The sequence below is a fragment of the Dioscorea cayenensis genome, chromosome 15 (assembly GCF_009730915.1).
Source record: "Dioscorea cayenensis subsp. rotundata cultivar TDr96_F1 chromosome 15, TDr96_F1_v2_PseudoChromosome.rev07_lg8_w22 25.fasta, whole genome shotgun sequence".
NCBI lineage: Eukaryota > Viridiplantae > Streptophyta > Magnoliopsida > Dioscoreales > Dioscoreaceae > Dioscorea > Dioscorea cayenensis.
In genome coordinates this window covers 4,597,628-4,669,396 of record NC_052485.1, presented here as the reverse complement: position 1 = coordinate 4,669,396, position 71,769 = coordinate 4,597,628, and the positions used below count along the sequence as shown (strand labels likewise).

At 35.9% G+C, this 71,769-nt stretch overlaps 7 protein-coding genes across 8 annotated transcripts; 3 read left to right on the top strand and 4 right to left on the bottom strand.

Annotated features, from left to right (window-relative positions):
* The first annotated feature begins 13,192 nt into the window (after positions 1-13,192).
* Positions 13,193-17,080, top strand: LOC120276824 (putative deoxyribonuclease TATDN1). The gene is made up of 12 exons (XM_039283540.1): positions 13,193-13,269; positions 13,365-13,385; positions 13,466-13,566; positions 13,656-13,713; positions 13,786-13,829; positions 13,899-13,979; positions 14,706-14,776; positions 15,110-15,220; positions 15,476-15,558; positions 15,878-16,094; positions 16,304-16,387; positions 16,816-17,080. Exons 1-12 carry the CDS (start codon positions 13,245-13,247, stop codon positions 16,883-16,885), a joined length of 966 nt encoding a protein of 321 aa, XP_039139474.1. The 5' UTR covers positions 13,193-13,244; the 3' UTR covers positions 16,886-17,080.
* A 137-nt stretch (positions 17,081-17,217) lies between these two features.
* On the bottom strand, positions 17,218-19,236 carry LOC120276825 (33 kDa ribonucleoprotein, chloroplastic). The gene is made up of 3 exons (XM_039283542.1): positions 18,680-19,236; positions 17,509-17,817; positions 17,218-17,419 (listed from the first exon to the last, which is right to left on the bottom strand). Exons 1-3 carry the CDS (start codon positions 19,151-19,153, stop codon positions 17,303-17,305), a joined length of 900 nt encoding a protein of 299 aa, XP_039139476.1. The 5' UTR covers positions 19,154-19,236; the 3' UTR covers positions 17,218-17,302.
* A 983-nt stretch (positions 19,237-20,219) lies between these two features.
* Positions 20,220-24,710, top strand: LOC120276823 (uncharacterized protein At4g19900). 2 transcript variants are annotated; one of them, XM_039283538.1, is made up of 5 exons: positions 20,220-21,395; positions 22,031-22,180; positions 22,964-23,101; positions 23,745-23,939; positions 24,324-24,710. In XM_039283538.1, the coding sequence occupies exons 1-5, from the start codon at positions 20,305-20,307 to the stop codon at positions 24,508-24,510; spliced, it is 1,761 nt and encodes a 586-aa protein (XP_039139472.1). In that variant the 5' UTR covers positions 20,220-20,304; the 3' UTR covers positions 24,511-24,710. The 2 variants fall into 2 exon arrangements, with proteins under 2 accessions (XP_039139472.1, XP_039139473.1); XM_039283539.1 differs by lacking the exon at positions 24,324-24,710 and adding an exon at positions 23,476-23,570 and having other exon boundaries at positions 23,745-23,860.
* Positions 24,602-25,241, bottom strand: LOC120276826. The gene has a single exon (XM_039283543.1). It carries the CDS (start codon positions 25,033-25,035, stop codon positions 24,724-24,726), a length of 312 nt encoding a protein of 103 aa, XP_039139477.1. The 5' UTR covers positions 25,036-25,241; the 3' UTR covers positions 24,602-24,723.
* A 13,677-nt stretch (positions 25,242-38,918) lies between these two features.
* Positions 38,919-39,233, bottom strand: LOC120277603 (uncharacterized mitochondrial protein AtMg00820-like). Its single transcript, XM_039284463.1, has one exon. It carries the CDS (start codon positions 39,231-39,233, stop codon positions 38,919-38,921), a length of 315 nt encoding a protein of 104 aa, XP_039140397.1.
* A 20,578-nt stretch (positions 39,234-59,811) lies between these two features.
* LOC120277913 (cytochrome c6, chloroplastic) lies at positions 59,812-62,274 on the bottom strand. Its single transcript, XM_039284779.1, has 6 exons — positions 62,009-62,274; positions 61,804-61,924; positions 60,474-60,571; positions 60,288-60,319; positions 60,163-60,226; positions 59,812-60,056 (listed from the first exon to the last, which is right to left on the bottom strand). Exons 1-6 carry the CDS (start codon positions 62,078-62,080, stop codon positions 59,916-59,918), a joined length of 528 nt encoding a protein of 175 aa, XP_039140713.1. The 5' UTR covers positions 62,081-62,274; the 3' UTR covers positions 59,812-59,915.
* A 2,941-nt stretch (positions 62,275-65,215) lies between these two features.
* On the top strand, positions 65,216-67,166 carry LOC120278055 (scarecrow-like protein 23). Its single transcript, XM_039284953.1, has one exon. The coding sequence runs from the start codon at positions 65,453-65,455 to the stop codon at positions 66,812-66,814; it is 1,362 nt and encodes a 453-aa protein (XP_039140887.1). The 5' UTR covers positions 65,216-65,452; the 3' UTR covers positions 66,815-67,166.
* Positions 67,167-71,769: the final 4,603 nt, after the last annotated feature.

The window sequence follows — 71,769 nt, the reverse complement described above, 5'->3', positions numbered from 1 at the left end:
TGCCTCCCCTCTCACAAATGAGACAAAGTGATTTCTTTTCAAAGTTATAATTTAGTCAATTCGATTAATTCGATTATAAATTTTATTCAATTTAATATAATCAAATATAATTTTTTTTATCTAAATACAATAATAATTATACCGACAAGTTTGACTTTGATGAATTTGTATCCATATGAAACTCTAGATACATTTAATGAAAAAATAGTGTATATTTTACTTTTCATAAGGATTACATAAGATTTGTAAATATAAATTTATAAATAAAAATATAATAAATAAAATAACATTTTTCTGTAATTAAACAAAGTGGAATCGCTAAAAACCCTTTTTAAAGCTTTTAGAAATCGCTAAAAAACACCCTCTAGTTTTTAGAATCCCCAAAAACCCCTCCTTTAAAGCTTCATGTTTTTTTCAAACCCCCAAACCCCTAGAATCTGGATGCGAACGGAGCTGAGTTTCAAATTTTTTGGACGTAAAACGCCTCAGATGGGGAGTCGTGCGTCGCAGCCCATCTCGGCGATTTCGAGAGGAGTGTGGGGTTTTCCGTAGGGTAACCCCGAGAGACGAATTTATCGGAGCCGCTTAATCGCTTTTTTTCTCAACTCACGCCTTCGCCTTTTCCATCTCCGTCGCCTCCAGTCGTTCTCTACCTGCCAAGCCTCAGAATTGCGCATTTCATCGCCTTTTCCCTTTCCACCCGAGATCTCGAAGGAGAAGTCCCCGCAAGCAACTAGTCTGGCATTTCATCAGCTTGTAAATCTAAGGTATCGAGTATGGTTTTTACGTTAACTGCTCACTATAAAGAAAGATTTTTTTCTGCTTTTGCTTTTGCGCTCCCTGCTTTTGTCGAAGATATCAAGTCTCGCAGGGGATTTCTACCGGGTTTTGTTAGTCTCACAGGAGATTTCTGCTAGGGTTTTTGTTTTTGTTTTTGCATTTTCAGATGTATACACTCATCGAAATAGCTTTTTTCGATCGTTATGATTTCAGTGTAATATTTATAACGTACATTTCCGCTTCGCTTCGATCATGGTCGCAGCTTTTTACAAACGAGGTCGACGCTTAAGAAACGAGATGTTACGCTTAACATTTGTTGTCTCGCTTAAGTATTCTCGCCTCGCTTAACAAAATGGGTCTCGCTTAACATTTTATATCTCTGCTTAATAACCGAGAGTTTACCGCTTAAAACCTTATATTTAACGCTTAAACTTTTTGTCAATCACCGCAGTTTCAGTGGATTACGGCGGTCAACCCTAGTTAACGGGCGCTGCTATTCGACACCGGCCATGGAGACCTTTAGTCGAATTGAAAGTTACCACGACCCCTCGACTAATCGGGAGATTATTCAAGGACACCGCTTGCGCTGCTCATCGAAACTGGAAGCCATATACCAAGAGAGGGCCCTTCTCGATTCTTTTCGCAGCAGTACGTACGGTCGCACCAATAAATTCAGGATCGGGAAAGCCCTCACCGAGTTTCGCACCTCAAGACGTGGCCCTCGTTTCGTCTCATAGGGCTACTGGGCGACGCAGCTGGTCTTTCGTAAGAAGAAAAACCAGTCGCCGTCAAGGCCTGAGATCTCATCAAAGACCCACGAGACACAGAGACTCCATCAAGAGCACTCAGCGCAACTTGTTCGACGTAGGGAGAAGAAGATAATTTTGTCAAACTCCCGATGCGACTCTCACGGGACGATCCCTCTTCCCAAATACATCACGCCTTGCTCCGAACTCGATCGCTGATTACGCCGACGATCTACCGTACCCACGGGGCGATACGCACGGGCGCAGCGACGCATAGCGGCTTTGCATGGAGGATATTCCACAAGCTGCCGCCCGAGCGCAAGATAGACGCACGGAAGAAGCACTCAACACTGTGGTACATTAAGGGTCGCTTCTACGCGCTTAACGCCCTGGTTTTTACGAAATCGACCGGAACGGGAAGAAAGTCCGCTTTTCAAGAAGATCCCAAGGACGCTGCTACATGCGAAAGTACTTTACCTGAAGCAAGCTGACTGTGAGAAACGAGCTTGTCATCGCCGATGGAAAAGAGGTAATAAATCACGGACAATGTCTAACATAAGTCTTTAATGTTTAAACATTTTATTTAGCGCTTTAACTTTAGTATTTACCGCTTAACTATTATTCATAACCGCTTAAATATTTTGTTCTCCGCTTAATTATATTCTATAACGCTAAATATATAGTTTTTTTATAGTTTAAAACGAACGATCTCAGAAATGTTCGTTTACATGTTAGTTTCGAAATGTTCCCGAACGTCAAGAAGAAATATTTGTCAGCGCCAACCGACCTGACTGGATGCCATCGCTCCCGAACCACTAGCTCAAGGCGTGACGAGAGGAGCCTCTATCGCGCGCTACTGGACGCCTGCTCTCCTACTTCCACCCCCACCACGCCAGCACGCATTCCTCGACGCCGAGAAGCCCTCCCCTACCCCTGCAGATCGCAACAACCCTCCTACCACGACAACGATAGCCCCCTCGACCACGGCAGCTCTCCGATCGCAGGGTAATTTCACCGTGACATCGGGCTAAGATGTCACCGCAACTCTTACGCAGTACGCCAGATATTGACGACCGAAGTTTCTGCTTGCCGCCGTGCGAGGCGCCGGAAGGACGTTTCACAACCGACCGCGCCATCCCTCGAAAGAACTCAAGCACCCGGACGTAACGAGGCGCTGAATTTCGACGACGACGACATCATCGGAAGGTCATTCCAAGGCGGCCACATTCAAGAGACTTGCGAAAAAGAGGAGAATAATATCGCCTCGTCTCCACCGCCGACCGACGATGAACAATAGCAACACCATCGGCTACCGACGTCAGTATCGAGTCTGTCCGCTGACGATACGGCTACGACGCTGAGGACATCGAGATGATGCGGGTTGCTGGCACGGCTGAGAAGGTCGCCGACTTCTTCTCGATGAAATCGCCGACCCGCTGGAACCGGCCGCCGAGATCATGCGATCAAAGATGGACACAATCCCTCAAGGTCAAGAACAAGTTAAGGGCGCTGGTCTCCCAACGATGTCGTTGCTACGGCCACTGGCTGAGAAGATCGTCGAATCCGCTGCCGCGGGTCGCGGCCGACAAGATCGCAGCCCAAGCAGTGACACAATCCCACCACAACAAGAACCATGTAAGGAAGTGTCATGGTCGATGTCGCCGCCGCTGCCCTCAAGATCGGGCGCTGACACAATCCCACAACAAGAACAACAATGTAAGGACGTGTCTCAGCTGATGCTCGCCGCCATCGCCCCCGCATCGAGCGAAGATGTCGATGAAGACCCCGACCGAGCAACGAGAGATCGATCAAGGCCAATCAAAAATCGACCGACATTTTCTGGAAAAGCTTTTTATTCAAGAAGAAGAAATGGGTCGGCTCGAGTCGTTTTAACAAATACGAAAGCAGGAGTTGATGAGGATCTTCCTCAACCGCCTCATGGATCGTAAGTGTAACGCTTTTTATGATATTGTTTAAAGAGTTTCTTTATAGTGTTTAACTATTACCTAATAGTGTTTAATACCATTATGTTATCATTTAAGTTTTCGCTTTACCGCTTAATTATATATAATATCATGTAACAATTGATAATATCATTTAAATATTTACAATACGGTCTTCTAATATCTCATATCGCTTAATCCTCAAAGACCGCTCGCTGGAAGAACGACGTCCCAAGACCACACGCCGACAAAGTTATACACGCCGCTGAGGGGAAGGAGACGGTCACCGATGATGTGATGGACGCTCAGATGCATAATACAAAAAGTCGCCGAGCAAAGAGCCATATCCTCTACAAGAAGCGCGCCCCATCATCGACTCGCCATACTGCTTACGCCAAAGCGTGACGACGCACTACGATACAATCATGGCTATGATCGGGGATGCTGCACAGAACCCCGCATGAAGTTCAAATTGTCATCCTCCCGATAATCATGAATGGCCACTTCCACGTCGCCGTCCCCGACAATGATAAACAAGAATACAGTGATTATTCTTCATGTCCGGGTACGATAAGGACGCTATGGACATGGTAAGTTCTTTAATTACGTCCGATTAATATCTGCTTGGTATTTAAATCGGTATTCTAATCTCGACTTGCATATCTCGACAATGGAATCTATTCGACCTTTCGGGTCGATCATGGAGTTAGGCGAGTCGGCGACTGCAAGCAGTACCCGCCGCAGACGACTACGTAAAACCCCACGCCTAAAAACAAGGAAGCGCCGATCGCGCCTGCCTCACGCCACGCGTTTATCGAGCACCATCGTGGGCGAGAAGTTACGGCCACCGCAGCATGACGCTCCTTACCCTCGGGATTACGAGATGCTACCCGTGATACTTAAGGAGGGAGGGCACATGGCCTCACGATAAAGTGGGGTCGTCACAAGCTGGGTTAAATTTGCTTTTTGAATAACATGTCTCAGATATCCGATCACAATTTTGTTTTCAAACGTAAATCTGACAAATTCAATTCATTGTTTTCGTGTTCAAGAACATGACTTGTATATCTTAATGTAAATTTTGTTTGTTTTGAATCAGTAAAGCGGGTTAAATTCCATCTCGGTTTTATTTCATTGTTTAATTTACGCTGAGATTGTGTACATTTCACTTTTCATTGTTTAAATATAGTATATATCGCTTAAACATCGCTTTTAAATATTTCAAATTACGCGTACTCCGCTTAAAAATAACACTTTCTCCTGCTTAAATGAAATGCACTTATTGTTTAACTAAATATGGAAAGTCGCCCATCAATACACAATTCAATTCATTGTTTTTTTGTTTTCAAGAACACGACTTGTATATCTCAATGTAAATTTTGTTTGTTTTCAATCGTAAGGCAGTGTTAAATTTCATTCGGGCTCATTTCATTGTTTAATTTACGCTAGAAGTTGTGTACATTTCCGCTTTCATTGTTTAAATATACCATATATCGCTTTAAAACATCGCTGAAATATTTCAAATTACAGACAGTATCCGCTTAAAATAACAATGTCTCCGCTAAATACATTCAATTCGCTATAAATACACAATGTTTCCGCCATCGCTTGGCTTTATTAACAATGCCTAGTCGGCGACGCTTCATCAGCAAGATCGCCGATCGCGACCGGATCCTCGCGCAGTGCCGCAATGTAACTCATGGACATCAAACGCCACGACTCGATCCTCTTTTTCGCCCTAGGCCGCCCAGCCGCCTTCTAGTCACAAAGCGGTCGCAAACGAAGCTCACGATTTCCGCCCTCAAGGCCCCGCCATCGCTCGGGTATGGGGAATATAGCTCATTTGTACGCCACTTTTAGTAATTGTCGACGCTGAAGTACCCGCTCATAAATCGACGTACGCTAGTGTCCCTGCTCGCATTAGTCAGCCGCAAGCATGTTTCGCAAGGGATACCATAAACTTGCCACCTTCGATACGAACAAGTTCTCGATGGCGAGATCCACGGAGTCGCCGTGATCGTCGATCACTTCGAACGATCATCGACACAACGACTCAACACGAAGATTTCTACCGCCCTCAACAATGATCTCTAACTTCGAATGTATGTCCGGGCATAAGTAGGTCTCCCATTTCGTCGCTGCTTCACGCCTACATAACACGCGATCAACTCGAACCTCGCAAATAAGGTTAAACAAAGACAAATGATGGTTAAATAATTCGACAACATGTTTAAACATTATCAGTAATTAAATAAACGAAATGATTAATATTTAAAGTCGAAAAGTGTAATTAAACAAAGATCGAGAATGTTTAAAGGGTAATACTAAATGTTAAGTGTAAATCAACATTCGCAGACCTTACGGAGTCGACCATTTTCGCCACCTCAGAAACGACGAGCTTCCTCGATCCAAGCATCGAACGATCCCGCCGACGCTCGAATACATCTCACCCCAACGATCACCTCCGAACGATAATTCGACCAACGTGCCATATCCGATTTATTAATCAACCAGACGATGAGCTTCGGTGATACGGCCTCGCAGCTCATTCACTCAGATCATCGAAATCTTTTAGCCGTGGACGCCCACGCAACGCGGAAGCATATAGATCAAAGACTCCTCCCTCAACGCCTTCCCAAGTCCGACATCGCTTTCATAAAATCGGGCCTCCAAATGTCGAAGACAAGACGCATGTGGCGAAGAAGGGAAGACTCTCGCAATCATGCGCCACAAGGCCCTCGACTCGTCCGACACGAAGGTAATTATCTCATGATAATCTCCACCCTCGTGATAAGGCATCGCCCAACTTAGATACGAACCAAGTCCAATCGCATCGGGTCTCGCTGTCGACTATACCAAGGCGACGTGGAAAAACCATTGTTACTATCTTTCCCCGGCACCCAAAGAGTGCACCCTCGATATTTTTCCAAGGAGGCTGGGTACCATCGAGAAACAGATAGCCGCCCCGCAAGCCCTCTCAATCCCACAATACACGCTACCGAAAGAAAAAGAATGCACGCTTAAAACGATCACCGCCTCTCTCCACGATCGCAACGCCGCCGGATTTGTCTCACCCACCTTATCCACATACCAAAGCAAACAAATATACTCGGAGATGTCACCGCCGCCGAGGACCACCCGGCATGCTCTTTTTCCCAACCAAGCTCGCCAGTATGGTATGTGGACACCATGTTCCCGCAACATGTCCTTCTCGAATGTCGACGGCCTCAGACAAGGGATTCGGCCCTCGAGCTTCGAATCACTCGGCGCTAACCCATTTTTTTCGACGCTCTGACGCTGACGCCAACCTACGCCACCACCGCAAGTGTGCGACGGGTCGATTGTCTTGATTCCGAAAGTATTTTTGTTATACTCTTTTGACGATGAATGCGCCTAACGACAACCATCTGCAGCAAGCATTCCACACCACACCCGATGTTTTTTTCGCTCTTTACGAATTTCGAAGTCAAAAATTCCTTTTGATCGCATGATTTCAAGTACATCCCTCGAAATGTTCGACACCGCCAAAACGCCGATCAATATCCAACGACAACACTTCGTAACGATCCGACGAGGAAGGAAGACATCCCACACCGCCGTGGTCACCATGGGACGAATCGGGAGCACTCGCAGAATCAATTCCCTCGCCAACACTTCACCAAAATGAAAAAGATCAATATGTTAAGCTGAGAATATAATGTTTAAGCTGATAACGACAATAGTTAAACGTTAAATTAAATACTTAAACAATTAACTAATAACGTAAAGGACTAGTACAATATGTTAACCAAATGATTTTGACTATATTTAAACAATAAATCGACCCCTGCATAACCCGAAATAATTAAAAGAAAAGGGAACTTACAACGAGTAAACCTCGCTTTCATTAGGATCTCAGAACGGCACATTTTCCGCTCCCTCGACGACAAGATCAACTACAAAGACATTCAAGACGGAGCTGACGCGACACATCCGACTGGAAGTCAACATCGCTTTTCTATCGGGCAAACCGCTTTTATATCCATCCGTGTGACTGAACTTAACCCCCGACAAGAGAAACTTCGAGACCCCATCGCCACATATCTCACCTAACACCAATTCCCAAGAAGTCTCGAGCTGCGAACATTAGCACTCTTCCCTCCCCGTCAATCTAGCAATACCACAAAAAAACTCTCCATAATATATCTACGAAAACCAAATCGGACAAAACCAAATGAAACGAAGAACAAAAACGAAGACGATGTAAGAAGAAGTAGAAGATGTAAAGAACAAACAAAGCAATGAATCGCAAACAAAAAAAGCGCACAGCTAGTATGATAGAGGTTAGATTAGACGTGATGTGATCGACGGTATTTTTTTTCCCTCCATCCCAAGGGCAAAAAAAGGGAAATATATGTCATCGTCGCGAGGAAGACATGTTGTCATCGCTCGAATGAAAGTTCTCAACTCAACATGAGTCTCTCGTAAACGCTAAGCTTTTTTTATGTTTAAACAGTATACATATAGTGTTTAAAAATAACTGTTAACCTGCTTAACTAAAGTCTATATCATGTAAATAATATGTTATCGTTTAAATCGAACGCTTAATCGACATCGCTGCTGCTAGATGGGTACCTCCCCGGGTCACCGCTTAAAACATATTTACGTATTTTCTTAAACACCGCTGTCATTGTTTAAAGAGTAACTTGAGTATTGTTTAACTTTTTCTATTGCTTTACAACGACGCTTTTTTTGTTTCCCACATTGTTTTTACTAGGTCTCTGCTTAAATTTCGTAAGTTCACAACAAATACGATTGCTTTCGCTTTTATTTATAAAAAGATTTACAACATTTACAACATTTACAAAGATTTACAACATTTACAACATTTACAACGTCCGCTCTGATCTGACACTCACGACTCGACCGTGATAACGAAAACAAGTGTCTCAGACATTCGAACGCTCACAAATGGCCAGATAACAAGCGCATCAACTCGAACCTCGCAAAACGCATAACATTAAAAAAAGGTTAAACAACACACATTCACGAAAAACGACTATTAATCAACGTGTCATGGTAGGACTTAAACGACGTATCCCGATAGTTAAACACGTAACGTAATAGCCAGACATCGACGCCATTTTCTTAAACGCTAATGTAAAAGTCTCAGTGGTAAATGTCAACCCTCGCTTTTAAAGGATGTTTTCACGATCTCCTCCTCTAGAGAATCCTCCGCAATCACGCAATACGTGAAAAACTTTCTTTTCATACCCAAGTCGAAATGCTTTCTTAATCGCTTTCCCGCTATCCATCACCGGAGAATCCTCCGTGATTCGTGCACTATGAGAGGATTTCGGCTCAGGTGAAAAAGATAGTTTAACTAGTTCGATGATCACGGCTAATCGATTCTCAAGATAAGGAAGAAGGCTCACGAAACATCCTTTTCGAGATAGAGCTGGTCAGTCCATGGGAAGAGGAGGAAGAGGAGGAGGAGGAGGAGGAGGATCGATGAGGACGATCGAGGAGTGGTCGTCCACGGGGAGTGGTTCTTCCCGGTTATTTATGGTGTGAAGTCCACAAGCAGTCGACTCTTCAGATCCGAGAAAAAGTTAAACGACAGACGCCGACATCGATCGATGAGAACGAACGGGTGTTCGGAAATGATAGTTATCGCAGCATAAGAATTAATGCCGCCATTAATTTTCACGCACGGATACCATAACCTGCACACCGCCACGCGCCACATGCCAACAATTCAGATCAAACGAAAAAGATCACCGCTTTTACGCAGAGACTTTTGAGAATTTACACGCTTATGTAATAGTTATACATGTAAAGATAATGTTAAACTGAGATGGGAAGTATTAAACTGGATATGACAATTATTAAACATATTAGTAAAATATTTAAACGTTAAACCAAGCGTAAAGTCCCTCTCAAAAAGGTCGAATACTGATGTGATTTCGACGCTTTCCTTTCCACCATTTTCGGGCCAAAAACGATTTCACAACACTGACCCATCTTGAGCGAATCTAGAGTAAGAAGGAAGTTAAACACTAATTGAAGGGTCTAGTCCCAAAGGTAAAAGGAGAGGGGTTTTTGGGGAAGTTTTGAAAATTACGAGGGGTGAAAAGTAATTTTCCCTAAAAGTTATATGATTTTTTTTAATATCTTAATTTAAAAAAACTATTTGTTCATTATAGTTAAAATTTTTTCATGGAGTTATATGTCCCTGTAAAAATCATTTATTTAATTATGGAAAATATTGTAACCCTAAAAAAATTAGAAATTTTCAAAAATTTTTCACTTGTATTCAATTTTTATGTATATTGTATTAAACCAGTAAATATGTCATCCACTATGATCTAAATATTATATAAAAGTAGGTAAGAATTTAGAGTTGTTTAAACAAATGATTTGAGCTTAAATATTTATTTATGGATGTTATAAATTCTTTGCTGGAAGAGATCTATTTTTATAATAGATTTTCAGTAACTTTGCCTCTGATTAATGTTGAACTCACGAGCTCAAAAATAAAATAAAAATAAATAAATAAATATCATATAGTACATGTCCAGTGATTTAATGTAATGCATTTTGTTCAAAAAGCTGCTTTCAAAAATAAATAAATAAATGCTAATTATGTATTGATGTTTTCAAGAGGATAAATTATGGGAACAAGAAAGAATTGGCCAAAATTTGGAATTCTTGTGAGAAGTGACATGTGTTCTCTTTTGATCTTTTGATTTAATTGTTTATTTGATTAATAATTTAATTGAGTACATCTTGACAGGTACCATGGATTCCAACCAGGAGCTTAGCTATCATTTGAACTATTCCAAGCAAGTGATACAACAAAGGTGAAGCTTTGTTAATGCCCTTTTATATTTGGCATGGACCCCATTTGGCTTCTTCTTTGAGGTACCTTATGCCCTCTTTTATATATTTCTATATATATGCTCTCTTGTTTGTTGTTTTTTTAATGTGATTATTATTTTTGTTGTATAATAATATTTGTTGAATCAAACTATTCTCAAATTATGGACATGTGAGTAGTACTTTTAATGCTCAATTAATTAGTTCAAACCCACTTATACATATATATATATATATTTATTTATTTATTTTCACATATAAAAATTCCATATTTTATTTACTATTTTTTGCATATTTCATTAGACACATATAGTTAATATAAAAATAAAAATTAACATTTGTGGTATAATTAATTTATAATGAGCGGATTTTTTTTCCTTTAACTAATTAGTTTACCAGAATAATATACTGGGAGTCCTATAAAAAAATAGACCTGATCATTTGAAATAATTTGTTTGAGTAGCCTGAACCTCTGACATTTTGGTTAATTCATTTTGATTACAATAATAGGATTTACCAAGTCAAACATCCACCTAATAATACTAAAAATAGTTTTTCTTTTAAACTTAATTTATTAAATTGTTGTCCAAGCCTGAATTGCTAGATTTAATGGCTAAATAAAAACAATCCATAAAAATTTAAGATTAGTCATAATGGAACCAGGATAATATACTGGGAGCCCTATAAAAAAATAGACCTGATCATTTGAAATAATTTGTTTGAGTATCCTGAACCTCTGACGTTTGGGTTAATTCATTTTGATTACAATAATAGGATTTACCATGTCAACATCCACCTAATAATACTAAAAATAGTTTTTCTTTTAAACTTAATTTATTAAATTGTTGTCCAAGCCTGAATTGCTAGATTTAAAGATTTCACTAAATAAAAACAATCCATAAAAATATGAGATCAGTCTTAATGGAAGATTATGAAATATATATATATATATACATATATATCAAGAGACAGAGAGAGAGAAAGGAAGGTGCATTATTTTGATTGAATGAGTATGAGACTAGTACTAAACAAAAAACATAGAGAACAATAAAAAGAAGAGGACACAAAGAAAGAGAGATAGTAAAGCAAAACAGTGGGCGGGTGGAGGATGTTATTCTTTAGCTTCCTATGAATACCATTTAGCTCTCACTTAGTTGGAATGTTTTGGACTTTTTAAATGATCAAAAGCACATTGACAACCTTACCAAATAAAAGCATATCTCATGCTTTATTAACTCCGCAATGTCTCTATCTAAGTAAACAAATTCAAAACATAATGCATGACTATATAAAATAAGAATTGTTGTTTTGAAAATATGGGAAAAAATCCATTGTTAATTTTAAAAACAATTTTAGTTAAATGAAGTATTTAGTTATTGTAATATGTGGTCAAATAATAGTTTTGAAATCTAATTCTATGCGCATGGTTTTACGCTTTACAGTTAAGTAAATGGCAATGATGTATAGTATTACATAAATTTTTTTTAGGCATAGTATGTTGTTTTAGAAAAAAAAAAAAAAAAACAATTATTGTATATGCTATCTCAAGCACTATTAATTAACGAAATTTGTTTCAAATGACAGATTTGGATTATTTACCTATAAAAATCATTTGATGGGAGAATCTATTCTTTACCGGCTTCCCCTAACTTGTTATTTTTTACATACAGATTAAATACCTAATATTTATATATATATATATATATATATATATATATATATATATATATATATATATATAATCGACAAAGTCACTTTGCACTATATTTAATTTTATATTTTTATGTATTGTTTATTTTTCATAACTTTAAAAGGTTTGCATATATAAATGCTTGGACAAATTCAGAATCTTTTTTTGTAAGTAGGTAATATTTAAAATATTATTTTAACGAGTTGATTAAATGGGAGTCATGGGATCCCAAATTTAAAAATAAATGGAATTTAATTTTTTTTTTACTTTTTTTAATGATAAAAACCAATACTTAAATGTTTTCAGGCACTGTTGTTGAGCTAATCAGCCTATTGCAGCCTTGAATAAATAATTTTATGGAGACTTATCATAATTAGTTATGAGGGCGTTTTAGCAAAATTGCAAACATTTTATGCAGAAACGAATATTTATTTTTATCAGGGTGCTATAAAGATGTCCAAAGTGAGAGTGTATTGACATATGATCAAATTTTTAATATACATACGCTGGTGACTGTACTTATTACATTTGGGTGAAAAAAAATTGACACCTCACACCGCCCAACACCGGGGTGAAAAATAACTAATGCGATGAATTTTTTATTTAATTAACTTTTTTTTTCCTCTTTTGCTAGCGCATTGAGCTATTTTTTACATGTGTAATTTTGTTCGGTTTAATTGTTTATATTTTTTAAAAAAACAACATGTGTCTGTCTCTATAATATGTGAATTGGTTACAAAATCATTTGTAATTTAATTCCTCTAACAAAAATTTGAACTCTTACCACTCCACACATAAATTTATTTTGGTATCGCTAATCACTTGAACCAAACGGTTTTAGTTTCATTTTATTTAACATATGTGATTTATTCATATTTTTATTAAATATATATATATATATATTTTTTCTGAAAAACCTTCTAGCTTTTATAAAAATCTTTTTGTTGGCTTATTTTCGTCTTGTTTAACATATGTGGTTTATTCATATTTAAAAAAAGTTTGAAATTATATTTTGCGGAAAAACCTACTGGTTTCTGAAAATTACATTTTATTTTTCTGGGGTTGTATTTTCAAAGTGCATGAATCCATGTCAATTTTGCAGAAAAACCCAATCATTTCGAGAAATTATATTGAACTTTTCTTGGGTGCTTTTTTGCAAAGGTCGAAAACTTTGAGCAGGAGACGAAGACGTGCCCAGAGAGCCCTTTTGTTCGTCAGTTCGTGGCGATGCCTTCCGCCATGAGAATGATAGGCAAGTGCTCGCTTCTCTTCTCTACTTCCATTCATCTCCCCATTCGATTCTCACCTTCTCTTCCTTGTGCTCTACCAATTTCTCAATCCGAGCAGATATCGCCGTCAATCTCACAGGTGAGGTTTCAGCTTCGATCTATGTTGGTATGAGAACCAGCAATCAGATTGATCATAAGGTGTTTGATGTAATGCCGCAGATGGGATGTTCAAGGGGATCTATAATGGCAAGCAGTACCACGCGGCTGATATCCCTGCTGTGCTTGCCAGGGCGTGGAGCGCTGGCGTAGATCGGATCATTGTGAGACTTTTTGAAGAATTTTCTACTGATTTGTGGGCTGTGTGATGGTTGTGGTTTTGATTTCTTCTTCTTGGTTTCGTTTTGTGGAGGTGACGGGAGGGTCGCTTGAAGAATCTAGAGAGGCTCTTGCCATTGCGGAGATGGATGGTATGCCAATGAGTGTGCGCACAAGCTGTTTGATGTAATGCGTTAATGAATGCTTTTTGTCTGTGGATGCAGGACGGCTCTTCTGCACTGTTGGAGTGCACCCGACCAGGTGCAAGGTGAGGAATTCCACACTGCTTCTTATCAAAATATGTTTTTTGTGGGTTGTTACCACTGCTTTGGTTTAGGAGTTTGAGGAGAGTGGTGATCCGGAACAGCACTTCCGGGCACTTGTGTCACTTGCTAAGGAGGGAATTGAAAAAGGGAAGGTATGTTGGAATGTTTATTGTTTGGATATCTAAGTATTCATCTTCGGTTTGGCTATTTATGAATTAAGATTATGTTTATTGAATGCTTGTCATGCTTATATTGACAAAGTTTAAAAACAAGTGAAAACTGGAGTAAAACTTGAGAGTTCTCCATGATCCTCAATAAAGATGATGGGTTTCCTAAAAGAAAAATTATAGTTCTTGTTAGTTATTACTAGATAAATATATGTAACTTCAATTATGAAACTAATCACTAGTGCTTAGAATGAAGACAAACAAAAAATTAATTTAATGCACATAACCCAGCCTAAGGCTCCTATTGGGACCATGTCAAGGCTGCATAATTAAACCTAGGGATCACACTACTTAATAAACTCGTAGTCCACATCATATTGAAATATAAAAATGAGAGTTAATGTAATACTTATATCATTAAGGGTTTATTCTTGCTCATTTAAACATCTCCTGACAACTTTTATTTCTAAATTATAGTATCCTAAACTCAGAACTCTGTCTTTGTTGGTGCATGACCTACTCAACTAAACTTGCATGTTGGTGGAAGTATTTAAGGGATTCGTATATTGTTGATAAGATTAGATCAAGCCAGGTTTTCTCTTGCATGTTCTTTATTCCTGTCATTTTTTTCTGGTGTTAGCATTTTTATCTTACTTTTGCCTCTTCCAACTGTCAAATGGTTCACATATGTGGAATTCAATTTGAATATAGGTAGTTGCGGTTGGTGAATGTGGATTGGACTATGACAGGCTTCACTTTTGCCCTTCGGAAATACAAAAGAAGTATGCTAGATCTCTCTCTATCTCTTCCATATTTTTTTGTGCTAGGACTGATGGCATATTCTGATAATTGGATGAACTTTTAACAGGCTACAGGCATCACTTTTACCTGTTGTATAATGAACTAATGAAGAGCTCATAGATCTTTTGGATTTGCCACTACTCAAGGATTGCAAAAATAACCAAAACCCACATGACATTCAAATCTTTGTTGAATCATAAATATTAAAAAAGCCATAGAAAGCTTGATCCTAGTGCTCTGGACATTTTTGTTTTGTTTATTTACTTCTGTGGTATGATGTTATTATTATTAAGTTCTTTCTTTTCTTCATTTAGGTACTTCGAAAAACAATTTGAGTTAGCAGCTGTGGTGAAGTTACCTATGTTTCTGCATATGCGCGCTGCTGCTGAAGACTTCAGTCAGATTTTAGATCGAAATAAACATAGGTAAATCTTATGATATTATGTAGCTCAATCTTTTCACAATTGGGGATTCAAAAATAGTAAGATCAATGTTCTGTTGGAGTCAGGCAACGTCATAGCCTTTGGTTGCTATGCTCCCTGGCCTTTCTTTTATATTTATTATACTGTTTTCTTTCCAAATGATCTTATTTTCTTCTATACAAAGTGTACCCTGATAATTTTTATCATCTGGTTTTACTGTACAATGGACTTGATTTGGCCATTTTATGTGCTTAACAGGTTTTGTGCTGGTGTTGCCCATTCATTTACTGGTAGTGCAGAAGACCGTGACAGGCTTCTATTGTTTGATAATCTTTTTATAGGTGCTAAATCTATGATCTTCAACTTACAACACAAAATTCTGCTAGTCACACACACGCACACACACACATATGTTTTTGTTGTTTTCCTTTGGATCATTAATCTTTCCTAGAACTAGCATAAATGGTAGGTGTTGGATTCCATTTTTTCTTGTATAGAAAGAACTAATTTAGTTCTTCTTTGGTGATTTTGCCCATTGACCTTTTCATGGCTTCATTTATATTCAATACAAAATCTTGTTACAGTTCAATGTGATGTACAGCTCACCATTGATGGAATCATTTCATAGTGTGCTAAGGTTCCAATGGTCATAATGATCAGGTGTCAATGGTTGTTCTTTGAAGACAAGTGAGAATCTTGATGTTGTGAAAGGCATTCCAATTGAAAGGATGATGATAGAGACTGATTCACCATATTGTGAAATCAAGAATACACACGCTGGAATTAATTTTGTAAAGACAACTTGGCCTTCCAAGAAAAAGGAGAAATATGACCGAGACTCTACGATTAAAGGTCGGAATGAACCTTGCCTTGTGAGGTAAGTTGGAATGCTTTTCCTAAAGTTGTATAGTTGTGCACTAACTGCTTAGAAATTACTAGTTCATACACGGGGCAGGTATAATTTCTAGACTACTATAATAGTGCTGGCTTCACGGTTCAAAAAAAGTCTTTCCATAATCATCATTTAAGTGAAATTTGTTTTCATACTTTATTCATGGGCACCTGATTGATTTGAAAATATTTCAGGCAAGTTCTTGAGGTAGTTGCAGGCTGTAAAGGTGTTGCTGATATTGATCAGTTGAGCAAAGCTTTATACCATAATACATGCAGGTAGCTTCTTGAGGAGTTATTTCCTTTATCTGATTTATCATTCAAATGATTAGTTAGGCTGAAATTTTCTCTCTCATTGATAACATTTACTTCAGCATCTTGCTCCGTAGTTTCTGTCCCTTTTTCTTTCGCTGTTTCGTTCTTACTCTTTTTACTGATCAAGATGCCTGATTAAATGCCATGGCTCAACCAAAATTAGTGTTTTAGTTTGTCTTGAGCAAGACTTGCAGTTAAATTATCCAAGATAATTTTTTTTCCAAAAAAAAAAAAAAATTTATCCCATATAGGGCATTTCTGCTTGACTTTGTTTTTTTGTGTTACTTTCCTCGCTAACGTCTTTCAAATCCTGTCATTTAGATCATAATATGCGGGTAACTAATGCAATTTAATCACTGGCAATTAAAATTTTATTTAATTGCGTGTTGCAGGGTCTTTTTCCCCCAAGACCTGGATTCAGCAGCAGATGCTCTTCTTGAAAGTGGCAGTGATGCCCTGTGAAGATCAGAAGTTGACACTGTTTATTATTGAAAACACAAAACAGCCAAGCCATATGTTAATTGAAACCAAAACCATTCTTTTGTTTGAGAGACAGGCTTATAAATTTACATCTGTATGTTTATCAATTTAAATGGTGGGAGATCATTGTTTGGTCATATATTTATAAAATCTGAATGTTTTCATATGTTTGATATCTCCTATAGTCCATTTTTAACATTATTCTCTATGTCAGTGAAATTTTCCAAGCATCAAAGGCCAGGCAATTTTTATAAACAATATTAGATTTAAATAACTAAAATCTTGCAAAATTAGCAAGAAAACATCAGAAAACCTGGAAAAAACAATCATTCTCTTCTATTGCTCATTAACCACCTTGTTTATACAGCCACCTATAATCTCATCAACATGAGCTGAAGTTCAATGCACTTCCATTAGTTCCTCATCAACTGACTGTGAAGCAGCTACTTCTGGACCTGGAGTAGGTGGTGGTTTCCGTTGAGCATGGCTTAGCCTGAGAGGCCGTCCTTCGACTTCCTGAACGTTTATCACCAAACAGACATTTCATCAAACACATCAAACAGATCACAAGAAGATTAGAAATGCGGAGAATGTCACAAACTAACCACTCCATTCATCTCATCAATGGCAGCTTGGGCCTCCTCTGCAGTTGCAAAGGAGACAAACCCGAAACCACGAGAGCGGCCAGAGTCTCGATCATAGATTACCTTGGCACCGAGAATACCAGACTGAGATGCAAAAGCGTCGCGCAAGGACTGTCCTGTGACTGCCCAGCCTAGGTTCCCTGCATACACCTTGTGTGGGCTGTCGATGTATCCCCGTGATGCAGCCCTTATCCGGGAACTCATCACTTCCCTCTCACCTCCCCTAGGAACCTCCGGGAAGTTCACCTTCATCGTCCTCCCTCCCACTTCCTATTCATAACATCAGCCATATCAGTATTCCTCGGCGAAAAAACAAAAAGTAAACAGAAAAATTCACAGATACAAGACTCCAAAACCTCATTTGGACATGGTGACACAAAACTTAAACATTCTATTGATAATGGAATGAGAATTCTTTGGTGAAAAAGAGACTAATCCACAGATATAAGCCTTTTAAAGCTCGCTTGAACTTTGTAGCACAACATGTAAATGTTCTACGGCTAAATGAACGAGAAATTAATAAACATTCTATAGCTAATGAAATGAGAATTCATTGGTGAAAATGAGAATAATCCACAAATAAAAGCCTTTCAAAGCTTGCGTAAACTTAGTAGTACAACACGTAAATGATCTAAGGCTAAAACAATGAAAAATTCATAAACATTCTGTAGCTAATGGAATGAGAATTCATTGGTGAAAAAGAGAACAATCCACAGATACAAGCCTTTTAAAGCTCACTTGAACTTAGCAGCACAAAACATAAACGCTCTATGGCTAAATGAATGAGAAATTCACAACTATCACATTTAAAAGCTCATTTGAACATAGTACCACACAAACATCAACATTCCATAGCTAATGGAGAAAAAAACAAAAAGATATTCACATTTAAAATATAAGTATTTCAAACATCAATTGAACACAATAGCACAAAACCTCAACAATTACAACACCAAACATTCTATTAAACTTTCAATGATTCCATCAATCTAGAGACACTATAACATCATTCATTCAAGAAATAACTTAAATAATTAAAAAACACAGGGACCAAAATGTAATTATATTAATACAAGGGGCTTAAAAGAAAAAAACACTATGAAAGAAGGAAAGAGAAGAGGGTTCATCTTACGGAGCCATCGAACATGCGAATGGCGTTGAGGGCATCATCGTGGGAGGCCATGGAGACGAAGGCGAAGCCACGGCTGCGATCGGTGACGCGGTCGTAGACGAGATCCACGGATATCACTTGGCCGGCCTCGGAAAAGTGCTCGGCGAGCTGCGACGAGGTCATCGAGTAAGGGAGGTTCCCAACATACAGCCTCCCGGCCTCTTCCGGCGTCTCCTGCGACATCGATGCCTCACCATCCTCCGAATCTCCATCTCTATCATCGGACTCCGCATACGCCGCTGCTGCTGCAACCACGGAGTATTGGGAACGGCTGCGGAGGGGGAGGAAAGGGGAGAGGGAGAGGGTTCGGATTAGAAGAGTGGTAGGGTTTGAGAGGTTGAAATTGGGGATCAGAGGGTGAAGAGTGTTGGATTTGTTGGTAGTGGTGACGAGGCAGCGAGAAAGAAGAAGGGAGGTGATGGCGGCGGTGGCCATTCGAGTGGAGCTCGAGGAGCTTGTTCTCAGTGTCGAGACGTAGTAGTCGCCGTATGGCTCCCCATTTCTTATCCACAATTTTCCTCATTTTCAGGGAGTTTTAAATAAATTTATATATATATATATATATATATATATATTTTTATATTTAAATCCAAAATTTTTAGTGCTGATGTAAACTATTGGATTTCCTAGTATGACATATATAGTGCGGGGGACCTTCTCACTGTGGTACTATTTTTATACTTACAGTTTATATATTATATATTTATACACAATACTGTATTCAATGTCAGGATGCGGGTTATTTATGGAAAAATTTCATCTCTACAGGACTGCTGTAGCACAAGAGGATTACACAAGGGTGCAAAGGAGAAAGTAAAGTTGAATTTTCTCATTGTAGTGCTGTTTCTATACTTATGGTTTATATATTGTATATTTATATATTTTTACTGTATTTAATATTAGGATGTGGGTTATTTATGGAAAAAATAATGGTTTTATTCCTACAAAATTGTAGTATAAGGGGTTTATATAACAGTGCAAAGGAGAAAGTAAATTGAAATCTTCTCATTGGATGTTAGTCATTTATGGAAAAAAATAATAGTTTCAACATGTAATTATGTATTTTTTTTTTTATCTTTTTAGTTATTTTAATATTTTAAGTACAATTAAGTCTTCATATTTGGTTGAGTTGAGTTATTCTAGTTCATGATAATATTTTTTGATATAATTAAATCATTGTAATGTTTTTTATAGAACACTTGATTATCTATGCGATGGACTATAATGACCCAATTTGACTAAATATAAAAATTTAATTATATCTAAAAATATTATAAAAGTATTAAAAATTAAAAGAATAAAAAGTATATAATTACAAACACCTATACATGATTGTAATATAAAGGGATTATCTTAAAGTCTATCAACTGCTATAATTAGCGTATTATCCACTGTGGAGAGTTTTTCATCTATTTGTCTAAAAAAAAAAAATTCAGGGGTGTTTCTGTAAAAATACAAATATATATAATTATAAGTGGTTTTCTGGTTTTGAAATTTGTAGAAGAGGAGCTTCTCTGTCGATTTGGCGATGGCTGCATCCTTCATCACTGGTCTCGCTCTCCGGGACTGAAACCCTAGCGTTGTCAATGATGCTCCGCCCCCATGCGCCCCGCCGGCGTGCTCGCTACGCTCCTCAGTTCTGCGCCTTCGCTGCCGCCTTCCTTCTCCTTCTCTCCCTGTCCGTGCTCCACTCCCGCCTCTCCTCATCCCCTATCCGTCTCTCCCTCCCTTTCCGCTCCTCTCCCTCTTCCCATACTGTTCCTGATTCCCTCTTTGACGACGCCGACAACGACGCCTTTGATGCCTCATCTGATGATCTCATCGATGAGCTTGATGACGGTGTGGATGAGGCTGGTAAGGGAGACAAGCTGTCGGAGGAGGATGAGCTCCGCTCCGATGATGACCTCGATTCCGACGATTCCGACCTCACTCGCACTGGCGGCCTCTTCTGGGACCATCTTTTGGCTGTCGCTCGCCGCTCGTTTGGTAAATCTTCTAATCCATTTGTCGATGAGCCTCTGTTTCCGGATCGCCGGGAGATCACCTTCGGATCTGACGACCAGCCAGTGGATGACGATGTTCGGATCAAGCTTGATTCCATTTCGAGCATTGAGGATCTGATGCTTGTGAAGCCGGGATCCGGTCGCGACTCGGCGCTTCGTAGTGGATGGGTACGGTGGCTCGAGGGGAAGGCCGACTTCCTCCGGCGTGACAAGATGCTTCGCTCGAACCTCGAGCTCTTGAATCCCAAAAATCATCCACTTTTGCAGGATCCAGATGGTCCCGGCCTTGCCAGCCTCACCAAAGGTGACCGGTTGATGCAGCGTGCCATCTGGAACGAGATTGAGATGAAACCTTTTGGAGGAGCTGGGATGAAGAGAGTGGATCGAAGGAAAACGCTGAATTTGGACGCAAGGGAGCAGGAGCGAAGGCGAAGGTGGGGATATTTCCCTGGGTTGGATCCGCACTTATCTTTTTCTGAGTTTATAGAGAGGTTTCTGGGCAGTGGAAAGTGTGGTTTGAGAGTGTTCATGGTGTGGAATAGTCCGGCATGGATGTATGGCGTCCGGCATCAGCGAGGATTGGAGAGCCTCCTGCATCACCATAGTGATGCTTGTGTTGTGATTTTCTCTGAGACGATGGAGCTGGACTTCTTCAGTAGTTTTGTGAAAGAAGGGTATGTCATTTGAATCGCTTTCTTGTGTTTTTTTGAGAATTTATCTGTTCCTTTTAGTTGATAGTTTGGTGGATAACTAGGAAGTTTTTTACATTATATCGAATTGATAATAGTATTGTTAGGGCAAGATCTTTTTTGTCATTGTTGAAGACTACAAATCATGAACAACATACCATGCTCCTTTGTCATTATGAACAAATGCTACAACTTAATCTGCCTGGCCTATGCTTTTTGTTTCTGCTTTGTTCACCATCTATTGATTACTTCTGGGTGTTCCGAAAATTTAGTTAGAGAAGTCCTGGTTGGTTTGATATATATGCCAAATGTTAACTGTGAATTTTGTGACATGTAAATTAGTAAATGATTAAGTATTTGGTATGGTTGCTCATTATGTTCTATTAGAATGGCTGGACTAACTGCTATTTATTTCAGCATAGTTAGGATTTTTCTGAAGCTGCTCATTCTCTACCTTCACCCAGATGAACATCATCTTTTTTTCTACCCCATCACTTCGATGATTTTAAATCGGATCAATTTCATGAAGTAGATAGGTTGTCAATGAGGATCGTTGACCTACCTTCTCTTGTTGTTATGAGATGTACGTCTAAGCACTCATGTTTCGGCTGCTTTTGCAGCTTCAAAATTGCTGTTGCTATGCCAAATCTTGATGAACTTTTCAATAATACCCCTGTGCAAGTTTTTGCCACTGTTTGGCATGAGTGGAGAAAAACCAAATATTATCCCATCCATTACAGTGAGCTTGTACGCCTTGCTGCACTTTACAAGTAAGTTTTTTTTTGTTCTCAGTAACACTCAAGTTAAGACTTTGCTCTTTTTTATGAAGTGCATTTTTTCCTCATTAATACTAGATATTTAGTTAGCAATGAAAATTAATCTATAATTTAGGACTGCAAATGATATTCAACCATGGCAAATAGACTATCATGGTAATTTCTAAATCCTAGAATTGTGGCATTTGTTACAATACTATGCTAAGATTTAGGTCATGTTTAATGTCTGACAATTTCTATTTTGGGCTTCTTTCTTCTTTGTGTGGAACATGAGGAAACAGATATGAAATAACTTTCCAATATCCATGTTTTATCTTGGGCAGATCCAAATTGAATTTTCAATTCTATACCATTTTTTCTTTCAATATCATTACCTTTGTTTTAATTATTTTTCTTTTGCAAAATACTTTTTCTTCATCAAGAAAAGCTATAGGTTTGTGCTTATTTTGTTCTGAATATTTTGTGTTTGCCCTCTGATTTCTTATAGAATGAAAGGGTCAACTTGCTTGTGTCTACACAAGCTAGATCAGTTTCTTCAGTTATTCATGTTTGTCTTCTTCTTCTTCTTTTTTTTATTTTTTTTATTTTTTATTTTTTATTTTTTAATGAATAAATATTCTATTTGATGCTATCTATTTTCATACATGTTGACCTATTCTCTTTCTTGAGCTAGTTATGATACTACTCGAACTCTAGTGCCTATATAATTCTTAAATATTTGTGATATTATGATGAATATTTTCTCTAAGAGATTTGCCTTATACTTTGTAATTTCAGATATGGTGGAGTCTATCTTGATTCTGATGTTTTAGTTTTAAGGCCTTTAACATCACTCCAAAATTCTCTTGGCATTGAGAATCAAATAGGCGGGGTCCCTGTTTATAGCGGTGCAGTAATGTCATTCAAAAAGAGCAGGTATTCTCTTTGAGCTACGTAGTGTGCAATTTGTAATCATATTCCTTCAGTTGGTTTTGGCCTATACTAGTCCATTTTGTGCCATAAACTAGTTTTTTTTGGCAAGCAAGTATTTTGCCAGTTCTGTCAAAAGTGTCAGCATTCATAGGTTTAGAATGTGAACCGGGGCCAATTTTTTCTTCAGATAAATTGAAATGTTAATTGAAATGATCATACATTATGATTTTGTTTATACTAGTGGACTGAAACACTCCGGTCAAGCTGGATGTGGTATTTGCATTTTTTTTATAGAGCTATATGAAAGTGCTTTGCCTGTATAAATATTATGAAACTAGCTAAAGAATAGAAATTAATCTAGCTTTTTGGTGGTGAAGGACGTTTGTATGCAAAGTGCAAACAATCAAAGCATGTACAGGACAAATGGCAGATGGTGATCATATTCCCTAAAACCATGACTTCTGCTTGAAATGTGAGAGGGCTTTCATTAGTTGAATTTCAGATATGATGTTCTCGTTGAATATTTATATGTAAATAAACCCTTTAAGTTAGCAAGTTTTGAAAACATGAACTAAATTGGTGGCACTTTATACTAATTTTGCGGCTTTTATTTGTTCGTATATAATGTGACTGGGTATATCTGCAGTGCTTTCCTACTGGAGTGCCTAGGTGAATTTTATTCAACATACGAGGATACCCGTTTTAGGTGGAATGGAGCTGAGCTGATGACAAGAGTTATTAACAGGCTTACTCATGAAGAGGGCAAATCTTATGAACAAATTGGTGTAAATATTGAACCATCCCTTTCATTTTTCCCAATAGGTTCTCACAATATTACAAGGTATATTCTTGCTACCTCTTCTATTATATAATGGAATTTTTTTTTAGGGAAAATGCATGACTTGTGGTAATGAGAAATTTTCTGAAACAAAGGAAAAGTAGTACTCGCTGAACATAGATGTCTTATTTGTTCTGTTGATAGTTGTCAAACAAAAAATAAACCTCAACTAATTGTCTTTTTTCCAACTGCTGCTACTGAAAATGGCTTTAGCACAAGATAGTTGAAGTTCGCTTAACACATATTTAGATTGTTGAAAATATATTTGCCAATGTTTGGATGTAAAATTTATCTCATATTTGAAGAGCTCACCTGTTTATTTATACTATTCATCTATAAAATATATTTTTCAATGTGCGGATGTACTGATCTACTTATTCCATGCAGTTATTTCGCCGAAGCAGCTGATGAAGAAGAAAGAACCAAACAAGATGCTTTATTTGCAAAAATTCTAAATGAATCAATCACATTCCATTTTTGGAATGGCGTTACATCTGCTCTTGTTCCCGAACCCAACAGCTTTGTGGAAAGACTCCTAAACCACCTCTGCCTCCACTGTTCCGACGTTTTGTGACTCAAGTGATTAGAACCGTTTGACTTGTATCATCATTCTTTCTTTCTGAAACACGAGTAGAGATACACACACACACTCACATACAGAATGCTGGCATCAAGGCAACTGTGGTTTGTTTATTGGAAAACAGAGTGAAAATTTCAGGAACATTAGTTATATCATGATAATAATGTAGCAAGGAACATTAGATATGATAATGTAATGAGTACAGGTTTAGAGTTGTGAGGCTTCTGATTGCTCAGGTGCTTGGTGCGAGGAGATGCAGACGGAGAGCGCGAGCTTAGCGCGCTGGCACTGCGCGCGTTTCATGGACGTGCCAGCGCTCGAGCACATGGTGCGCACGGCCTCCGACTCGTCCGGGCACGCGATCGACACCACGCACTGGGCCAGCGAACGGTTCAGATGCCGGCATGAGATCTCTCTTTGCCACGGCTCGCGCAGGCGTCGATGGCACTCGCACAGCGCGCGGTACAGCGCGGCGCACTCGGCCGGCATCGTGGCCTTTGCGCTTTCACTTTCACTCATCTCAGGCTCGATGCTTATTGCGTTTACCTACAACGCCCAGGGTTTTTTTTTTCGCTTTGCCCCTTGACTTTTGGAGAATAATGACCACGCCTTTGTAAGTGATTTTGTTGAGTAAATTTGGGATGGTTAGTTTGAGGATACCCTTTTTATATATTTTTTAAAAATTAATAATTTTGTGTAGATCTGGAAAATTTATTTATTTTCTGTTAATAACCAAAGTGAACAATTACGGTCTTGGTTTAACCGAAGGTAGATCCTCGAGGTTAAGTCCGTGACATCAATCTTTAGTCAGAAATCAAATCATATTAGCATGTTTTTATTTGTTACATTGTAGTTAATGTGCGTGTTTATAAAATATTTATTTACTTGGAAATGGATCATAAATATAAGTTGTTTAAAAAATATATATATTTTAATATGAATATAGTATTAGTATATGCCACGAAAGCATGGATGTAAATTAATACCAGCAGCATGAAAATATATATATTAATTTTTAAGAAATTATTTATAAAAACTTATAGTTTGATGCTCTAACTTTCAATAAATTAATATATATATATATATATATATATCTATAGTAAAAATAAAATAAAATTTAAAATAATGTTTAGGAGAAATCCTAGCATTTTCTACGCAATATTATAAGATTACACACACATGTGTCTGTATATGTGTGTGTATATATATATGCGTTCAACGTTCTTGTTCATCCTACTGTTTCCTTTATTCCTTTGAATTACTGAATCATAGAGGCAATATGTTATGATATTAAGGAGTAGGGAGAAAGCTTTGTTCACTCTGCTCTATAATTTTATTTGTATTTATTTTAGGCCTATTTTTATAAAATATATTATTATATTAGTTATTTAAAGTAATATGGTTATTAATTTACTGTAAACTATGCAATAATATCAATTACATAAAATAAATCAAACAAATTTTGTATTTTTTTGTTTTTAAAACCTGTTTTTAAATTTTTTTTCCAAAGAGTTATTTATTTTTTACTTTTTTGCTTTTAGATGTGTTTTCAAGACACTTTTATTGAAAATTAGGTTCTGAAAATATAAAAACAAAAATAATATCAAACAAACCTGAGGAACGTTTTGCTTTGCATTTTCTTCTCCTCTATTTTCTTTGCCAGTGGTTCTTGTCCTTGCTTACCGTTCTTTGTTCTTCTTCCATTTCCTTGATTTTCACCATATCACAATATGAATGCTCCGGAGAATGATCGTTCTCCATCACCCTCCCCTGTGGTTCTTGCCTTCATTGTTGCCAGTATCATCACCCAATTATGATCAGGTGGTAATACTAGATTATTTCCCGACGGAGGAGTAGAGGATCAACTCCCTATGATGACTTTTAGTTTCTTCACAGGCTTGCTCCAGGCAAGAGCTCTGGCCACACCGACCAATCTGCGCCCATTCGGCGATAGTCCAGCCGGTGAGCGTCGTCATTCATCAACCGCTCCGACAGATTCGTGCCCATCCTGTGACAGACTCCAGCTGGTCGTCTTTTTTGTTCGCAGTGGGATACTCACATTAATTCATAAAATTATGATAGTTTTAATATTTAGTTTTATTTGTCATGATGGCCCAAATAAAATGGCCATAGGGGCATCACATCAATGTTCAGTCAGCAGCCCAGTCTGACTAGTATTCTTTCGTTAAGGGCCGCTCCGGCCACTCCGGCACCTCCAATTGCTCTCGGCCGTATCTTCGATCATCAAGGGCCGCTTCGGCAGCTCTCATCATTACTGTTCATCTTAGTTCATTAGCCGGTGATCCATCAGGCGAAGTTCATACATCATCCCCCGAAGAAGGCCTGGAGCTATTAGCAGATGTCACATTAGATGATGAAGAGGAGGCTGTGGGTCCAACAGGTCGCTGTTGGTCCTGGAAACGATCAAGGACGGTGAGGTCGGCGAGGTGAGAATTTCATAAATTTGAGTTCTTTTTTTTTTTGTTAAACATTGCTTCTTGTATTCCTATGCTATTCTTTTTGTTCTTTTTCATAATTCTAATTATTCTAATATATAATTCTTTTTAGTTTTTTTCATACCAAAATTATGGCATAATTCATACAATATGCTATAATTTAACATTTTTTTTTGATAATTATGTCATATTGACTATTTGGGCACTTATTTTAGAGTATAAAATTATGACATAATATATGTATTATGACATAAAAAAAATATTCCACTAAGTGGAATATTTTCTTATTGTAAAAAGTCTCTCTCTTTAGATCCAGTCATCGCCAATCGGTCCACCGATGGTCCGGCCAGCCTCTGGGACCTGCCGACAGTCTAACCAGTCTCCGGCAACCAACCATCGATCCACCAGCAGTCTGGCCACCAGCCGGCCGACCTCCGGTGACACGCCGGTGGTCCACCAATGGTTAGGTCCACCTTCGGTGACCGGCCATCAGTCCACGGCTGGTCCAGTCACCGACTGACTAGTTTTCATAATTTTTTTTATTTTGTTAATAAAATACTAATTTTCTAAAAATAAAATATGCCACGGAACAATCAATTGCAATTTCAGCATAATAAAATTATGCCATATTTTTTTATTTTGCATCCAACCAGGACCTAATTGTTTACGTGGCTGCCGAAAAGTCTGATTGGAATCCCATGCGACATGTCATAAATGATTTGCAGTGTCCACATCACCCTAACTATGCGCTATCAACGATGTGGTGGATGTGGTGGCCAAATCAACTTAAAGTGTCCACGTCATCTTCCCTTTCTCATGAGAAAAAGAAATGATATGAGCTCTAGACACAGGTTAATCTTTTTCTCCATTCCAGTAAGATGGTACAAACAAAGAACGGACGACATTGAACCCTACAGTCAGAGAAAGAGAGCATATAAAGGTTGAACTGTGTGATGACGGCACCAGGGTACTGTAAATGGGTCTTTGGAATGTTAGTTTGAGTCCTATTTTGAATTAAACTTCGTGATGATATTGATTCAAACTGAATTCAAACTAAATAAAGTGGTCCATGACTTATCTGGTGGAATCCTAATTTAATTCTAATTGGCACTTTGAGTTGTGATCTAACTTAAACCTTTAAGTTGAGTTAATCCTTTGATGGTAAGGATTATATATAGACAGCACCAGGGGTCCCCAATCTATCGTTATAACAAATACCTAGCTCCATCGGTGGGAGAGGACGAGATAGATTGAAAGAGTCCCTGGTTGCTTTTAAGCTTGGACTCAAGACTCTCGCCGTCTTCAACAATTTGCTATGGCTGGAGGTAAGTGATCCTGCTTCCGCATGTAATATATGACATAGATGTCGTAATTAAGTTTAATGAAAATCTAACAGTTGGCATCCGAGACAGGTTTTATACCTCTGCCTAGCATGATTAAATTCAAAACATGTATGTGTTTTTTAGAAATAACATGCATCAATTAGGGTTTGTATGAATTAAATCCCATAATGTTTATGCATGTTTTGCAATGAAATAAGTTATGATAATTTAAGGTTTGAAAGAATTGGGTATTAGGCCCAAAACTGAACCCAATTTAAACAAGGTGGGCAAACACCCTTCTTAGACCACTGGATGGGTCATGGATGGGCCGACGCAGCGTCTTGTTGGCTGGGCAGTCTGGTCGGTGGCTGCAGCACAGCCCGGCTCGCTGGTCCGCTTAGCGACCATGCGCTGGCTGTGTGCACTGGCCGACCCACGTCTTTCGGCTTGGACTCATGCGAGGCTCAGTAGCAAGCGCGTGCCATGCAAGTGCACGTGCTGGTCGCATGTACACATAGACCAGTGGCCTGACGGCTACCCATGTGGAAAAGTTAGGGTTTTTATTTTTATTTTTCCCCTAACATTAGATTTGATTATTTTATTTTATTTTATTGATTCATTAATTTGAATGATAATTTGAATAAAATAGTTTATTGGGTGTTTTTGCAAAAATTACATTATTTTATTGTATTTTTGCATGAAAAACCCTGTTTAGTTATTTATTTAAATTTCAGGCTTTGTTTGTATAAATTATTCATACATTAAGTTCATTAATTATAATTTATATAATTAATAATTAACATTGAATTTATTCATGTATATGGTTAGTATGTCACGTGATCGAATGAAATTTTTGTTAAATTATGGAATAGCCACAATGTTCATGATTTTAATTTTTAAAAGAATTTTTTTTTGTAAATTACACATTATGAGTGTGATGGATCACATCTAGGTTAATTGGCATAAATTGTAATTAATTATGATTAGTATAATAATTTTGCCCCACAGGGATGTTATTATATTTCTTATAATTAATTAGGATAAAATAATGAATAATTTTTATCACTTAAGTCGCCCACATGTATTAAGTAATTTTAATTATTTATTAGTTTTATCAGGTGGCAAGTTGTGATTAATTATGTTTGATATAATGATTTTGCCCCATAGGAATTTTGTTATATTTATGTAATTAATCATGATGAAATAATGGTTAATTTTTATTTTTTAAGTCGCCCACAGGTATTAAGGAATTTTAATTATCCATTAGTTTTATCGATAGTTATGAATCTATTTGTATTTATATCTTTGCCCACAGGCAGATTGTGATAACAAATTGGTTCATGTTTTCTTTTTCGGTATGGCTTGCATTGGTAAGCATACCAACTTGTTTTATTGCCTTCAACATTAAGATTAATATATATATGTTATTTTATTTATTGTAGCTATGCAATCAGATACTTTTGATGAAAAATGTCATGTTCCTATGTTAAGGGGTGATAATTATAAAGATTGGAAGGAGTTGATTCTCCTCCAGTTGGGATGCATGGATTTTGACTATGCTATAAGGAAGGATGAACCACTTGTGCCGACAGACAATAGCACTCCGGGTGCAATTGCCTTGTATGAACGCTGGGAGAGATCTAATCGCTTGAGCATGATGTACATTAAGACACGTATATCTGCTAGTATCCGTGGTTTAATCCCAGATTATGCAAATGTAAGAGATTTGCTGAAGGCAATTGATGATCAATTTGAATCTTCAGATAAGGCTCTTGCTAGCACTCTCATGACCAAATTATTATCCATGAAGCTCACAAGTGTTAAAGGTGTGCGAGAGCATATCGCGAGGATAAGAGACTTAGCGGCTCAACTTAAGGCTTTAAAGCAGATAGATTTTTCAGATGCTTACCTTGTACACTTTATCTTGCACTTTCTTCCACATCAGTATAACCCTTTCAAGATCTCATATAACACACATAAAGATAAATGGTCTATTAATGAGCTTTTGACCATGTGTGTTCAAGAGGAGGAAAGGTTGTTATTAAAAAAGAGTGAAAGTGTACATATGCCTACTCGAGGTAAGAAGAGAGGACGAACCAACCTGAAAAAGGATGAAGACAAATTACCTGTTCAGATCGAGAAGGTGTCCAAGTGCTTCTTTTGTAAGAAGAAAGGGCACATGAAGAAGGATTGTCCGAAACTCAAGATTCATCTTGAGAAGAAAGGTACTGAAATTTCTTTTGTTTGTTATGAATCTAATATGGTTGATGTTTATCATATAACACTTGGTGGATTGATTCTAATACTACAATCCATATTTCTAATACCTTGCACGGCTTCTTAAGCCGAACAATACCGACGAAGAGTGAACAATTTATTTATTCAGGGACATGCAGATTAGTTTTAGATTCAGGATTTGTTTTAGATTTGGAAAAGACTTTTTTATATTCCTAGTTTTTCTATAAATTTAATTTCAGTTTCACAACTTGTACCATTAGGATATTCCTTTAAGTTTTATGAAACATATTTTCGTTTGTTTTATAATTCTTCTCTTGTTGGGAATGGTGCATTGTGTGATGGTCGTTTTCAAATTTATTTACAAAGTAATGTTTCTTATAATGTGTTGCATGATCAAGTAAATGCTGGTATTAAATGTAGTGTTTTGAATGATAAATCTTCTATGTTATGGCACCGGAGATTGGGACATATCTCCATAAAGAGAATTGAGAAGTTGGTGAATGATAGAATCCTTAACTCTCTTGATTTTACCGACTTTCAAACTTGTGTGAACTGCATAAAGGGGAAGCAAACCAACAAATCTAAGAAAGGTGCTAAGATGAGTTCATGCTTATTAGAGATCATACATACATACATTTGTAGTCCAGAGATGGACTCGTATGGTCAGAGATACTTCATCTCTTTCATTGATGATTATTCACGCTTTATGTATCTCTACTTGCTTGACAATAAGAGTGAGCATTAGATGCTTTCAAGATCTTTAAAGCTGAAGTAGAGAAACAATGCGGTAAGCAAATAAAAATCGTGAGATCAGATAGAGGTGGAGAATATTATGGTATGTACACAGAGGATGGACTAGCACCAGGTCCATTTGCGAGGTTTCTAGAAGAGTATGGTATTGTGGCCCAATATACTATGCCTGGCTCACCAGATCAAAATGGTGTAGCTGAAAGACGAATTTGCACTTTGATGGATATGGTTAGGAGGATGCTTAGCAACTCCAAACTTCCTCGATCTATGTGGACTGAGGCTCTTAAAACAACAGCGTATATATTAAACCGTGTTCTGACCATGGCAGTTTCTAAAACTCCATTTGAATTGTTCAAAAGTTGGAAACCCAGTTTGCAACATATGCGTGTTTGGGGTTGTCCTGCTGAAATAAGAGTGTTTAATCCACATGAGAGAAAGTTGGACCCAAGGATTGTTAGCGGTTATTTTATTGGTTATGCCGAAAAGTCCATGGGTTATAGGTTTTATTGTCCATCATATAGCACTAGAATTGTGGAATCAAGAAACGCCAAATTTCTTCAGAATGACTTGATTAGTGGGAGTGATCAACATCTAGACTTTAATCTTGAAGAAGATCATGAACAAATTCCAGACACTAATCAAAGATTGATTGTTTCACATGATAACCATCAAGATTTGGAAGACATTGAAATGACAATCGTTGAGGGACCACATCTTGCTGATCCAGTTGATCAAGTCCCACAACATCAATATGAAGTTATTGATAAACAACTTCATCAAGAAGATAATGATGTGGCATTAAGAAGATCAACTAGAATTAAGAAATCGGCAATATCTAGTGATTATGTTGTGTATTTACAAGAATTTGACTATGATTTTGGAGCCGTTGATGACCCTAAAACGTTTTCACAAACCATTAGTTGTAGTAATTCTAAGTTATGGTATGATGCTATGAAGGATGAGATGGAGTCTATGGCACATAATAGTGTTTGGGATCTAGTCAAGTTACCTGAAGGGGCGAAAGCCATTGGGTGTAAGTGGGTCTACAAAACTAAAAAAGACTCGCCGGGCAACATTGAGCGTTACAAGGCTAGATTGGTTGCTAAAGGATTTACTCAGAAAGAGGGCATTGACTATAATGAGACTTTTTCTCCAATTTCAAAAAAAGGACTCATTTCATATTATAATGGCATTGGTTGCTCATTTTGACTTGGAATTACATCAGATGGATGTGAAAACGGCTTTCCTTAATGGAGATCTAGATGAAGAGGTGTTTATGAAACAACCTGAAGGATTCTTCTCTAGTGAAGGTGAAAGCTTGGTTTACAAGCTTAAGAAATCTATATACGGACTGAAACAAGCATCTCGACAGTGGTATTTGAAGTTCCACGATGTTGTCTCATCATTCAGTTTTGTTGAGAACATTAAGGATCAATGCATATACTATAAAGACAGTGGGAGTAAGTTTTGCTTTTTAGTCCTATATGTTGATGATATTTTGCTTGCAACCAATAATAAGGGCATGTTGCATGATGTGAAGCGATTTCTCTCTAAGAATTTTGATATGAAAGATATGGGCGAGGCATCTTATGTCATTGGCATTAAGATACATCGAGACAGATCCAGTGGTGATTTTGGTTTATCTCAGGAAGCCTATATTAATAAAATTCTTGAGAGATTCCGGATGGAAAATTGTTCACCTAGTGTTGCACCTATTGTGAGAGGTGACAAGTTTAACTTGGACCAGTGTCCTAAAAATAACTTGGAAAAGGAAAAAATGAAAAACATCCCATATCCTTCAGCTGTTGGAAGTCTTATGTATGTTCAGGTCTGTACAAGACCAGACATTGCATATGCTGTGGGGATGTTTGGGAATATATCAAAGTATTCCAGGGATTTACCACTGGAAAGTTGCAAAGAAAGTAATGAGGTACCTTCAGGGTACGGAGGAGTACAAGCTTACATAGAGAAGTTCAGATGACTTAGAAGTCATTGGGTACTCGGATTCAGATTATGCTGGCTGTCTTGACTCTCGGAGATCAACATCCGGTTACATATTCATGTTGCCCGGTGGTGCTATCTCATGGAGGAGTGCAAAACAGACTTTGGTTGCTACTTCCACTATGGAAGCCGAGTTTGTTTCATGTTTCGAGGCGAGTTCCCAGGGTATTTGGTTGAGGAGTTTCATATCAGGGCTTAGAATCATTGATTCTATATCCAAGCCATTAAGGATGTATTGTGATAATTCTGCTGCTGTGTTTTTCTCTAAGAATAATAAGAGTGGTAGTCGAAGTAAACACATCGACATTAAGTATTTGGCATTAAAGGAACGCGTGAATGCCGGTGAAGTAACCATTCAACACATTAGCACAGAGTTGATGATTGCGGATCCTTTGACAAAAGGAATCACGCCGAAGTTGTTTAGAGATCATGTTGAACATATGGGACTTGGTTCTTCTCTATGAACAATTAGTATCACTTTAGTATTGAACTCTCATAACATTTATTTGTTTATTTACTTGTCTTCTCTTTAAGCGTATACATTAAGTTTGAGAATGACAATTATTAAGTTTATGCATTATTATTTTGCATGTGTTGGATCCGAATAAGCATCTGGCTTATTCATTATGATAAAATGCCATATATAGGTTTTGTATTAGAGAGAGAGATTGCATCGTAATACATGGAAGGTAATACTCTGTTATAATGATGACTTACCGCCATGATTCGTGTAATTTATTTCTTTGATGTAGAACATACTGATTCATAGGTTAATGTGAATGGATATTAAGACACCTGATAATTTTGGACCAAGTGGGAGAATGTTAGTTTGAGTCCTATTCTGAATTCAACTTCATGATGATATTGATTCAAACTGAATTCAAACTAAATAAAGTGGTCCATGACTTATCTGGTGGAATCCTAATTTAATTCTAATTGCACTTTGAGTTGTGATCTAACTTAAACCTTTAAGTTGAGTTAATCCTTTGATGGTAAGGATTATATATAGACAGCACTAGGGGTCCCCAATCTATCGTTCTAATAAATACCTAGCTCCATCGATGGGAGAGGATGGGATAGATTGGAAGAGTCCCTGGTTACTTTTAAGCGTGGACTCAAGACTCTCGTCGTCTTCAACAATTTGCTACGGCTGGAGGTAAGTGATCCTGCTTCCGCATATAATATATGACATAGATGTCGTAATTAAGTTTGATGAAAATCTAACATGGAAACCCTAACCCTTTTTATTTCCTTGTGCATTGTCTTTTAACATTGCATTACAAATTTAAAGTGAATTGAAGTTAGGGTTTAGGGTTTTCACAGTGAAAATTGCTGGTGTTCTAATTTAGGGCTTTTATGTACTGTTGATGTTTGATTAAGTTTGAAATTAAAAACTAGCTTGTAAAATGAAACACCATTTAGAATATGTTATTGAACGGGTTGGTATTATTTATTGTTTTTTTTTCAACAGTTATTGACAAAAATGTTGTTTCTTTTGTTGTGGTCCATGGCAATGCAAGATTAGAAAAATATGATGTCATAACACATGTGGGTTTTTTCATATCCTGCTTTATGTTTTATTCTTTATTGATTTTGTTTGTTAGTGCATGTGGTTGTAGTTCACGTATGACCAAATAACTAAATAATTTGTATGATTGCTTTTGGTTTTTTGCAACAATTTATAAGTAGAGAAGGATGTGATATCATATGTTTATGTTTGGAGAAAACTTGGCTTGTAGTGTTTTGATTGAGTACTACTTGAGATAGTTGATTGATTTTGATGATATAACAATATATTTTTTTTTTACCCTACCTGTTTTCTTGTGACTAAATCATTCCCTTGTTCTCTTTGATGTTGATTTTGATTGTCAGATGTAATTTACATGTAAAGAGACCAAAATAAGTAATAGATTTGCAAGTTTGTTTTTGATTTATTGTAAACATTAACTAGCAAAAAAAATGCAATACATATGGCCCTACATAGAGAAAATTTGAGACATGGCCACTTTAGATTGTTCAATTTTGAAAGTGTTGTGGTTATTCATTTACCATGCTTCATGTTTTCTTTTATGTTAGATTTTTTTGTTACATATATGGATATAATTCACATGTAAATAGACCAAATAACACTAAATGGTTTATTGTAAAAATGCATCTTTGGTTTCCAAAGACCTTCTTTATGTTAATTTTTGTTGTGTTTGGTTTTTTATTGGATTGCATGTTGGGGTGAGTGGTTATAGAGTGCATTATTTTATTATTGGATTGCATGTTGGGATGTGTGGCTACATATTACATTATTTGTTTTTATTGGAGTGTATGTTGTGCTGAGTTGGTTATGTAATGCTTTGTTTTAAGCAGGAGATCAGTTTCACATTAAATTAAGTTCTGCAACATCATGCACGTACTTCATGGTGTACAACCATTCCATGAAACTGACATGGCTTATGTTTTCTCTTGGCAATTAGTGCACTTGACCAGACATTGAGCATGAGGAAATAACCTGCACACAAGTCTGGGATGAGGCGGCAAAAACTAAAAGTAAAGGGAGGCAAAGGCACTAATGCAAATGATACACAAGAAGCTACTCATATGAGCCAGCATGCCAATAAGACAGCAAACAGAAAACAGGGGAAAGAAGCAAAGAAGAAGCTATTGCAAAAATGAAGAAGGTATGGGTCCCCTAGGAGCTTCTACTGATGGAGGAAGGCTTTCAAGAAGGAAAGCTTTCAAGAAAGAAGATATAGGTCCGCCATTTGTGTCTTCATGTGATCAGAACTTTAATGTAACATGGCCTTTTTTATTGTTTGGTTGGTGGTTTTTTAATATAGGTGCGCACGGCCTCGGCCTCGTCCTGGCACGCGATCGACACCACACACTGGGCCAGCGAGCGGTTCATATGCCAGCACGAGATCTCTCTTTGCCAAGGCTCGCGCACGCGTCGATGGCACTAGCACAGCGCGCGGTACAGCGCGGCGCACTCAGCCGGCATTGTGGCCTCGGGGCTTTCACTTTCACTCATCTCAGGCTCGTTGCTTATTGCGTTTACCTACAAGGCCTTTGTAAGAGAAATCTTAGGTTTTTTTTTTTTGGGCTTTCCCCCCTTGACTTTTGGAGAATAATGACAACGCCTTTGTAAGTGATTTTGAAAAGCTAATGACCTACAAGGGCCTTGCAAGAGAAATCTAAAGGGTGGTTTTTTTTTTAATTTTCCACTCATATAAAACTAATGACCTACTAGATCATTGAACCGGGCAATAATAAGGTTCCAGAGTTGAGTAGTTCGACTTTGGTTAAATTGGAATTTATAAAAAAAAAAAATAGTATATTAAAAAATAAGTTAATTTTTAAATCAAATATATGTAATATATCAAATAACGCAAGCCTCATTTAATATTTAAAATCAAAATCTCATGAAATATAAAGTAAATTAAAATTAAAAAACTTTCAATTGAAATAATAAAGTTTAGATTTTGACTAAGATTTTCATGTGCATCTATTTAGATTTTGACAACCTAGATTTTAAATTTTTAATATTTTATACAAACCAGGTCCGGTTCACCCATATAAACTGGGCAGGTTCATCAGGTTTGCAGTTGAACCATCCGGTTCATACTGGTGAGCACCAGTTTTTGATTTGCATGGTTTTTAAAGTAGTACTGGACCTTCTATACTCCCGAGTCATGTTCAACCAGGTTCTAACTACCTAGTATAAAACCAGCTTTCTAAAAAATAGTTGTTGAACTGTTTTTGAACTTGTAATCAGTGAACCAGTTATAACAAATTTTTTATATTGTTATAATGTATTAATTTTTCTTTTTTTTTGACATGTATTTTTTTTGAAATTATTTTAAATTTTCTAAAAATTTATTTTAAAAATATCCTGGTTCAACCATGAACCGGCCAACCGGTTTCCAGGTTTCAAAATGTATAAAATAGTGTAAAAAAGTTCAAGAACCCTCCTGTTACCATTTTCCCGCCTGCTTCTTCTCTTCGTCTTCGTTTTCTTGAATCAATGGAGAACAATCGTTCCCTGCTGTTGTCCTTCATGTAGCTGTCTTGATTGCCCTTCGCCGAATCAGAACCGTCCATCCAGTGGGCGTTATCCTGCCGCTTCCACCAATCCGGCCTCTCTAGTTGCTCTCGCCTCTCCGGCCGCTCTTCGCCGTAGTATTCATTCGTCAAAGGTTGCTCCAACACCTCTGGCCAATCCCGACTTTTTTTTTTATCATTAAGGGCCGCTCTAGCATCTCCAATCGCCTTATTCTTTGATCTTCAAGCTGGCAGTTCTGGCCTTTTCAACCATTAAATTTGATAGACAAAGTATGAAAGAAGGAATGAATGTGTGTTCATTAGGGTGAAACCAACCCATATAAATACAAGAAGGATGAATACAAGAGTAAGTATACTCAAGGGTATATACGTATAAGTATACAAAATATGTACAAGTAGTATATTACTCTAACACGCCCTCTCAAACTCACGGTGGGTCAAAAAATCGAGATGTTGTCAACTAAAAACTAAAACCGAGAGACAGTATGTGCCTTCGTGAAAAGATAAGCAAGCTGCTGTGTAGAGGCAACATAAGGAAGAATAATACTTCTAGTAAGATAATGATGACGAACAAAGTAAAGGGTGACCTCAAGATGCTTTGTACGTTCATGAAATACAGGGTCAACAACGATTTTCATGGTACTCTAGTTGTCATAGTATATAGGAGTGGGGCAGAGACAGTGACACCAAAGTCCATCAAAATCTGTCGCAACCAAAGAACCTCCTTAGCAGTAGAAGACATAGCACCATACTCAGTCTCAGCAGTAGAAAGAGCAACAGTAGATTGTTTCTTGCTTTTCCAAGAGATAAGAGAATCTCCAAGAAAAATACAGAAACCAGTAGTAGAACATCTATTAGAGGCATCACCTACCCAATCAGCATTATAATAGGCGCGCAACTCTAGAGAAAATGTGATAGAAAAAAAAAGTAGAGAGCAAGATATAGTGCCACGAAGATAACGAAGAACTCGTAAGAGGGCTGCATAATGAGTAGAGTGAGGAGCACTCACAAACTGACTAAGAACATGAACAACATATATAATATCAGGCTGAGTAATGGTCAGATAGACAAGAGCACCAACAAGTGCATAATAGCAAGCAGGATCAGGCAGAGGCTCACCATTAGAAGAGGAAAGTCGGTGATGTAGCTTAATAGGAGTAGAGGCAGTGCGGAGATCAGTGATATCAGCTCATCGAAAAATATCAGATATGTACTTCTGTTAAGACACCAAGTAGCCTCGACGAGAATAAGCAACCTCAAGACCCAAAAAGTAATGAAGAGGACCAAGATCTTTCATTTGAAACTCAGTGTGTAACTCCTGTTTCAAGGAAAGAACAGTATCAACATCATCACCAGTAATAACCATATCATCAACATAAAGAAGAAGAATAGTAATGCCTCGAGGAATCTGCCGAGTGAAAAGGGTATAACCATGAGAGCTCTTGGTGAAACCAAGAGTAAGAACCACACTGCGAAATCGCTTAAACCAGGGACGAGGAGCCTGTTTGAGCTCATAGATGGCTCGGCGAAGATGATAAACATGCTGAGAAGGATGAGAGAAACCAGGAGGAGTCATATAAACGTCCTAAAAAAGATCTCTATGTAAGAAGGCATTAGTCACATCTAACTGATGAAGTGGCCAGTGATGAGCAGCAGAAATAGTGAAAAAAAGACGAACAGTAGTCAACTTGGCCACATGAGCAAATGTCTCCTTATAATTAATGGCATACTCTTGAGCAAAACCATGAGCAACAAGACGCGCTTTATGGTGCTCAATACTACCATCTGCCTGGGTCTTAACTCGATGGATCCACCGACAACTGATAGGAGTAATACCAGATGGAAGAGGAACAAGATCCCATGTATACATAAGCTGAAGAGCATCAAGTTCCTTTGACATAGTCTATTGCCACTGGGGATGTTTCACCGCCTCATGATATGACTGCGGCTCGGAATGTGAGTGAATAGTAGCAAGAAAGGCTTGGAAATCGGGAGAGTAGGTGGATGAAAGAGAAAAGGGCATATCGAGCAGGCGGGTGGCGAGGATGATCTAGGTAATGATGGGGAATAACAAGAGCATCTACAGGGGAGGATGGGTCGGCGGAGAGAGGAGATGAATCACCAGAATTACTAATGTACCCAGAGGAAGGGGTAGGAGAAACAGAGGAAGTATCTATGGAGACGTCTGGAAAGGGCATAGAATTGGCAGTGGTGGTGGTGCTCGGAAGAACTATGGAGGGGAGAGAAGAGGATGCAGTAGCTGAAGACTGAAGAAAGGAAAGATTTGGGAAGGATGCAGAGAAATAAGGGTATCTTCAAGAAAAGTGACGTGATGGGAAATTTGAAGACGGTGAGAATGAGGATTATAACAATGATAGCCTTTGTGTTCAGGGCTATATCCAAGAAAAAAGCAAATGGCATAACTGGGAGAGAGTTTGTTTCTCTCGACAGTGGGCAAAAGAACAAAACAAGTGCAATCGAACGTGCGAAGGTGACCATAGGAGGAAGAAATGGAGTACAAACGCTCATAAGGTGTGAGACCAGAGAGAGTGGAGGTAGTAGTGCGATTGATAAGATAGACGAATGTAAGAATGGCTTCAGTCCAGAAGGATTGAGAGACAGAAGAGGCAAAAAGAAGTGCACGTGCAGTGTCAAGGATATGGTGATGTTTGCACATAGTGGCGCCGTTCTAAGCAGGTGTATAAGAATAGGATTGCTGAGGAAAAGTACCGTGAATGGACAGTAATGTGCGAAAGGATGTGGAGAAATACTCGCAAGCGTCATTGGCGCAAAGAATCTTAATGCGTTTACTAAGCTGAGTATATACCATTTGTGCAAATTGGGAGTAAATGGAAAAAACCTCTGATCGGGAATGCATTAAATAAAGCCAAGTATAACGTGAGAAATCATCAACGAAAGATATGTAATAGAAGAAACCACCAAGAGAGGAGAAGGGTGCAGGACCCCAAACATCAGAATAAACTAGATCAAAAGTTGATTCAGAAATAGATTCTTTTGAAGAGAACGGAAGAGCAGTGGGTTTAGCGAGTTTACAACCCATACAAGGATGTAAAGGAAGGGAAGAAATAGAACTAAGATTACCTGAACTTGTTAAGAGTTTTAGGCGAGAACTAGACAAGTGACTGAGGCGACTGTGCCAATGATCAAGAGAACATACAGAGGCGACAATGTTAGAAGATGGAGGAATGGGAAGATGAAGAGAGTCTATGTGATAGAGTTTGCCAACTCCACGCTCGATCCCAATCCTTTGGCCTATAAGATGGTCTTGCATAATACAAATAGAGGAAGAAAGGTAACCGTGAGACCATGATCAGTGAGCTGACTAACAGAAAGAAGGTTGAGAGCTAGGCCAGGGACATGATGGACATCAGGAATATCAAACGAAGTGGACTAAAGACGACCACACTGCGTGACAGGATGAAGGTTCTCATTAGCAGTACGAACACTATAAAATGTATGAGGTGTAGTAATAGAGGTTAGGCTGGAAGTATCAGCAGTCATATGATGAGTGGCACCAGAATATAAAATCCAAGAAGCAGAAGACATACCAGAGGCAACAGACGTAGTAGAGGAAGTGCTGGAGGGCAGAGTGTGCTGCTTAGCATGAATCTGTTCACGTTGCTGAGACTGAGTGCGAGTTTTGCAACATGTGCATGTTAGGCAAGTGGACTCCTCCAATGAATCAATCTAACACCATAGGGACCGCAGATCACTAACATATTCTCTGATGGATCGCTCACGTTGCTGAATGTGAGTAAGATCCTGCAAAATGGCATACTAATGAGCAGAGTTGGAATGCCGAACATATGACCTAAGTGTTCCCACATTGCATGAGTAGTGGGAAGGTGTCCAATTTTCATACGAACACCAATCTCAGGAGACTGATAAATAATGGTCATGGTACGACGATCAGTAAGTGTCTAGGAGGCATCGGGGGTGGATGGTTGGCGAGAGGTACCGTCGACATGGCTAAACATATCCATACCAAGTAATGCAATGCGAACAGTAGTAAACCATTCTTTGTAGTTGGAACCATTTAATTTAACATCGATTGAAGATAGAAAATGTGGATAACATGATACCATTTTTTTTGTTTTTGTTTTTGTTTTGTTTTGTTTTAGATATATATGTATGAATATATAGATATATAGATAAATAATAATTGATATTGTTTTAAGAAAAAGATGGGGAATCTGAGAAAAGGAAACGGTCAAGTAGCATAGAGACTTGAGTTGGTGCGGAAAAGTAGAAGTTTTTTTTTGTTTTTGTTTTATTTTTGTTATTTTTGTTTTTGTTTTTGTTTTTTTTAATATAATAATATATATATAATATATAAGATGCACTATGAGAGAAATAAAGCAAAGAATCAAAACAAGGGGAAAATGCCAAGGTTTTGGGAACTTGATATGCTGAAGTTGTGCCTAAAAAGATGGTGTATGTCTATTGGTCGGCAGCTGATGGTGCATGTCTCTTGGTCGACAGCTATTCATCGTTGAGAGAATACAAGCGTCGTTCATCAGGCGATCATCGACAGCAGGCAGAGCTCGTACGTATTGGGGATCACTGGTAACTCAACGACTGGTGTGGTGATGCGGTTCGGCGGAGGATCAATGGCTCGGTTCGGCTGAGGATCAATGAGAGAGTACGTTGGCTGTGGTTTGCTACTCGTCGGATCTAGCGTAACTAAGAAGGCTGATAACAAAGACTAGATAAAGCTCAATTGGGAAGCTAACAAAGCTGGACATGGAGCTAACAAAGCTTGACAGGGAGCTAACAAAGCTCGACGGGGAGCTAACAAAGACTAGACAGAATGAGATTCCGGCAAGACACAGCTCATCAGAAAGCTAACAAAGACTTGGTGGAGATCGGCTGGCATCTGATACCATAATAGACAAAGTATGAAAGAAGGAATGAATGTGTGTTCATTAGGGTGAAACCAACCCATATAAATACAAGAAGGATGAATATAAGAGTAAGTATACTCAAGGGTATATACATATAAGTATACAGTATATGTACAAGTAGTATATTACTCTAACAAAATCTCTCAAGTTAGAATTAACATTCTTCCAAATTCCATGATCATATAAATCTAATTCCAACCATTAAATCTCTCAAGTTAGAATTAACATCTTCCAATTTCCATAATCATATAATATAAATCTAATTCTATTGGTAAAGATATTTCATTTTGGCATTCATTATTTTTCATATGAAATTTATTTTTTTTTAATTTTTTTTCCACTAGAAATTGAAGGATTCTTAATATTGACACTAATGTGAGGATTTTGTTCTTTGCATATTTCCTCTATTTCAAACACATTATAACATGAATTGGTTTATTTTCTAAATTTTCATCACATGCATTGCAATATTTTGTTTAATTACTATTAGTAACAAAATTTTCAAGTACACTTATTTTAGATTGTATTAACCCATCTACTTTTTTTCATATCCAGAATCATATTTTTAGTAGATATTCTAACAAAAAAATAATAAAAGATAATAAAAACAAAAATATTATAAAAATGGAAGAAAAAATAACCTTTTTTTAACCGGTCCACAATCCTTGTAAGAAAATAAAAATAAAACCAATCAACTACTTGACATAGTAAAAATATGAAACAATCTACTTATAAATTATAAAAAATATTAAAATTAAATAAAATTTAAACAATATCTCTTTTCTTTGTAGAAAATTGATATTGATTACAACTGATGAAAATGTTTGATTGAGATTGATAACACTATGAAAACATAAGGATTTCGACAACAAGAGCAATTAAATAAGGGAATTTTTTTTTTTGAAAACAATATAATGGTACGTTTAACCACGTTAAAATGCTGACGTTACAATACTAACGTTAGACTCAGGTCCCAATGTTAATTTTTTTAATCCATTTAATAGATTATAAAGCCATCATAAATATTACATTTTCCAAATTAACTACATCTTTATATAATTATTAAAATAAGATAAATTTTATAACGGAGAAGTACCTAAAAATCCCTGGAAAGTTTGGATAATCCCGTTTAATCCCCCAAAGTATTGAGTTTCCTCACGGGTCCCTCCTTTTTCTTTTATTTACTTTTCAACCCATTAGCAGACGGAGAAAACAGAGGCGTTAAAATCCCTGTGAAATTACACCAATGCCCCTGAGAGAAAACATTTGAGAAGAATTAATTGCCCATCATTTCAACCGGCTAAAATGACAATTTTAACCCCACTTTTTCCTTGGGAACCGCTGGCGAGGACGGTTAGATTCAAACAAAGTTTGGATATTATTATTATTATTATTATTATTATTATTATTATCTTGTTAAAAATTGAATCTGAAACTTAGGTTTTTTTTTATTTTAAAGATAATAAATTTAATTTTTTTTAATATATAGTATTTTAATTAAGTTTAAAGATTAAGATAGTTTTAAATAATATTTAATTATTATTTTATAAGTAATTAATGGAATTATTTTTAAATTGGTTAATAAAACTTATTTTATTTTGTAAGAATATCAATCACTCTTAATGATCTATTTCAATTTCTTTGCTTCTTTCTTGTCATGCTACCTTATTGTTTTTTTTTGTTGTAATTTTTTATTAATGAAATTATGATTTATTCAACTTTATAAAAAAAATTCATCATATATCTAATTACTCATAAAAAAAAATCCAAAAATATATTAAGTTTTTCTACAATTTTGAAGAATTGTTGAATTTGTAATTTGGTTTTATTTTTTATAATTTTGAAAAATTGGTTTATGCAATATATACATGTTTACTAATTGTTTTAATTAAACTTTTCTTAATTTTAATGGTGTGTTATACATGATAGATATTAATTACTGTATAAATTAAACTTTTCTTAATTTTAATGGTGTGTTATACATGATGGAGGAGACAACGGTAGACTTAAATGTCAAATCTGAGATAAATCTATAGGGCTCTAACATCAGTACTTAATGTAAATATTAACATTGCAAGAACTTCAGTATCCATATTATTACTTGTCATTTTTTTGTTGTTTGTAAGTGACTAATATTGTTGTTTGTAATTACAAAATCAGTTGTAAATCCGAAATGTACTCAACAAATGATGCACATCAAATGGAATGTTAAACAGGAAAATATGGACAATACAAAGGAAACATAAATAATTAATGTATAGTGTTTCACTTTTATGTGTATATTATAGATTAACTGTGTATGATATGCTGACGACATTGTATTTGTTGTGTGTTTGCTTTGTAGTTCTTCGAACTTGTGTTAGCTAGTGACAAAAAGAGTTGTTGAAGGTTAGCAGATCGACAACAAAAAAGAAGCTGTTGTAAACGACGAAGCCATTTCAAAACAGTCATAATGTTGATGTATTCCGTATTCATGTGAAGAATAACATTTTCATAACTTTAGTTTCCATATATGTACTTGTGTTTTTTTTATTCTTTGCGAATAAAAACATTGCGTATACAGTTAATTACAAAATCGGCCTTAAATAAGAAATGTACATAGAAAATAATGCAGATCAACATAATTTACTAGACAGGAAAAGTTAAAGATACACAGGAAATGTAAATAATATACACCAACTCGATATAACACATAGGAAATGGACATAGTACACAAAAAACTGAAGCACGCAAGAAGCCGGTTTTCTACATATGAAACAAAAATAATATATAGGACATTGAATATATACACAGAAAACAAATTTAATACACATGTAAAAAAGAAAACTACACAACAACAACAAAACAAACACATTTCATGCTTATATTAGACACAAACTAAACATGACAACATTAAAAACAAATAAATTACGTTACTGTTATGGATAGAATGATTAGTCCGCTATAACTGCATACATGATCCACAATTATGTCCAGTTTGATGGCACCAGTTATAATGTAAATAGCAGACATTGAAGGCTTGTGACTCGATTCTCTTCCTTCTTGGATAGTCGGACAATTTTTTTTATATTAGTGGCCAAATTCAAAGCTCCTGCTTGTCATCATATGGCTTGTCACTGTCAGAAAATCGAAGACATTGGCTTGGCATATGCCCGACAATACCATTCAACTGTGAATTAATCGTATACGTAAAAATGGATATTTGTGTCTGTTTGTATGATCATGGCACATGTATGCTTGTATGGTAGGCCATGTACTTCCTATCTTCTGCAGGAACAATCCCGAAACTGGATGACACGTATGATATGTCAACAGTTCAGAAACCCACTTCTTGCTTACTTTTGGATGCGCTATCGTACCAATGCCTCCACTGCAAATGTGAGTTAAATTGAATTGTCTTCAGTTGAAACGTGCCTACATTTCCCTCTTTCGAAGCATGCACTCGCCATTGGCATTCCGAAGCAGCACACCTTACAGTCACCCAGATTTTATCATTTTTTATAAATGTAAAGTCAAAATTTTGTCTTAAAGTCAAAATGCCCTAGAAGAATTATGTTGGGAGAGAAAACTACTGCCATTGGGGTTCATGCTGTCTGACAAGGATTCTCTGCATTGAAAAAAGTTACAAAATACACATGAAATAAATATTGTACACAGTAAACAAATATTCTACATAGGAAACATTTATCATACGCGGGAAATCAGAATAATAAACAGGAAGCTGGAAGAGTACACGTAAACCATGAATAATACACAGTAAGTTGTATTAATGCACAGGAAATGATTGTCATTCACAATACTGACATCTAGAACACAGGAATACATAAAAGACAAGTAACCAGCAATAGTAGTAACTGTTGTATTATGATGGAATGAAGGAGGCCGAGTTTCCATCTGCAGGCACACTCACTTCCTCGATTATGATGTCCACGACAAATTTGTTGAAACTATGGTATATATGACACATGCGTTGAAAATACGCATCATAATCAAAGCGTTTTGTATGCATCAGGTGTTATGAACATCACTCTCACTTGAGAAACATCTAGTGCCCATCACGCACATATCTCACCCATGACGGACTCCCATGAACTTAAAACAGTGAATTGAAGCACACGCCCTTCTCCTTTGTATCGCGCCATGGCGGAAAATGTTTCCATTGTTGATGCGCCTACATGAAATTTCAAAAAGCTTGTAAGAATCTACATCCACGAAAGAATGGCAAAAATGAAAAATCTTGTTATATTCCAAACACAAAAGCATGTAAAATAATACGAAGAAGAAGAAGAAGAAGAAGAAGAAGAAGAAGAAGAAGAAGATTAAGAAGATGGAGAAGAAGGAGAAGAAGATGAAGATGAAGAAGATGGAGAAGAAGGAGAACAAGAAGAACAAGAACAAGAACAAGAACAACAACAACATCTTACGTGTAAATATCTTCACTTCAACCTGCTAACTAAACAATATGGAAAGATGAAGTTGAAGTTTCGGCAACCAAACCAAGATGAACAAGAAGAAGTTTAACAAAAATGGCAAGAATGAGAAGGAGGAGTGAAATATCTTCTCTTTTATGACAAAAAAGCTTTCTTGGAAGATATGGCCATGCTTTTCATTAATTGTGATGTGACTTGGAGGAAAAATTGTCTCTTTTGTTTTTTTTTTTCATCTCACATGAGTACATGGGCATGTGTGACATTTTACTTCCATTTATCTGACAGAAGTAACACCAAGGACTGAAAAGAATTTGACATAAAAAAAAGATATAATGGGAAATACAATTGTCAGAGGGACTGCAGTGGAAGTTTGAAACTATCCAGGAACTTTTAGGTAATTTTCCTATTTTATAATTTAAAAAAACTTAAATTCCAAGATCATAACTAGAGATTATAATGCCACCAAATTTATTACATCTTGTGATATCATAATGAATCAATTAAAATAAATTTTATGGTGTAAAAAAAATTTAAATTTCAGGATCATACATATGTGTATATTAGATAATAAAAAAATAATAAGTTAAATATAATTAAAAAAATTGTGGGGCACAAGGTGATTGTGGAACCCTATTATAACAATAAATTTATTAGATATTGTTAAGTCTGATGACGTGGATTGGCATTATATGACAAGCCAAGTGGTGACATGGCAAGAGGATGATGACGTGGCATGTGGTGACTCATCAAAGGAAAAGATGACTAGGATGATGATGTGGCAAAGGATGTTATCATGACATTTAATGAAGATCAAGGTAGAGATTTAATGGAGATCAAGGTGGAGATTTGATTAAGATCTAGATTGAAGATTTTATTTAATAGATATTTCTCTCAATACAATCATGTGATGATAAACTATTTTTGGAAAGTGCATCAAGACTATAAGATCTTTTCTAGAAAGGCAAGTTTTATTTTTGATGTGATTATATATCCTTGGTAAGATCTGGGATGATAATTCATATCTTTGATAGAGCTCCTTTTTAGAAAGATCTATTTGAAGAGAGAGGAATATTCTATTATTGGCAAGAGTTCAAGATCATATAGATTATGTGAAGCTATTAGAAGACACAAGTTAAACTTGGTATGAAGCTATTTGAAGACACAAAGATTTAGTTTGGTGTGAAGCTATTTGAAGACACAAACTAAATAAGGTAAAGACATACCAAGGAGATCATCAAGACCATATTTAGCATTACTATATTAAAGGAAGATCCAAGAGCTATCTATGGGCGGAACTATTCATGGAGACTAGTCATATGAGGAGATTGATTGAAGATTGCATAAGATATGATTAGCGATTTGAAGATCCAAGCATGGATGATTAAAGATTATGCTTAAAGATATTGAAGGCTAAACTTGGATGAAGACAAGATCAAGTTTAGTAACAATATTTTCATGAGTCAAACGAAGATCATTTGGAAGACCAAACTTGGGGCTAAGTTTGGAAAAGGAAGATCGGGAGATCTTCGGTGGCTATCTTTTGGTGAGATGGTCGCTGTGCCTTGGTGGGCACGCCTCGGGAGAGGGAGACCTTCCCAGAGTGACTTTAGAGGAAGGAAGCAGCTGCAGGCAGGAGGAGCTCGGGTCGAGTCAACTGCCACGAGGCGGATCAAGGAAACGGGAGGTTGAAGGTCGCAGATTCAAAGTGCATCTAGCTAGAACTCACTCATGTTCAAGAGGTGGGCCATGTTGCAACTCGGGTGTTGCAACATCTAACTTTGGAAGGTGTCCAAGTTAGGAAGCCGCGGAGAATTCTAAAAGAGGTAACTTTGTAGACATCGGTGCGTCTATATAAGACATCCTGCTCGAAGATTTAGGATGAGCTAACAAGTGAGAGACTCTTTGGTGAGAGTTGTATGTGTGGCCGTCGGGCAATCTTGAGAGGATATTCTTTGTATTGAGTGAGTAAGTGAGTGTTGTACTCCTTGTTCTTATACCTTGATTGTTTCTCCGGGCCTGACCCCCCAGATGTAGGCAAGGTTGTGCCGAACTGGGTTACCAATTTGCTTGTCTCCTTTATTTTGCTTTAATTGTGTGTGAGTGTTTATGCTTTGAGTGAGTTTTTGAGTGAACTTAACACTTCACACCCCCACCGGAACCATCAGATATTAATCCTAAATTAAATTTAATAATTTAAAAACAGTTAAAAATTTTGAGATAAGATAAAGAACAATGGCCAATTACTTAAATGGGATATTTCAAGAGCCTTTTATTATTTATGTGATTAATAAAATTATATTTTTATAACATGAACCCACATTAATTTAAAAACATAAATAATAAAAATATTTATTTGTTGTTTATTAGTTTTGACGTATGAAGCCCTATTAAAGCTAACAATAATAAAGGACATCCGGTTTCAATGAGTCTCCCGTTCATGGTAACCGAATAGTTCAGGACCAAAAATAATATAAAATAAAATAAAAGGACTCCAAAACCCATCTTATTTTAAAATTTAGATTTTTTCCTTTTATTTTTTCAATTTTTGTAATTTATATTTATTAATTCAAATTCATATTAAGTCTCCGTACTATAACATGAATTTGAATGGGACAACAATTTCAATTCAATCAAAATATCAATCTCAAAATATAAATATGATTCGAGCCACATAAATGTAATTTATTTCGCCAATAATGGAATTTTTGTTTTATTCTATGCAAAACAAGGATGACAAATAATATCTGAAAATTCTATAAATGATAAGCAATTTTACTTTATTTTAATAATTATTCTAAATATCTAAGTGGTTCATCCTTTAGTAGATAAAATAAAATACAACAAATCACAAAGTATATAAATTTTAAAAGTTAAAATATGATTTGTTCTTATTTACAAGCACCAACCCAAAGCCCTTGATCATGTTCTCCAGTTTTAACATGGATGAGATGAGGACAAATGACAATTTCCTAACCGCTTACGGTTTGGTGATTGTCACATTATCTAAAAAAAATATGTTATTATCTTGTACTCTTATGGTCGATAAGGTTGGTAATTCTTCATCTTATCTTGTATTCTCATGATAACTTTTGTTAACTATATCAATTAATATAAATATAATATGATGTTCAATTCCTCGCTTAAATTAAGAGAATTAAAATTTCCCAACCAAACCATGATAGTAAATGATGACTGTCTACTAGAGATTCTCTCATGGCTTCCACCAAAATCCTTACGCAGGCTGCAGAGGGTGAGCAAGAAGTTTCTAAACTTAATATCTGATCCCTTTTTCAAAACTCTTCATACCAATCATTTCCAAACCAGCAACATCAACCACATTGATCATCGACAACATTGTCCTCATTCTCAACTCCAGCCTGTTGAAATTATAGATTTTTATCATGACGATGCTTATGGTAATTATCGTGGTCCTTATTGTACTTTAAGAATTTTCAATGACAATATTATTTACCGACAACTTTGTCACAATCCCCCACCCGAACCAAGACCGTCACCACCACCATCACCACCACCACCACCACCACCGCCACCATCATCACGTCCGAGTTCGTCTTCATCTTCGTCTTCTAGATATAATAAGCGCACATGGGCAGGTTCCGGCGAGGTGACTGGATCAGTTGGTCGTATACCAACCGGAAAACGAGGGAGGCCTGCGCAGCATCGCCGGCAGCTAGCAGCGTAGATAAAATTTATGATAAGAGTTTTGAAGTGATTTAGATAGACTAGTAGTGCATGCATACATTTGTTTAATTATTAGTTTAGTTAGTGACAATAAAGCGTAGTTTGACCCTTGAGTTTGATTATTAATTTTTTTTTTTTAGAGCTATTTAGTAGCTATTCATTGAAATAAATAAAAAGAGTTCAAAACACCGACAGAGCAATACTGACTAATACGCGAACAGCTAAAACACGACACAAAAGCACAAGAAAATAAGAGAAATATGAAATGAATAAAATTAGAAATGGAATCCCGTTGTTTATCGTGGCATAATGAACAGGTTTGGAAAAACGGAGCTAGAACTTCAAAGAAATATGTGATGCAAACAATTCTAGAACTCATGCTGTGAAGGACGACTATCCTGTTCTGGAAAGTACTCTTATTTGTATAAAAATGAATTTGAAAAATTTTGAACTTCGTTGTTTGACTTTGAGGAGCATATAAATTGCTGTGAGAATGGTTATTAGCAAACTGAAAAATTTGATAAGAAATCATCTATGAAAACACTGACTCTGACTCTCTCAAATTTATAAATATCCCCTCCAATCATTTAAAAAATTTTATCCTGTACTTTTTTAAAAAAATAAAAACTAACTTTTCAAAAAAATCTTATTCCTATTCAAGTAAGTTCTTGAGAAATCAGAAAGTGCAAATTTGTTTCTAGTAAGCATTGTATCTGGTTTATTGGTTTTGTAATGAAAAGTATACGGTTTTGTCACCTCACCAATTATCTCGTAGTATTTTGGAGGGAAGCTACTCATCTAACTGATGGAGAAGGATCAAATAATGGAGGCAATAAAAGCATTACCAAGGCTTGACGAAAAAGCAAAAAAAATGGTTAGAAGATGACTATATTTGTCGAATGTCGATCCTTCACTCATTATCCAATGATCTCTTCAACGCCTTCCATCACCATAAGATAGGGATCGAGTTGTGGAATGCTATAGCAAAGAGATATGAGAATGAGGATGTGGGCAATAAAGCTTTCTTAGTGAAATGTGGAATTTAAATTGGTGGATTCTAAGCCAATTATGGATTAGATTTATGCCTTTAATAATATTGCAAATGAGTGTCAAAAAGTGGGAGAGACAATTTCTGAAACTTTTCAAGCCTCTACCATCATTGGTAAACTCCCATGTTCATGGAAAGATTATCAAATGAAACTTAAACATAAAAAGAAGACACTCTCTTTGGATGAACTTTTGAAGCACATTCAAATAGAGTGTATGTTAATGTTGGTGGGGATGGTTCTTTGAGGAATAAAGAGGAAGAGATTAGAAAGAAAGTAGTGCACAAGTCTTCAAGGCGTGGGAAACACTTTCCTTTAGGCTTAATTCGCCTCCACCTAATTTCAAACCTTGGATGCAAAATGGATTGAATGACGAATTTCCTTTAGGATACAATGAACCCTTGAGTATGGTTTGCACTTCCAAACTCAAGTAAAGACAACAATGGCTTTTACAAAGTGAAAGTTTGCTTCTATCTTTTGTGCACTCAAAGAACAAAGCAAATGAACTTGTGAGGAGTTTGTTTGTCATTCAATTGACTTCAATGATGGTAGGAGATTATTTTTATAGAAATGAAGTGGTGTTTTGTAAAGAGACACACCACTTCAATAATGAGTGTCAAAAAAAACACATCATTTCATTATACCACTTCAATAAAATGACACATTATTTCATTAATGAGACACCACTTCATTAAATAGACACACCACTTTACTAATAAGACACTATTTCATTAATTAGACATATTTTCAAATAAAATAAAATAATCATTCATTAATTAATGAAATTACAAATGATAAGCTCTCATTAGTTGTCTTACAAGTGGTGCTTATTACATTAATATCTTTTCATTTTTAAAATTCTCTCACAGTGTAAAGCAAGGGCAAGGGTTGATTCCACCATAGAGCATAAAGAACATGTTGTCCATAGTGTGGAGGGGCCAACTAATATTAATGTGGATAAGGCTCAAAAGAGAAAATTCAATGGCAAATGCAAGGACAATGCCAAATTCAAGAAGATGACCAAGAAATTCAAAAAGAAGAAGAATTCTTGCTTTGTGTGTGGCAAGATGGGTCACTATGCCAAGGAGTGCCGATCCCGAAAAACTAAGAAAGAAGAAGCAAACACCATCCAAGAGGAGGATTTTATAGGAATGGTAACTGAGATCATGTTGAGAACCAACAAGATTGGTGGTTGGATTCCAGGGCAACATGCCATGTGACACCATTTCGTGGAGCTTTCACCAACTATAAGGAGTTTAAAGAAGAAAAAATTGTCTACATGGGCAATTCTTCTTCTAGCAAAGTGGTTGGGAAAGAAACAGTCAATCTCCCTCTAACTAGTGGCAAGATGACTCTTACTCTCCAAAATGTATACCATATCCCTAATTTTAGGAAAAAATTGATTTCTGTTAAGAAACTTGATGACAATGGTTTCAAGCTTGTATTTGAGTCCCACAAAGTTATATTGACTAGAAAAGGTGTATTTGTGGGAAAGGGATATGCCAAGAACAACATGTATGCGTTCAATATTAATAAAATTTCTAGTGATTTTGCTTACTTCGTTGATTTTTTTTCTAATTCTTTATGGCATTTTAGATTAGGATATATTGGCATGAATGCACTAAATAGGCTTAGTTCTCATGGCATAATTCCTAAATCCTCTAATGTTCTAAGTACTAGAAGATGTGAATATTGTGCACAAGTAAGAATCACAAAGCCTCCTTATAAAAGAGTTTTTAAAACAAATGGTTTACTTGAATTAATTCATAGTGACTTGTGTGATAACAAAGATATTTTAACAAGGGGAGGTAAACGATATTTCATAACTTTCATTGATGATTTTTCTAAATTTACTTATGTTTATTTTACTAAAAATCAAAAAGATGAGGCTTTTTGAAAAAGTTTAAAATTTTTCAAAGAAGAAATTGAAAAATTTAACTAACAAAAAGGATTAAGAGACTTAGAACCGATAGAGGAGGAGAATATATGTCATTAGAATTCAATGCATGTTGTGAACAAAATGGAATAGTAAGGAAAATGTTTTCTCTGAACACTCCACAACAAAATGGAGTAACCGAAAGGAAGAATAGAACTTTATTAAAAATGGTAAGTACTATGTTAATTTACTCTAATCTTCCATTAAGTTATTGGGGAGAAGCATTATTCACTTCTTGTCACATCTATAATAGAATTTTGCATAAAGGATGTAAGAAATCACCATATGAGATGATGTTTGGAAGAAAACCTAATATCAATTATTTTAGAGTTTTTGGGTGCATTGCCTATGTTCTAGATGCAACTAACAAGAGGCCTAAATTGGGTAGTAAAGCTACCAAGTGTATCTTTGTCGGTTATTCTCAAAATAGTAAAGCATGTAGATTTTTGAATCTTAAAACAAATAGTATAATTGGATTTGCTCATGCCATCTACTTTGAGAATTTACTATAAAAGAGGCAAGTTTACATGAACTTGATGAAAATTTGTCAAAAGAATTAATGTACCAAGGCCTCGGTGAAGAAAACACTAATGAAGAGGTTAGTGTATCAAAAGGAGAAACATCTAAAAAAATTAAGTCTCCAACTCTCATCTTAAGAAGAAGCAAAAGAAAAAGAATAGAAAAGGACCACTACATCATAATAGGTCTTTAGCGGCCTTTTTTTTAATATTTAGCGGCGTTTTTAAACGCCGCTAAATATCATAACGGCGATTTCACAAAGCGCCGGGAAAAATGCCACTAAAGATAGTGTCGGCAATGTTCCAGCAATTAGCGGCGTTTTTCTTCAAACGCCACTAAATTAGCGGCATTTTTCTATTCGGTTTAGCGTCGTTTTATAACTTAAAAAATAATTAATTTACCAATTACATTAGCGGCGTTTTATCTGGAAACCCAGCTAAATTAGCGGCGTTTTTAAAAAATAATTTAAAAAATTAATGTAAATTTTTTTAACCAGATTTTTTTAAAAAATAAATCAACTACTCTAATTATTATTATTATTATTATTATTATTATTATTATTTCTTTTTTTAGATTTTTTTGTTTTTATTTTAAAATTATTTTCTCTTCTTTGCTTTTCTAATTAATATTGTTATTATTGTTATTATTATTATTTTCTCTTTTTCCTCTTTTCTCTTCTCTGTTCTTTCTGGTTCCTCCACCTACTCCTTCTAGCTTCTTTTTCTTCTTCTTCTAGTTTTTTCTTCTTCTTCTTCACATCTTGTTTCTTCTTCTTCTAGTTTCATCATCATCATCATCATCATCATCATCATCTTCTTCTTCTTCTTCTTAACCCGTCGTCATCATCGTCATCACATACTTCATTTTCATCTTCTTCACCATCATCTTGGTATCTTTTTTTACAATTTTTTTCAATATCAAAGGGTATTTATAGAAAATAAAAACTGATGGTATTTAGCAGCGTTTTTCTTAAAAAACACCGCTAAATAAAAATTTTAAAATTAATGGCCCCAAATTCAAATTTTCTCAAAAAAGATGGTGCAAATTTTGAATTTTCAAAAAATTAAATTTTAGCGAAGACGAGTCTCCTCAGCAAGCACATATGCCAGAGTATCACTAGCAGACGGAGGTGTAACCCGGTCGCGATGGTCGAGCCCGAAACGACCTCGAACTCGAGGCGAAGACGCATGAGAAACTCATAAATGCGAAGATAATCACGATCTCGAGCAATGGCAAGACACTCGGGCACGGGTCGGAGAAGGAGAGGGTGTCATCTCATCACTGCCCGACGCCATAAATCACTGAGTACGGCAAAGAAATCCGGGAGACGGATGTCTCACGCGATAGGTAGATGTGAGAGTCGCAGCAAGGGAGTAGCGCAACGCCTTTGATCGGAAGGAAGATAGAGTGCTTGCACGAGATGATCCCTAAATCGCCTTGGGTCGTAGAAAGATCACAAAGCGACCAAAGCGAATAGGAAGCTCACAGGGGTCGACGGATGATAGCAATGAGTGCGAGCATCATCCTCGAGTCCCACTTGAGCAAGTCGATGAGCGTGGAAGAGGACGCCATGGTAATGCAGAGCGAAGAGGAGCCGAAGAGGCGGCACTAGAAGAAAGCGGAGGCGGACGGGTACCATCAACATGACCCCAAAGATTAAGTCCAGCGAAGGAGCACACGTAAAGTGGAGCGACCATGCTTTATAATTCTTGCCATTGAGCATGGCGTCCGTCTTTTGCGGATAAGAAACCCAGGGCGGAGGCCATGGAAAAAAACACACCATGGTCGAGGCGGTAGCGGTGGCTAAGGGCAACACGGGCGTGCTGCGAGGGGCCGAGGGACAGACGGGCGGTCCCGGTCCCGGCGCAGGCGTCTGGGGACGCTGCGGCAGGGCAGCGCTGGGCGGCGTGGGCGGCGAGGCGTGCTGGGCGGCGGCGTGGGCGCGGCGAGGCGCGTCGCGCGGCGTTAGGGGGCGGAGGCCGAGGCGGGCGCGTGCGGGGGCCGAGGTCGAGGCGCGGGCGGGCGCGAAGAGGCCGAGGGCGCTGCGGCTGGGTCGCGGCTACGAGGGCGGCAGCGCGATCGAGACTGCACACGCGGATCGAGGGACGTCACGTCGGAAAAAAATTAGGTTTAGAAAAACCTCTCTGATACCATGTTAGGTGGAAAATATTAATCAATTTTTCATTACACAAAACCTACAATGTACAAAATATATATAGATACACAGTTATATAAATAAGGTAGCTATACAAATATAGATATAAAGCTGTATACACAGCGGTATTCCCTAACAATTAGTACACGTGACCATACATTGAGCATGAGGAAATAACCTGCACATAAGTCTGGGATGAGGTGGCAAAAGCTAAAAGTAAAGGGAGGCAAAGGCACTAATGCAAATGATACACAAGAAGCTACTCATATGAGCCAGCATGCCAATAAGACAGCAAACAGAAAACAGGGGAAAGAAGCAAAGAAGAAGCTACTGCAAAAAGGAAGAAGGTATGGTATGGGTCCACTAGGACCTTCTACTGATGGAGGAAGGCTTTCAAGAAGGAAAGCTTTCAAGAAAGAAGATATAGGTCCGCCATTTGTGTCTTCATGTGATCAGAACTTTAATGTAACATGGCCTTTTTTTTTTGTTTGGTTGGTGGTTTTTGTGTGTGTGTGTGTGGTAATGACTAATGAACTTGTCAATCCCATGGATGTAGACAACGACATTACAAAATCTGAATGAAGGTGGAATTGTTTATTGGTTTTGTCTGCTTGCTTTTTTTTTTCTTTTTCTATATGCTCTTGTTTACTGCAAAATATGAATGGAGGTGCAATTGTTCTGTTTCCTTTCTCCATTTGTTTCTTTGGAATGATGGTGTGAATATTATGGCCATGTTATGCACAGCAAAGTTCAAGTGCATCAGCACAGATCCCCTCCACCTGCCGCACAACATTGAAAGTTTAACATCTAATAACAAAGCGTTGATTGGTGATGGGGGATTCATACCTGTTTTTCTTGGCCACTCTCCCAGAGGGAGAAGAAGTTGCTCTGAAGGTTAGATCACAGGTTAAATATTACAATACTCCAATATTATAAAAGTACTTGGCTGAAATTTAGTTATTCATAACTTCAACTTGCTGAATTAATTGAATTTGAGGGATCTGAGCTGTCCATGGGACTCAAGTACAAATCAAATTCAATCTAAAAGCAAAAGGGGCATTAGATTGGTTTTATTACCTAGTCTATAGGAATATCCTGTCAGAAAATATCTTACCAAGTCTATTGGAATAGATTTTGCATATTCGTTTTCGTTTTTGTTATGGAAAAAGTCTTCTTCAACTTATTTATATCATAACGGATTCACTAATGCATGATCATTTTGTATTTTCTGTCATTACCTTGTTGCTACAGATAGGTTAATTTTTATGTATTTTTGAAATAACTTAAAATTTCAGTATTTAGAAGGATGAATAAACTCCCCAGTTATATATGTCCATTTTCACTAGCCTAAACATTATAGCAATCTCAAAGCTGGGAGCACCTCATTTTGAACTGTCTGTTCAAATTGCGAGAATCTGAGACTTTTTTTTCCCTTCACCTTCATTGGTTTTCATATTCAATTAAATCTTAATAAATTTATGAATACAGGCCTATTGACGAGTGATTTCTCATTGTAGCAGCAGACTATGAGAATTATTTGTACTGGTGCATATATTTTTTTTGACAAGAGGAACAGACAGCCCGAAGGCCCTGCTAAACCGTCAGGAGTGTGTACAAGCCTCTGTGGAGCAAGTGGGGGCGGGGCCCACGCACACATGGGCGCTGGGACCACCCGCACACAACCACCGTTCACATCTCCCAGAAATGTGCCCTCAGCCAAGAATCGAACTCTCACCACTTGATAAAGAGCTCTATTGGTGATCCGTATACCAATAAATCATTTGGTTGTTGGCACTGGTGCATATATTTTTCTGAAGATGCTAATTTTCCTCGCTAGTATAGAATTTTAAACCCTTCAGGTTGTACAGTATAGGCATTAAGCTCCAATCTTAACTGAGAATACCACATGATCTCATCAGATAGACTGTCCACTAGAGATTCTCTCATGGCTTCCACCCAAAACCTTACACAAACTGCAGAGCTAGGGTGAGCAAGAATTTTCTAAAGTTAATATCCGATCTCTTCTTCCAAACTCTTCATATATAACAATCATTTCAAAGGCAGCATCATCAACCACATTGATCAACAACATCATGGAAGACACAAAGCCGGTAAGCGTGTCATAGTACTCAACTCAGGCCTGTTGCATCTGTAAACTCTTATGCTGATTTGTTCCTACAACTTCAACTTCCTAGAAGAGTTGATGTTGATGTTGATGTTGATGTTGATGTTGATGTTGATGGTGGTCCTCAACTTTCTTTTGCATCTTTAACGGCTTGCACCAACAAAAAAGGTTCTGAGTTGGTGACTGGATCAATTGGTTGTCCACCGGCCGGAAAACGAGAGAGGCCGGCGCATGCAGCACCGTTAATTAGTGATGGTTCCTCGATCGGTAGAAAAATGATTAAAGGATGACACTGACTTATTAGCATCGCTGGCCGGCCTCATAGATGAAATTTATGACAATAGTTTTGAAGTGATTTATCTACTAGTAGTCTAGTAGTGTATTTGTTTTTTTGTTTGTTAATTTAGTTGGTGGCAATAAAGAAGGGGAGTTTGCCAACGACCAAATGGTCTATTAGCATATGGGTCGCAAATAGAGCTCTTCACTAAGTGGTGAGAGTTCGATTTTTGACTGAAGACATATTTCTGGGAGATGTGAGTGGTGGTCTCAGTGCGGTGGTGCCCATGTGTGCACGGGTCCCGCCCCACTTGCTCCACTGAGGCTTGTACACGTCATTGACGGTTTAGCAGGGCCTTTGGGCTGTCTGTTTCTCTTGTATATAAAAAAAAGGAGTTTGACTCTTATCCACATTCTTTATAAAATAATATATATATATATATATATATATAAAATAAGCTTGAGTACATATACCTTTATAAATTTGGAGCTGTAATCCCACGATTTAATTCCGTGGGAAACATAATACAATCGAGACATACCTCACAATAATCTATTTTTTTAATACTGGATTAACACTATAAAAAATAAAATTAATTAAATAAATTTTTAAAAAAAAATTAGTTGTTATGAGACACATCTCGGTTCCACTGTGATTCCTATGAAACATAGTTTATGGAATCAAAACTCATAAATTTGACATATTTTTTGAAAAATTAATAACTTCAAGAAGGCATTTGTAAGAGAAATTTGAAGACATAATTGAATGGTAATGCATTTATAATTTCTCATTCATTTATAATTTTTTAAAATATGGTTGAATATTTGGTGGGTGCCATTCATAATCACTTATCCAAGTTAAAAAAAAAATTCTAAAGGTGGTTTTTTCCTCTTTACCTTTTGTTTTTTTAGAAAATTATATCTAACACTTTTTAGGTGATTTTGTCTACGTAAATGTGGAAGGAAAAAAACGTTATGTGATAAACTTTGCTTGGCAAGGATAGCAATATATATATATATAATATGATTCATTAATTACATTTTAATTATAAATTAAGATTCTATAATTTGTTATAAATTTGAGAGTATTATAATCTTTTTAGAAGTTATATAGTTTTCAAATGTTGTTTCCCTCCCTACATCCCTAGAGGGAAAAAAAAATAAATGAACTTATTCAAACAATGGAAAAGTTTTACTTTAAATTTATTCAAACAACGGAAAGATTTATCCTATTCTCATTAACGGTTCTTTTATTTTCCCTCCTAAACCCTCAATTTAAACGGATTAACCCAAATTAGATTTACCACATAAAATACATTTTTCTCATCCTTGAAGCAAACATCAAAATTTCTGAACTTAACACCTAACCACTTGACCGTTTTCATGGGCTTTCCATGTCGCCAATTTGATAAACAAATTGTCATGTCACATAAGATTTATGTTACATTTTGGTGAAAGTGAATCAATATCAATCTTCATAACTTTCAACCTTAGGCCATCCTGACTCAGCTTGTGACTTCACAAACTCGGCCAACATCTTGATTTCATCATCCTGCAACCTTGGTCCGAATGTGCACTGCCCTTTTGGACTACACTTCTCTCCATACCCCTGAAAATTATTATAACTATCAAAATTATATGTATATATATATACATGATCATCAACTTGTATATGTTTTGCTATATATATATAATATATATAGAGTGAAACTTGCCGGCATTCTTCTCTTTCCATAATATGTGACATTGTATATCTCCTCTTCAGTATTAACTCCATTTCTGTCCATAAATTTTATTAAATTCTCTTTCAATACCAAAATTTCATGATTCAATCATATACCTTTCAAGATCTTCCTTGAAGAGAGTAGCTCCCTGAGAAGATAAATGAATGAAAAATTGACATGAAATTATTAGATTAACTAATGGTTCCAAATCGGTTAATTTAATACATTTAATGTTTTGAGGCAAATTAAATATGAATAATATAAACCAAAAATAGAAAAGGGTGTGTGTAGTAAGACTTAACAGGTTGGAGAATGTTTCCACCAGTGTCATGACACCCAATGCAGGCTTTCTGAAACAATCTGGCACCTTCTGATGCAAGCGCAGGCTGATCAAAAATCACTGTTCAACAATCCAATTCTAATGAATCATGTGCTTTTAACTGGAATTTTGAAGCTAGCTAGATATGCTGGGCCAATTTGTTTTTATTACAAACGTTCTTATTTTGCAAACATTTCATTTTATATAAATATTTATGTGACTAGTCATAGATGAATATATTTTATATAACCTTCTGATTATTCCCATGCTGTGTTGTGCAAAGTAATGTACCATATGATTTAATATTATTTTTTAAAAAATTAGATAAACCATTTCATTAAATAAAACACAAAATACAAGGCACAGTGAAGAGATACAACTGAATCGTTATTATAGAAAATATGATGCCTTTTTTCTTCTTATATATATATATATATATATATATATATTAGATTGACAACCTATACAAACCACAAATTAAGTCTCAATTATGCATTAAAATGAAGTTAAATCTTCGACTCTCACATAGGAGTCAAAATGTTTTATCACTTAACCATTGTGATGATGGTTTTCATACCTTTTGACTATGAAATTGGATTTAAAATTAATTCTATAATTATTTGACTAAATGATGAAATAAATTTAGAGTTTATATTCAAATTATATAAATTATTTTAAAAAATTTATTTGATGTTTAACGACTTATTCTTCAAAAATAAATATATATAAAGAAAAAAAAATTATTCCCCAACAAAGAGGGTTCCAAAACATAATCATAAACCCGTTTTGTTCATCTTTATCTGGTAGCTCAATAGAATGTTATAAAAAAGCCAAAAGACTCTTAATCTAATGTCGAGTCGCTTAATTAGGGTTCATACCTTGTTGATTATGAGACGGATATGAACCTTAGCCACGAAAGATGATGGCACAAGTATGTTAAAAAATTAACTCCGCACTTGTGTAAGCTTTTAATATTGTATATCGAGGAAAAGAAATTTACCGTAGTGGGATTATGATCCAGATATATCCCTATATACTAAATCCTAATGGCAGTTGGGAAGAGTGGTTTATCAATTTTATGAAAAAAAAAATTATGTATTTTTTTAATAAATATATACAAGTCACAGTATCGAAAGTTTAATCTATGTACAAAACTTTAATCTCTATGTACGGAGAAAATTGGAATATTACCTCTAATACTATAGTGGGTGTATTTATGCATCTTCTATGCAGTAATCACATAAAAAAAATAAAAATAATAAGAACAAGGATATTTTGGGAATAAAAAAAAAAGCTTGGAATTTCTTTGTCACCTGGAGAGGATAAGGTGAGAACGGCAGCCATGAATGGAGGTGCTAAATGCTCAACAATACTTTTTTTCCTAAATTTCAACTCTTGTTGTTCTTCCTTCTTCTCTTTTTTCCTTGCTCCTCCCTTCAAATCAATTGCCAAACCAAAGTACAAAATAAACATAAAATTCATATATATATATATATATATAAATGAACTCTGATATACCTTGGTGGAAGAGAGAAGAACATTAATGGTGGCATGCCCATATAGAGATGATGCCAAACATTGAGTCTGCATTTTGGTTTTCTGGAAAGATTTTTTTTTTTTTTTGGAATTTCTAGGTTCTATGTTTTTGCTTGGTTTCTGGAGTGAATTCTCTCAAGTATATGGAATTGGGGATAATGCTAAGTTGGGGGAGAAGGAAGATGGGATTCCTAAATATCAATTTGGGAGTATGAAATTAAATTTCTATAGATTTTTATTTAATTAAAAATATTTTTTCATCAGGGTTCATATTTTTATTTTTATTTTTTTTTATCCATGTGTGTACTATATTTATCCACCGAATCCCACTAAATATGTTGATTTAATATTAATATAAAACCCATAAAAGGGAAATCATTAAAGTAATATATGAGTTAATTTTTTTTTAATGAGATGTGGATAAGCCACGTACTAGTGGCATGCGCATGGACTGAGAATTGATCATTTAACCCACACATCCTCAATTAAGGATGAGGGGTTTGGTCTGTCAGTCCATGTCCACAATTGATGACCTGCTACTACTATTATTTCTATTAAATTTTAAACTCGAGATTTTTGAATGTTTCATCCTTGCTTTTCATAGTAAGGCAAAATACTACTGGCTATGAGCTATTTAATGAAGTAATATATGAGTTATTTTTTTTTAATGAGATGTGGATAAGCCGTGTACTAGTGGCATGCATATGGACTGAAAATTGATCATTTAACCCACACATCTTCAATTAAAGATGAGGGGTTTGGTCTGTCCGTCTATATCCACAATTGATGACCTGCTACTACTACTAAATCTATTAAATTTTAAACTTGAGATTTTTGAATGTTTCATCCTTACTTTTCATAGTAAGGCAAAATACTACTGGTTATGAGCTATTTAATGAAGTTTAAAGTTATATTTTTCCCACCTTTAATAACAAAATATAATTGTATCATTAATTTTGTATCATGTTGTTCAACTATAGAGTGGATAAATAATTTTCTAGTTTTCTATAATATACAAAAAAAAAATACAAAATATTTAGTATTTATATCTCATATTTTATCACATTATATTTAATTAACATTGGATTATTACAGATTAAATAGTAAATGAACATTATCAATAAAGTCATTATTTATTTGATTCCACAACTCTTTTGAAAAACCAAGTTAATAATATGAACTCATTTGATATGACACCTTTTTTATTCAAAATAGTTACTATCTTTTGGTGTAAACAAGAGGAAAAATAACATTTTTTAAACTATAAGAACCTAGGGTTTGTCGACTTATATAATATTATTAAATGCTAAAAATTCTTAAATACACCCTTATTATTATTTTGAACTTAGTGGTTTAAACATTGTTTCCTAAGGCATGTTTGGATTCAGATTAAAAGAATAAACATCCAAAGCTTGTTTAGATAAAATCATTGTTATTGGATCCTATTAATGTGTGGAAACAAACCTTAAGAATCAACCATTCATACGTTGACTGCTACATGCCAAAACTACCTAAAGTTTAATAATGACTTTACATTATTCCATCATCCGAAAGAGTTCAAGATGATAACTTATAAAATAGCTTTGGATAGTGATTTTCTTTTCTCATCGATTATAATTATATTAGTTATATATATATATATATAAATCATCTGCATACGTACGCAAATGATTGATTATTAAGAATGTTTATTTGCAGTCATTGAATGATAAAATATGAGATATATAGTTGTTGTTCATGATCACTGTATAAGTTTACTGTTTATGAGTACGATGTTTTGACACTGTTTAATATTGTTTATAAATGGATCTTAGGTTGTGGACGCCCCTAAATTTCAAATCTAGATATGTACCTAGAAGATGGATTCTCATATATATAGATATACTAATTTTTATAAATATGTTTGTGAAAGATGTTATCTTGTATATTGAATAATAATATATTATATTGAGTAGTAAATATTTTTAACATAAATAGATTTTTTTTTTGTTACATTATAAAATCATATTTTAATTAAAGATTTTGGGCTCTTGTAACATTAATTGAATTCATATTATATATATATAACAAATGCAAATACACATCAAGAATATTAAATTTAATATATTACAAGTTTCAAAGCTAGAAACTTTGGTCATAAGGAGTGAAATCAAGCATTCATTAAAGACAAAGCGCTCCAACATCTAACTTTGTCTCTATTAAATATTTAAATTTAAAAAATGCAATAAAATGACAAGAAATTACCATCTTAATTTACACTGAAAGATCACTAAAGTCTCCATCCACTTCACTTCACTTCACTTCACATAAACATTTTCATAAATATAAATATATATACACTATAAAACAAAAGACGTACTTATCACAATTTGTGTCTATATTTTAACAAAACGGTGGCACATGATATGTTAAAACATTTCACTAATAATACAAGACCATGCATGATTGGCTCTGCAAATTGGCTCTAACTAACAAACATATAAACATTACAAATAAAACAAAAAACAAAGCTTAGAAGAATCTCTATGGCTGACACCATTACCTTATAAACAATTTTTTAGAATCTTTTCTCTTAAAAATTTTCTCATAAAAATATTTTTAAATGAATAACTTGGTTTTTTTTATGAATTAATTCTCTATAAGCCAGAGTTTCTAAATCAATTTAGATAAGTTACCAGAGCTGTATAAAAAGTAAGATCTTTAATGGCCATATATATTTTAATATATACAAAAATTCAAATTTGAAAACCCTTAAATAATTTAAACCTCTGCCATTTAAACTAGCCATAGTAAATAATTGATTAAATTTTTGCTCGAATAAAAAATTTAATAAAAATTTAAAAGCTAAATACTGATAAAATAAATGTTTTCAACATGAAAGAAGTCAATTTACAAGGGGAAAAATCCAATCCAACTTGAAAAGTGCAAATTAAGAGATAAATAAGTAAATAACTATGTCCACATGATTTTTGTTTAAATTTTTAGATTAAATTTATTAAAAATAAAAGTAAAAAAATATAAAATAAATTAATAAATATTCTACGACATTATAAGATAAAAAGGAAATTACTTGAAATATAATTATATAAAAAATAATAATTCAAAATAAATAATATTGAGAAATAATAACATTGAAAATAATTTATTTTAGAGGGGGGTGTATTCGCAATTAAATAAGGGGGAAAACCCAATCATTAAACATAGCAAAACGACGAACAAGGACGGCAGCTGATGAACGCTACGTCGAACTCAAGATGACGATGAAATTAGCACAAAACCCCCTGTAATTTCTTATATTACCAAAAAAGTCCAATTTCAAGGACCTATTATAAATAAAGTTTAGGTGTCACGTACCTATATATAATTGTGGCTCATAATTCATCTCTCTCTGAGCTTCATCACTCCATTTCGAATCCCTTCCCGATCATGCTCCAGAGCCTTCTCCCCCACTCGCCGCCGATCAATGCCAACTCCGATCCATCGCCGGCATCGTCTCCGATGAGCGCGAAGCGCTCGGCCTCCGGCGAGCTCCACGGCGACGACGATGATCAGGGCGGCGCGAGGAAGAAGCGCTACCTCCATGACGGGGAGGAAGACGAGGATGGGACGGTGCCGGAGATGGAGAGAGGGCGGAGAGGAGCTGAGTCACGTGGGCTCCGGCTTCTCGGATTGCTCCTTCAGTGCGCGGAGGCGATCGCTATGGATCGGCTTACTGAGGCGAGAGACATCCTCCCGGAGATCTCCGAGCTCGCGTCGCCGTTCGGGTCATCGCCGGAGCGTGTGGCGGCGTACTTCGCTGAGGCGTTGAACGCCCGGATCGTGAGCTCGTTCCTTGGGACCTATTCGCCGTTGGCGCTCAAATCGCTGACGATGGAGCAGAGCCGGCGGATCTCGCAGGCGTTCCAATCCTACAACTCGATCTCGCCATTGGTGAAGTTCTCGCACTTCACGGCGAATCAGGCGATCTTTGAGGCGTTGGAAGGGGAGGATCGCGTGCATATCATCGATCTGGATGTGATGCAAGGGCTTCAATGGCCGGGGCTCTTCCACATCCTCGCATCGCGCCCGGCCAAGATCCGATCCCTTCGCATCACCGGCCTTGGATCTTCGATCGAGCTTCTCGAAGCCACCGGTCGCCGCCTCACCGACTTCGCTGCCTCCCTGGGTCTCCCCTTCGAGTTCCAACCCCTTGAGGGCAAGATAGGGCACATCACCGACCCGGCAGCACTCGCCCCGCGAGATTGCCGAGAGGTCACCGTCGTTCACTGGATGCACCACTGTCTCTACGACGTCACCGGTTCCGATCTCGGCACCATCCGGCTTCTCAAAGCCCTGCGGCCGAAGCTCATCACCGTTGTCGAGCAGGACCTCAGTCACGCCGGTGACTTTCTCGGTAGGTTCGTCGAAGCCCTCCACTACTACTCCGCCCTCTTCGACGCTCTCGGCGACGGCGCCGACGGTGACAACGCCGACCGCCACGCCGTCGAGCGGCAACTCCTCGGCTCAGAGATCCGCAACATCGTCGCAGTCGGCGGCCCCAAGCGCACGGGCGAGGTGAAGGTAGAGAGATGGGGAGATGAACTCCGGCGAGCAGGGTTCCGGTGGGTATCCCTCTCCGGAAGCCCAGCGGTGCAGGCAAACCTCCTTCTCGGCATGTTCCCCTGGAAAGGCTACACTCTCATAGAAGACGGTGGTTGTTTGAAGCTTGGTTGGAAGGATCTCTCCCTTCTCACCGCCTCCGCCTGGCATCCCGGCCCCTCCACCGCCGCCGCCGACGAGGAGCTCTAAAAGAGGTACGCGTTCTTCTTTCTCTGAATCTCCACCATTGCTCCTCTTTCTCCTTTTCTTCCTCCTCTTTGTTGAAAAAAGCTTCATAGAGTTCAGTGTGATAAAAGAGTGATAGTTATCATTGATCACTGTTCACTAAGAAAGAGGTACAAAAAGGGGAAGATGAGTGAAAAAGGCAAGAGTTTTTAGAACCAATGAAGGAAAAGGGGGAATGATCCTTCATTGATTGATTACTTTGTAGTTTGAGTGAGAAAAAAAAAAAGGGGGGGATCTTCTTGTTTTAGTGCTAGAAAAGTAGCAAGTAATAAACTTTGGGTTTGTTTATATATATATATATTTTATATTTATTATATTTTTAGGTGGTTGAATGAGTAAATGGTTTCTAATTAGACTTAAGTTTATAATTTATATTATATTTTGGGTACTATATTGGTTTGATGTTAGTGAGATGAGGTGGCTTTTGTTTTGCATTTGGGCTTTTTTTTGCCTGAGTACATTGCAAAAGGTGATTTTTGTTTATATTTATGTTTTATACTGCATAAATTATTATTTATTTATATATTTAAATGATCAGAAGTTAATTATTTATTTTGAGAAAATTAAAGAACAACCTTGATATTGGGATCTATTCACTATTTTTTTTTTGTTTTATTTATTTATATCAATTATTCCTTCTTTTCAATTCCTTTCATAATTGATTTCATTTGATGACCACAACACCAAAGGCAATAAGTGTTTTTGGAATAAATTAAATATTTCTAGATCAAATATGATTATTTGGATTTGTTTCTTTCTCAGAAAAATATTAAGAAAAAAACTTAAAAATAATTTTTTAGATAAGTTAGGGGAAAATGTTATTGACAAACAGTTTTTTGGGTTTTCAAACAAAATTAGTCAACCAGCTTAGTATTGACATTTTTAAATCCATAAGATATCATGAACTTAATTTTGGTTTTTATCTCTCAATGAAACGCTGGTAGCTTAATAGATTATTATTATTATTATTATTATTATTATTATTATTATTATTATTATTATTTTACTTGTGTTTCTTTATATAACATATAAGAATGAGACCTAAATAACTTTTCAATTATACAAACACATTTAAATTAATATATCTAGATACAAAAAAGCTAATTTATTAAAAAAAAATCATTGGACTAAAGCTCTACCAAGTGGAAATATACTCTTTTGGTATGCTAAATGGTCAGATAGAAAAGTATGATGTGATACTCGTGTGAATGTGTAATTGAAATTCGTAATTGGTTATGATTGTAAAACGTTAAGGATTAAAATGGAATTTTATTAATATATACAAATTTCAATTGTAACTTTTTTTTTTAATTACTTGGGTGTAATACAGTGAACTAGAGGCTGCTACTATAATAATGAAATATGATTGCAAATTTACTTGGTGGTCATTATAACTCAGTAATTAATAGATTTACTAGGTTAAAGTTGTTGAAAAGATTCTACAAATTTAATTTTCTAATTCTACTATTATAATAGTAACTTTAACAGATTTATTTATTAAAAGAAATTATAATTACTATATATATATGTATATTTATCTTAGACTTAAAAGTTTCCAATCAAACTCTACATTTACAATTTTACATTACACCTAGACATTTTTCAATAATACACAACACCACTTCATTATTTTTTTAATATATTTATGAGGTGCGTAAATTACTCATCTCAACTTATGCTGTGAGAGGACTTCATCTTTCAATCACTCACTTGAAAAAAAAATTATCATCTTAATATAAAGGTAGTACTTATAAGTTTAAAAAACTAACAATGTTTTTGGCCCTAATTATTATGGAGAATGTTTCAAAAAAAAAAATTTAATGAATGTGGACCAAGCCATGTATTAGAGGTATTTACGGATTTTTTTAATTATACCACACTGCCTAATTATATCACACTGCCTCACCATGTAGTAGTGGGGAGTGGAACTCATTCCTTGCTATTTTCAAAGTATGCCACAATAATTTTTTTTTTAAAAAAAAAATTATAAACTATAAAAATTAGTTCTTATAGATGTGAAACATATTTTTTAATAATGGGATGTGGTCATTGCCTGCATGTAAGTTGGAAGCAACTTTGGTTGTGCGAATAAGTTGATCTATTTATAAATTAAAATGTTAAAGGAGGACAAGTTAACGATGATGTAACAATAAAAATAAAAGTGTTGCTTGATTTGGGTTGAAATAGGTTCGGCAAAGGATTTGGAGTTTCAATTTTATTTTGAGACTATTAAAAAAATTAGTAAATTTTAGACTGATTTGGGTTGATAAATGTTTGTAAGAAATTAAAGAGTTTTGATATTGGTTAATAGTTTGAATTAAGTAATTAAATTTTGATAAATAAACTATTTATATTCCAAGATATTCTAGTAGTGGTATTTGGTCGGAGAGTTTGAAATAAATTTAGAAAAAATAACCAAAGTACTCATAGCCTACAATATTTAATTGGTTTTATTGCAAAAAATCAAACATAAAATAATCCAATTGTCTCGAGTTCATGATTTATTAGAAACAATAATGATAACGGATTATCGATTATGGATGTTGGCTTATAGCCTAAGCCTCTCATCCCCGGCTGAGGATGCAAGGGTTGGACAATTAATTCCCAGTTTATATACACACCCCAAATATATATAGCACTTGTCATTTTCGTAAAAATAAAATAAAATAAATAAGTAAATAAAATTAATTAAATCAGGATGAAAATCATCTTGATAGATTGAGTTGTCAACTAATCGAGTTTGAGTAAGTTGAGCACAGCTTACATTCAGTGATATTTGCTTGGACAGGCTGATGAAAAACAGGTTTAGCTGCCAACCAACCCAATTTGAGTAGGGAATAATTTAGGTGAAGTTAGATAGGTGTAGTTAGTGTAATTTACCATTGGATGCTTGACACGTGGCATGAGATGAATGATTTTTTTAAAAAAAGTAAGGGCATTATAGAAAAGTTATTATATTTTTATATATTTTTGGGACACATGTCACAATGTGAATGGTGAACTATACTAACTACATTTATCTAATTTCACTTAAGTCATTCTCATTTGGGTAGGGAATAACTTAGGTGAAGTTAGATAGGTGTAATTAGTGTAATTCACCATTGAATGTTTGACACGTGGCATGAGATGAGTAATTTTGTTTTAAAAAATAAGGGCATTATAGGAAAGTTATTATATTTGTTTAAGTGTAGGAAAAGGATGATTCGGGACACAGGTGGAAAATTACAAAGGGTGCGTTTGGTTCGAAGAATAAAATGAGAATGTGATGAAAAAAAATAATGAGACTCTAAGAATATAAATGGAACAAAAATTATTTTTGATTGGATGAATATTTGATTGGAAATGAAAAAAATAAGAAATAATATAATAAAATAACTTTTATATTTTTAATATATATAAATATAATAAAATATATTTAATTATTAATAGTATTATTTTATTAATTAAATATTTTGAATATTATTATTGAAAATAATAATAATTATTAAATATTCAAATTAAATGTCTCATTTTAATTATTATTAGTTTTAATTATTTTAATAAACTATTTAAATAAATGTTTTTTATATAATTAAATCTAAATGTCATCGAATTTTAATTATTATATATATTAAAAAATTTATTTTAATTATTATTTAATTTAATTATTATAATTAATTATTTACATTAATAGTTTTTATTTAATTAAATACTCACATGGGCAAAAGTGTTATAAAAAATATTAATAGTATTTATTTCTCTCAATTTTGGGCCGAATATTATATGCCCAAAAATATTGTGATAATTTATGATAATCATGTTTGGTTAGAAACTCATATTACATAGTAATCAATTTGGTAATATTCTAAATTTCCTAAAATACACTCGTGTCTACCATTTTGTGCAAGTTTAAATTTAAAGTAAAATAAAATTTTGAATAAAAAAAATTAAATTTTTGAAGTTGAACATATTCCCAAAATAATGTTATTCAAATTTAATTTTTTTTTATCCAACAAATAAAGTATGAAAATTATAATTTTTAAACAAAAGGCATATTTGTCCAAAAAATGTTTAAGATTACCACCCACTTGATAATCCAATATAGTCACCTATTTTGATGATAATAGGATTATCAAGTTTCTTGGTAATCTTTCATGGTTAGTAATCACAGATTACCATCAATATTACCACTGCCACCAATCCAAACATGATAACGTAACAAACGGTAATGTTTTCACATTACCACGAACCAAATGACCCTTAGAGGTATTTATATATAGTTATCTAACTATTCATCCAGGCTTAAAATTAGTCGTCTTTATTCATAGCGTGATTATTAATTAATAACATTGACCAAATTAACCTTACATAAATTAGTCGCCTTTATTCATGTTGTATTTTGATAAATAATAAAAATAGATTGAAATTGAGTAATAATTTTTCATATTATATTGTCTTCGAAATTTTTTTTTTTTAAGAATAGGTGGTAAGTTATTGATGAGAAATTAATGTTATGTTTGGATTGAGGGTCGGCGAGGGAAAATAAAGTAAATCGAGGATTTTGGAGGGTCAGAGTCGGGTCTTCCCTCGTTTGAATTGATATTTTTAATTTAACAAAAAGAAAAAAAAAAGGTTAATTCTGACCTCTAAAACCCTCCGAAACCATCCTTTTTCTGGCCCCCCGATTTGGGTTGCCGGGGGAGGGAGAACCTCGTAAAGATTTTAAAATTTTTTAAAGACTTTATTACCCTTAATTTTTTTTAAATTAATTATATAATTAACACCACTTCATTAGTTTTTTCTTTTACTTTTTTCAATCTAATTTTATTTTAATCAAGCATGCACATGACACCCATCACAAATCTTTGTTTTTATGTATTTCTTTTTTATTTGTTTATTTTTTTTTATCTGTTTGTTTATGTTATGTTTTTTATTTCTCA

What these genes read in the sequence shown, in the direction of transcription:
- LOC120276824 (XM_039283540.1), top strand. Translation starts at nt 13,245, where the DNA reads ATGCCTTCCGCCATGAGAATGATAG. An exon ending in TTCCGCCATGAGAATGATAG is followed by an intron (nt 13,270 to 13,364) that starts GCAAGTGCTCGC and finishes CAATCCGAGCAG; the next exon opens with ATATCGCCGTCAATCTCACA. An exon ending in CCTTCGGAAATACAAAAGAA is followed by an intron (nt 14,777 to 15,109) that starts GTATGCTAGATC and finishes TTCTTCATTTAG; the next exon opens with GTACTTCGAAAAACAATTTG.
- LOC120276825 (XM_039283542.1), bottom strand. Translation starts at nt 19,153, where the DNA reads ATGGCCACCGCCGCCATCACCTCCCTTCTTCTTTCTCGCTGCCTCGTC. An exon ending in TTCGCATGTTCGATGGCTCC is followed by an intron (nt 17,818 to 18,679) that starts GTAAGATGAACC and finishes TGTTATGAATAG; the next exon opens with GAAGTGGGAGGGAGGACGAT. An exon ending in TTGATGAGATGAATGGAGTG is followed by an intron (nt 17,420 to 17,508) that starts GTTAGTTTGTGA and finishes ATAAACGTTCAG; the next exon opens with GAAGTCGAAGGACGGCCTCT.
- LOC120276823 (XM_039283538.1), top strand. Translation starts at nt 20,305, where the DNA reads ATGATGCTCCGCCCCCATGCGCCCCGCCGGCGTGCTCGCTACGCTCCT. An exon ending in AGTAGTTTTGTGAAAGAAGG is followed by an intron (nt 21,396 to 22,030) that starts GTATGTCATTTG and finishes CTGCTTTTGCAG; the next exon opens with CTTCAAAATTGCTGTTGCTA. An exon ending in ATGTCATTCAAAAAGAGCAG is followed by an intron (nt 23,102 to 23,744) that starts GTATTCTCTTTG and finishes GTATATCTGCAG; the next exon opens with TGCTTTCCTACTGGAGTGCC.
- LOC120276826 (XM_039283543.1), bottom strand. Translation starts at nt 25,035, where the DNA reads ATGAGTGAAAGTGAAAGCGCAAAGGCCACGATGCCGGCCGAGTGCGCC.
- LOC120277603 (XM_039284463.1), bottom strand. Translation starts at nt 39,233, where the DNA reads ATGTCAAAGGAACTTGATGCTCTTCAGCTTATGTATACATGGGATCTT.
- LOC120277913 (XM_039284779.1), bottom strand. Translation starts at nt 62,080, where the DNA reads ATGCAGACTCAATGTTTGGCATCATCTCTATATGGGCATGCCACCATT. An exon ending in TCTCACCTTATCCTCTCCAG is followed by an intron (nt 60,572 to 61,803) that starts GTGACAAAGAAA and finishes ATTGTTGAACAG; the next exon opens with TGATTTTTGATCAGCCTGCG. An exon ending in GTGGAAACATTCTCCAACCT is followed by an intron (nt 60,320 to 60,473) that starts GTTAAGTCTTAC and finishes TTATCTTCTCAG; the next exon opens with GGAGCTACTCTCTTCAAGGA.
- LOC120278055 (XM_039284953.1), top strand. Translation starts at nt 65,453, where the DNA reads ATGCTCCAGAGCCTTCTCCCCCACTCGCCGCCGATCAATGCCAACTCC.